The following is a 72,089-nucleotide window of genomic DNA, read 5'->3' as shown; positions in this document are numbered from 1 at the left end:
TTCACACATTCAGCAGTAAAAGTCCAGTGGTACTGCAATATTACAAAGTTTACACATTCTGCAGTATCAGTCCAGTGGTGCTGTGTCCTGTGCTCTGTCCTGCTGAGTTCCGTAGTGCTGCTGGGTCCTGTGCCGTGTCCTGTTCAGTCCAGTGGTGCTGTGTCCTGTGCTCTGTGCTTCTAAGGGCATAGTTATTTCCCCATTATTCCCAAGTTTTTAAAAAAAAAAAAAAAGTAAAAAATAATAAAAAATTAAAAAAAAAAAAAAAAATAATAATTATAACCAAATTTGCAAAACCAATCCAGCAGTATAAGTCCATTGGTACTGCAATATTACCAAGTTCACACATTCTGCAGTATCAGTCCAGTGGTGCTGTGTCCTGTGCTCTGTCCTGCTGAGTTCCGTAGTGCTGCTGGGTCCTGTGCCGTGTCCTGTTCAGTCCAGTGGTGCTGTGTCCTGTGCTCTGTGCTTCTAAGGGCATAGTTATTTCCCCACTATTCCCAAGTGTTTAAAAAATTAAAAAAAAGTTAATAAAAAAAATACAAAAAAATAATTTAATTTTTTTTTAATTACAACAAAAATTTGCAAAACCAATTCTGCAGTATAAGCCCATTGGTACTGCAATATTACCAAGTTCACACATTCTGCAGTATCTTGTGCTACATATAATGGAGAGCAAAAATTTGGAGGATAAAGTAGGGAAAGATCAAGACCCACTTCCTCCTAATGCTGAAGCTGCTGCCACTAGTCATGACATAGACGATGAAATGCCATCAACGTCGTCTGGCAAGCACGATGCCCAATCTCCTAGTACAGGGCATGTAAAATCCAAAAAGCCCAAGTTCTCAAAAAACAGCAAAAAAAGAAACTTAAAATCATCTGAGGAGAAACGTAAAGTTGGCAATATGCCAATTACGACAAGTAGTGGCAAGGAACGGCTTAGGCCCTGTCCCGTGTTCATGACTAGTGGTCCAACTTCACCCAAGGATCAAAGCCCTCCTCCCCCCCCCTACAAAAAATTTAAGAGAGTTATGCTGTCAGCAACAACAACAAAACAGCAAAGAACTCTGCCTTCTAAACAGATGACATCACAAATCCCCAAGGCGAGTCCAAGGGTGTTGTTGGTTGTGAACCCTGACCTTCCCATCACTGTACGGGAAGAGGTGACTCCATCCAGCATTTGCAGCACGCCCTCTGCATATGCTGGAAGGATCACCCACAGTCCAGTTACAGATTTGGCTAATGAAGGTGTGAATGTTGTGCACTGGGAGGAGGATATTGATGTAGCTGGCGCTGAGGAGGATGTTGATGATTATGATGCAGACAGATACCAAATTGCATTTCTCAATTTCTATTTATATTCTAGATTATATAACGGCTGAAAAGTTTTCTGTTTTACTCCTAGTGGAGAGGGGATCTGATGCAGACAGATACCAAACTGCCTTTGTCCATTTCTTTGTATATTTGAATTGCTAGTTCTACAGTCTATGCAGGCTGCTTTATTTATATTCAACTACAAGTGTAGGGCGGGGGGGGGGGGGGCATAGATAGCCACCAAAGTAACGTGGTCCATTTAATTTCACTTTCTAGCTCCACAGTCTGTGCAGCCTGCTTTTTTTTATCTTCAAAGTATTTATATTTACAAGCCTTGCAATCTAAATTAACTAGAGGTAGTGACGTGGTAGAACTCCAAAAGGCAGTTTGGAAGCCCCTGTACAAACTGGCTCTATTTTTTAACTGAGTTGTCCCCCCTCCAGTGTGTACTCGGAAAGAGTTTTTAGTGCAGCGGGGAACCTGGTCAGTGAGCGGCGAAGGAGGTTGCTTCCTCACAACGTTGAAAAAATGATGTTTATAAAAATGAATAATCAATTCCTCAATGAAGTACAGCACTGCCCTCCAGACAGTACAGAGGGACTGTGGTTGTGGAGTCCAGCGGGGACGAATTGATAATGTGTGAGGAGGAGGAAGTACACACTGTAGGGGGAGAGGAATCAGAGGTTGAGGATAAGGACGACATCTTTCCTCAGTAGAGCCTGTTTAGTTTGTACAGGGAGAGATGAATTGTTGTATTGGTGTGGGGGCCCAAACAAACCAATCATTTCAGCCACAGTTGTTTGGTAGGCCCTGTCGCTGAAATGATTGGTTTGTTAAAGTGTGCATGTCCTATTTCAACAACATAAGGGTGGGTGGGAGGGCCCAAGGACAATTCCATCTTGCAACTTTTTTTTTGGCATTATGTGACCATTCAACAGTCGTTTGCCATGTTCAAAAAGTAAAAGAAAATGCCAACAAATTCAATAAATTAAATCAAAAGTTAAATGCCCTGTCATTATTTAAAACAAGAGGTTTTGACGTGCTAGAATTAGTGTAGTGTTAAGATGTTATAAACACTACACTTGGAAATTGGAGGAGGTAATGTGGCCCCGGTATCAAATTGGGTACCGGGGCCACCCCACTATGCAGTCCAGATACTTGTTTGGTGGAATTCCGACACGTGGAGGGTTTTTAAATTATATTGTGGCCTCGGTACCAAATTGTGTACCGGGGCCACCACACTACGCAGTCAAGATACTTGTTTGGTGGAATTCAGACCAGTTGAGGGTTTTATTATTATATTGTGTGGACCACTCTATCTATACCACACTACAACTCTATACCACTCTATTTCCTACTTTAATTCTATTTAATTCTATTTCCTACTTTAATTCTATTACTAATTAATTACCATAAAGAGGAACAAAAAAAACCAATTTTACCAAAAGTATAATATGACTTAGACTTACAAACACTACACTTGAAAGATCGTGCCTTTAAATGAAAAAGTCAGTCTTCATTGCACGACTATGTGCAAGTGCAACAGGGACATTTTTTTGGGTTTACAAAGTCAAACAATAACACTACGACCCTGTCTGTCTGGGGTCTGTCAATGACGAATTGTCTGTAGCATGTTTGGAGGAGGTATTGTGGCCCCGGTATCAAATTGGGTACCGGGGCCACCCCACTACGCAGTCCAGATACTTGTTTGGTGGAATTCTGACACGTGGAGGGTGTATTTATTTTATTGTGGCCCCGGTATCAAATTGGGTACCGGGGCCACCCCACTACGCAGTCCAGATACTTGTTTGGTAGAATTCTGACACGTGGAGGGTTTTTTAATTATATTGTGGCCTCGGTACCAAATTGTGTACCGGGGCCACCACACTACGCAGTCAAGATAGATAGATGCGTATCATAGATAAAGTACATTCAGTGGTGTGGGGCAAATTGAAAAATATTCAAAATGCACTGACATTATCAAAAACAAGAGGTTGTCACACGCTAAAACTCCAACATGTATATGATGGAGAGGATGGAGGAGCAGCCGTATGTGTAGTGTAATGCAGACCTGTTGAAGGTTTTTTATATATTTTATTGTGGTGCCCAGTGCCCACTCCTCTAGGCAGTCCAGGTACATTTATTGGTGCGATTCATAAAAGTTCAGGGTTTTTAATATATTGTGGTGACCCACTCCTCTACGCAGTCCAGGTACATTTATTGGTGCGAATCAAACAAGTTGATGGTTTTCTTATTATATATATTGTGGTGACCCACTCCTCTACGCAGTCCAGGTACATTTATTGGTGCGAATCAAACAAGTTGATGGTTTTCTTATTATATATATTGTGGTGACCCACTCCTCTACGCAGTCCAGGTACATTTATTGGTGCGATTCATAAAAGTTCAGGGTTTTTAATATATATTGTGGTGACCCACTCCTCTACGCAGTCCAGAAAGATACCTTTTTGCAACGTTTTGGACTAATAACTATATTGTGAGGTGTTCAGAATACACTGTAAATTAGTGGAAATGCTTGTTATTGAATGTTATTGAGGTTAATAATAGCCTAGGAGTGAAAATAAGCCCAAAAACTTGATTTTTAAACTTTTAATGTTTTTTTCAAAAAAAATCCGAATCCAATACCTTAAATCCGAACCGAGACCTTTCGTCAAGTGTTTTGCGAGACAAATCCGAACCTCAAAAATAACGAAAATCCGGATCCAAAACACAAAACACGAGACCTCAAAAGTCGCCGGTGCACATCCCTAGTTTGCACTTCTTATTTACGTGCCTTAAGTGTAGAGGACCACAGGAGGGTGTGTTTTTGCTGTTTGAGATGTCTATTTCACTCGCGTAAGTGTTTGCGTGACTTAAAGTATGCAACGCAGATGCGTATACGTTTGCGTACCTTGATGAATCGGGCCCTCTGATATTATCTAAGTTATTACAGTACAATCCTGTATCTAAATGAAATATTTATAGTATCCACAGTTTCAACATTTCTTCATATAGAAATAAGGTACTGTATCACTTGACACTACAATGTAACACACATTCTTTAAAGATTTTTCTTTAGAATAAAAGCAATAATTATTATATGCTTTATAGTGTGGTTCGCTTTTTTTATTTGATCATTTGTCCTTTTTTCACCATCCATGAGCACACTTACATCATTATCCATGGACATAAATCCACTTCCATGTCAGACAGAATGATGACAGATGCCCGGTACCTTGAATAGGTTTGATGCAATAATACATACACTGCTTGTCTGTTTTGAGAAGACACTGTCTCTGCAAGCGATTATTAAATATACAACATATAAGCAGGGCTTATTTACACTGTTCCAACTGTAGAGATGAGAGAATTTCCTGGGTTTCGTTCAGCTAAATAATTTAAGCCATTGACCCAAGCATTCTACTTACATTAATTTAATTATTTTACTTTTTTAGCTGCTAAATTAATTACATTGAAGCTGAAAACTTACTAGAATATTACTATGATACGGTTTCATACTATGTACAGTCCAAGCGTACCTGCTGATTGTGCACATTACACTCATTTCCTCCATATCTGACAACAGAGCAGCTGTAGGGACATTAAGGGTTGTAATTTCTTCAAAATATTTTACTGGTTCTTTGAAAGCCCCGATCATAGTGAATCCAAAGGTTTATGAAAACAAGCGAAATATTCTATGACAGTGAGGTCATATGAGGATAAGTGTGTGGAAGACAGATACAATCACCCTTGGGGAGAATACATTAAGTGTCAGCCTTCCTCTTGCTATGAATGGATCAGTCGGATGACAAGCTAGAAGTGGCAGTTCACAGTCAGTCTCCTTTTCAGTGTCAGGCCAGGCCTAGCCTGCAGCACTGAAGAACACAAACCAGATGTATTCCATGCGCAGGCAGGGCCCTCTTAAGAACATTTTGGGCCCCCGGGCACAGCAGTGCAATGGGGCCCCTATATATACAAAACAAAAAAAAAAAAAAAAAAAAAGATTATATATATGGGCCCTGCAGCCCAGGGGGGCCCGTCGGACGCAGCAAAAAAAAAAAAACCCGAAAAAAAAAAGAAGAAAATACTTACCTTGCAGTCAGCTGGCGATCCGGCTCCCTCCATGGTCTCCTCCTCCGTCGCGCTCCGCAATGGATGTCGGGCGGGCGTGATGACGTCACGCCCGACATGCACTGCGAGCTCGACGAAGGAGGAGACCATGGAGGGAGCCGGATCGCTAGCTGACCGCAAGGTAAGTATTTTCTTCTTTTTTTGGGGGGGTTTTCTTTTTTTGCTGCCTCCGACGGGCCCCCCTGGGCTGCAGGGCCCCCGGGCACCTGCCCATTGGGAAAGACGGCCCTGTGCGCAGGGTGAGTACTACTTTCATGAGGCTTGTGTAACTTTATACAGGATTGGTAGAGATGGCTTCACAAACAATAATTTGTATAGAAGTAAAGTAATGCTTGTAACATTTAACATTCCAATAACTTTCCATACAGTATACACAGGTACACAAGGAAAACCACATTTCACCTCCTGGACACTTATAACATTTAATTGAACTGCAACTACTAGTTTCAATATTTGTAACTAATTCTTCAGTTACCATTAAAGTTACCGTTACTAGGAAAGACCAATTTAATAGTACTAAAATTATGAACCAGACTACAGTGTATTTGGAAATTCATGATTAGACAAAATAATATTTAGCTTGATGAGGTCACATTGCTTGTAAAATGGTTACAAAAATTAAATGTTTAAACAGACAAATAAATAAAATACTTGCAAAACAGCAGGCAATGGGAATTTGCCCAGGAAGTTATGTAGGAAATTGAATCTCCCAGCAAGTATTGGGATCACCTTTCATAGGATGTGTACTACAGGTAAGCGGGAAGGAGTCAGAGATATGTTTACTTAAGAAGTCATAATACATATATCACTCAGGGGTATATTTAGCATTGGTGCCCAGTGTGCAGCAACAAGTGTCATCTTGCATCGCTGCATATCGAAGCGATATAAAATGCATCTATTTATCATGCCAAGGCTCATTGGCAAGTCCTGGAGAAACTCCTCTCCTAAACTATCTAAAAACTCCTTCACCGCCAGCAATAATCTATAACACATAATAAAGTTAACTATGTTTTAAGTCTGAACCTCACTTTTGTCTTATCTCTGACACTGACGAGTAGTTTGTCACATTACTCTCTTTTCACAAAAGGAAATCAGAATAAGGTGCAATTTTTGTGTTTGTGGGAGCTCATTAATAACCTGTCAAGACAGCAGCATCTTATAGGAGATGCATATAGTAGGAATCAATGGCAGCTGTGACTGAAGCCCTCCACTTCCCCAAAACTCTGGTATCTATACTGTATAAGTGTAATGCACTCACAGTCTAGAAGCTAACTAGCAAATGGAGATTACTGATTAGGGACTAAACTGAGCGAACAGGACCGATAGTAATCAAGCCTACCGATTGGACACAGATCAGGAGTGGAGCGGGACATGTGAAGTGAACAGACACACATAATGGTTGTATTTTCATCTTACAATACACCAATATCCACTGCAACTTACCTACTCTATCTAACACTCTATTCCCTGCACCCACAACTCTTTCAGCTAACACATCCTGTCATTCTTCAGTTTCTAGTCACATCTGACACTTCTTTACCCCTGTGGCTGCCAGTATTGTGTGTATAGGATGGGCCATAACCCTGCAGTACAAACCCCTTCCCCGTCCTTTAGATATGCAGTATTATCAGGTGCATCTGTGTAGTGATGTTCTATCACTCTGCAGTAAAACTCTAGCAAAGAACTGCAATTCCTTGTTGTGGAAATTGTTTCAAAGTAAGGTTTAACCCTGATCAACTTACCCATAACAACAAAATTACCAATCTCTGCAATGATCTTTTGCCACACAGGTAGTATGTCTTGGAGTGTAAGGGGTTGAAGGGAAGAAGGAGGTAAACTTACTGTAATTTTCTACTTTTTTGAAGGAAGTCCAGGCACTTGAACCTGCTCCTTCTGCTCCTCCATTCAATGGCAAATCCGATTACTGTTTGATTACCTCAGATTTGCCTCAGATATGGAGGTGGATTATACATTCTACCAAAAGAAGGAAAACATCATGCTAGCAATATGTAATGTCCCATCAGAAAATTATCATAACTCCGCCATTCAGCTATATAATTACATAGCTCCTGTTACCATACGAAAGTGAACCAGACCTGCAAGAGACAAAAAAGATTATCAGACAACATACCCAGCGATATAATTATAGATATTGTAGATGCTTTCTTTTCAAACTTCAGCTCTTCATAGATGATCAACCATTACATACTAAGGCACCAGATGAAAGTCAACTGATAATATCCAAGTTGGGCTTTTGGGGGACAACCATGTGTTTGTACACATTACTACTCCTGTCTTTCCAATATGTAATAAACCACATCTCCCAGAATAGAAGACAATTTAACTGATTTTCTCTTAAACTGAACCTCCCCAACTAAACTTTTCAGATGTTTATCAGGCTCTCTTATGTCTGCTGTACACCATTTCATCACAAAATTATACCTGGGTGAGGGGGGCTGGCCTCTCCACTTTAAACAGAGGTCCACCCATGTAATGATTATTATGCTTTGTGTCCTGCACACCACTCAAATTATGTTATTGCTTAATTGTGTCTGATGCGCACCCTACTGATGCAAGTGTATAAGGCTTCCTTGCCGTTGGCACATCCCTCTCACTAGCTTCATTCTCTCTGCTCTTTGCTCCCACATGGAGTCATTACATACTTGTTTTCTCATGTAAGGTATGTGCTTTTCATGTATTTTATTTCAAAGGATATTTGCAATTGCTCCTTGTAGAAAGAGCAATATTTGATAATACTACCACCCAAAGTAAATTTGTAGTAATTTTTAAACCAAATAAAGACCCCTATTCCCATAGTAGCTACCATTACATCTCCTTAACGAATGTTTGTCACACTTCAATGCTGGAAGCTGGAAATTACAGCTATGGAGCCCGGGATTTGATGGAAACATATAATATTTATTTGAACAGAAAAGAACCAGAGAATGCAGGAAATTATACGAATCGAATATTGCAGGCAAGGATTTCCAGGTGATGCTGAGAACTGGTAACAAGGAATACAACTGGTGCAGATGGACTGGCTGAATGGAGAGAAATCAAATACAGAGATGACGCAGAAGTTTGTAGGAGTCCCAGAGAACAGGATAAGCAGGAGGGCACACCAATGAGGAACAGCAACATAAACAACAATGACCAGCACAAGTAACTGGGAGACGCAGGCATAAATAGGAGATAATCAGGTGCGAATGATTAGCTTAGTGCAGCTAGTTAATTCCTGGCAGTGTGAAGAGAATGGCATGACAGCGGAACCTCTGGTGGTTCATAGGTTTTGCAGGGTAAACACAATAATAGAGTCCAATATAGTCCCAGAGGTAGGAATTGCCAATGCAAAGCAGCATGCAGATGCAGTGCCGTAGTACAAGCAGAGGCCGATTGTGACAATGTTGATAAAGCTTTTTGCATAAGTCATTGTCACCAGATTGGTTAGTATACTTCCAACCCTCATCCACCCAGATCATCCCTCAACCATCCTGTTGGGCTCTGGACAGCACGAAGTGAACAATGTTATCTCCTCCACATAGCAAGTAAAACAAACCCACCATCACTAGTAATGGCTCTTGATGGCAAAAGTGTCTTCAATCATGTCAGCTGGCTTTTTATGATAAGCCACTGATGAACATGAGATTTTAGGGCAATGCATTGAATGCGATAATCTCTATGACAACTTATCAGCTACAGATGCTGCAAACGATTACTCCTTTCAACCCTTAAGATCACTAATGGCACATGGCAAGGCTAATCGCTTTCACCCCTAATATTTCATTGATCATTGAACACGTATCTGCTAAGATTCATAATAATCCCAACATTGATTATGACTGATCTCAACACAAGACAGTACTTTATGTTAATGTACCCATACATTAACAATACCACTTAATTCTTTACTGTTATGCCTACAGAAGTAGCGGACCTGTCACTCAGGATTTGCACAGGCTTCCTCCAAGGGGTGGAGTCTAGTGAACTCCCTGGTCTTCACCAAGAACCGCCACAAGGTGGTATGGGCTTTGCTGCTGGAGGTTCACAGGTCGCAGTCCCTGGAGCCCCCTGATGTACTAAGGGGCCCCCTGATGTAATAAGAGTACAGGTGATGGGCTGCAGTAGGAATCATAGTCAGTGGTCCGAAGTCAGTACAAAATCCTGACAGTACGGTACAGAAGAAAGATCCAAGCCGTAGTCAGGGAGATAACAGAAGCCAGTGTCAGGGAGAGAAGCCAAGGTTGAATGCTGCAAACAAACAGAGAGCATGGTAGCAAAGGGAGATCCACAAACATAGTCAGGCAACAAGGTTATACACAGGCAGTCTGCAAGGCACAAGGCATAGAATGCCCTGAGAGTAAGTGAAGGACGTTGGGGACAGAGCAGGAGTCAGATGCTGAAAAGAAACTGGTGCTCTGAAACAGGTTCTGTGTCAGAGCTGAGCTAAACAGCAAGCAGATTTGAAATCCCCACCTTGTTGTTCACATGATCGCAGTGCAGAGGGCCGCATACCCGGATGTCGGGTAGCACGAGCGGCAGCAGGAGCATGGAAACAGGCAAGTGTTTTACATTTACCCACACTTTTTAATGAAATTCAACAAAACAGTTTGCTATCTGGATATGAAATTAATACTGATAAGACAGAAGTTCTGGGTCTCTATATACCTCATTTCAGAAATAAACCATTAGACCGAAACTTTAATCATATAATGATTTATATTACAAGACACTATAACAAACTGTTTGATTTCAATTACCAGCCCTCCTCATCACCATAAAGGCTGCCCTGGAATCTTGGAATAGGGTGTTACTTTCAGTGTTAGAGTCAACACTGATAACATTAATATAATGTTCCAAATGTTTTCAGTAAGAGTTCCAACTAAGGACTCCAGGAGATCCCCATAAACCCTGTGATGAGCTCTGCCAACAATATCTGGTACTGAATGGATGAATAATATTGATGTTTTAATTTCATATCAATTCTACTTTATACAAGACAGTAAGCAGAAAATAATAATTCACTGAAACACACACACAGATTGTAAGAAATAAATTTATTGATATCCAGTGCTATGCATTTTATTGAGCATAATAGTGTAACTGAACAACAACTTGGAAGGGCCACTCAGAAATAAATTAGCATATAATAATAAAAGGTATAGTAATAATATGGTATTATCTAGATTCATTACTAGGAACCACTTGAAATATTGGAATGTAATTGTAATGCAACATAACACATTTTTTTCCATAGCATTACTCTAACTGTACCTTAGTACACTAATTATTTTGCAGTAGTCTAATAATGATAGAACTTACTAGAACACATTCGTAAATAAACACAGGGAAAGTTTTATCCAAAATGACAAGGTCTGTGATTGAAGTTGTTGCAGTGACAAAATATTTTTGAACAAACAATTATTGCTCTGGTGTAATATTACGTCTTTAATTCTGGGAATTTAAATATTAAAAATATGCTAGCACAGAAAGCATAGCTAGGTTTTCTGTGAGCAACAGGAACTTTGGAATGAAAATCATATTTTTTTTATTTATTTATTGTTCAAATGAAAAGAACATTGTTGTCATTATAAAATACAATACAAAAATAAACTCTACATTTGTTCTTTGATTCTACTGATCATGTGCTTTAAGATTGGTCAATGTAAAACAAAAAACATGGCACAAGAACATCTATGTTCCTGCAGAAAATGCATGGTATATATTGCACAGCAATTCTTTGTAAGTTCATCAAGCAGTGATGAAGTTAAAATAATTTTGCACATATTAATATATCAACTATGTTATCCTGTATTCTTAAAGGTGGAACATATAAATGGATTGTTACATACATCTTTCAACAAAAATACCCTTTGGTCCTATACATTTACACATTTTTAATACCAAATATATTACTTTGTTGATAATAGTTTAAGGGTAGAGGCTGTACACCGTGAAATGAGGTAATTAAGCTTCACTGAGTACTGTGACAGAATTTATAGTAACTGCTATGATAGGCTGTAAAATAATCATCTCAAATGAGTTGAAAAATACAATAAAGGTTTAAGGACTGGGTTGGCAAAATGAATGGGCTTTAATTATTGCAGATTAGCCAACATTATTGGACATAACCCATTGTCATAAAACTAAAGATAAAGGAAATAAGAGAAGGAAACAAAACCACAGTCAACACTTTTGAATTAATAAAATGACTTTTTGTATCTTGGACTGTAACATAAGCATTCCAGTGTACGGAGTTGACAGCTCTGCAAGGGAACTATACACACTCTTTTCCTCTTGTTATTATTATACCCAAATGATAAGATGATTTGCCATGAATACTTAATAATATCTCTGCTGTTGGTAAAATTAATTACATATTTAAATTGATTGTAATCTAACTGTAAGCTTCAGATTTCAACTGACGTATTTCAATTCAGTTTGAATGTTAGTTAGCTGAGCTGTCCCTTCCTTATTCAATACAATAGAACAGTGATGGACAACGTTTCGCACTCTCTCCTCCTCCTTTATGCAGCCTGACCTCCATGCATTGTGCAGAGGATGCGTTAGTCTGTTGCCCTCAGTCTACCTTATTATCTGCTATAGCAAAGCAGAGAATAAGATTGGAAGCAGCCGGCTGCATTTCTGCAGCCGGCATCTCTGCAATAGAACTTAATGGTAGATGGTCTTTTGACTTGTACTTTGTTGCAACAGTGTTGTAAATCACTGGAAAACAGTTAATCCTTAGGGGCAGATTCAAATGACTGCATTGCTCTGCGCACTATTACCGTTAATACGCTAATTGTAACCTGGTCAGGGCAGCACAGTGGCCTAGTGGTTAGCACTTCTGCCTCACAGCACTGGGGTCATGAGTTCGATTCCCAACCAGGGCCTTATCTGTGTGGAGTTTGTATGTTCTCCCTGTGTTTGCGTGGTTTTCCTCCGGGTGCTCCGGTTTCCTCCCACGCTCCAAAAACATACTGTTAGGTTAATTGGCTGCTATCAAAATTGACCCTAGTCTCTCCCTTGCTGTCTGTCTGTGTCTATGTGTGAGTGATTGTCTATGTTAGGGAATTTAGACTGTAAGCTCCAATGGGGCAGGGACTGATGTGAGTAAGTTCTCTGTACAGCGCAGCAGGAATTAGTTGCGCTATATAAATAAATGGTGATGATGATGATGGTTTCCTAAAATCAGCATTGAAATGATCATACTAATGGTAATAAAGCGCACTATTTTCGTAGTATCGAGAGTAACGCGGTCAATTGAATCTACCCCTTAGTGTTGTAGTTTTGCTATGTGTAAATGTTATTTTTCATCGATAAGGCAGCAGAAAATACATGTTTGCAAATCATCTTATTATGAATTGAAGATATACTTTTTTTTTTTTAAAAGAAATCAGTGGACATCTTAAAGGGAGCAAATATATACGTCAAAAATATACAATTTTATATAATTTTTTTCCAGCTAAACTAACTGAGGAAGTTCCCTGACCATATGTTATTGACCAGATATTGCTCATTCCCATTCTCCTGTTGTTTGTGACCTTTTTTTTTTTTATCTTGGTGTCAACCAAAGTCTTCATAACCATGAATCCCCAAACGATAGACTTTTGCTCCATTAGCACTGTCATCTCCATCCACTTGTAGACAAATGCTTAAGCTACTGTTCACACAATAAAAAAACATTAAGGGTACGTACACAGGATTGCTTCCTATCCACCTACTGTACTTTTTGTCTGAACTTTACTGCAGCCTCAGTGGATGTTATAATAGTGATGACTGGTCCCTACAGTAAGCATACTGTCATTATACACACAGAGACTGATGCAGAGTCAGCACTATGCCAGTTTGCGTAGGACATCGCGTTAAATCACTCTGCACATGCCCAGGAAGTGAGTACACGCATATGTGCCCAAGCATATGCGGCATTCTGCAAGTTACGCCAGCCTATGCTTGGAGAGGAGGGACGTGGGTGATCTAACGCAGGCTGAATACAGTACGGATATGTTTGTGCATTTCCGAACTTATACAGACCGTGAAAAAGACGCACAAACATATATATATATATATATATATATATATATATATATATATATATATATCAGAGAAAGCAGTATTATTAGGACAGGGCCAGGTGCAAATAGAGGATGATGATGAGGAGGGTCTCCAGCACTAGCAAACAGCTTGCGATTGGCTGTTTATGATTGCACGGTTGACACTAATTGATGCTTTCGCTCGGGCATATGGTGTGCTTTTGTGCGTGTGTTTAAGCAAACTTTTTATTTTCTTTTGCACATGAGACAGGGATTTTTACTGCTGTATTATTAATGTCTAATAACAAATGCATTTGTTGCACATAAAACAACTGGATAAAGTCTGTGACACGTGCCTGTCGTAAATCGAACAGATATGCTATTGATGCTGACCTGCTTGGCTGTTAAGAGGCATATGGCTTAGCATATGGGCGTAAATACGTTTTTTTTTTACATCCAGCTATTAATAGCGTAACATATACCCATTTTGTGGCTAACTCTGCATCAGTCCTCCAGTTAATAAGTCTTGATGAACTAGAAGTTGAATTCCTAGTCCAACATGTACTTGGAAATGTTTCAGTAGGACTACTTTCTAAAATTATTTGCACTACACCATTGCAGCCAGACACTTGCTTCCATTGTCTAGCTTGGTAATTAGTTGCAATGATTTAGTACAAATTTTGCACCTAAATGGTATGCTTCCAAACTTTTGTATGTCGTTCATGATTCATTTGTGATTGCTGGCATCGCTCTTGAATGTTGATTGTGTTATTCACTAAGCAACTGAATAAATCTAAAAAAATATTTATTTTCTTACTATCTATTGCTATATAGTGGAAATGATGTTTCTATATAATATACATATACAATGGAAAAAAATGAAAGATGGCTTAGGACCCAAAATCTAGTGTGCCGTCCTAAATTAGCCACACACATGCCAATGTTTGGAAATTCAGTTGCTCAGCCTGGTTGCCAAATGACCAAGTCTGTACATACTTTGGCCTCACAGATTATGGCCAAATTGTTCAGATGACTGCACACACATACTGAAACATATTTGTTTATGAATTGATGAAATTCATTCGCAAGGATAAAATGGATAATCTCACAAAGTACATTCATTAAATGATGGCATAATGTAGAAAACACTATGGTCATATCCCCATATTTTTTTTTTTTTTTAAAAGGGGGCATTATGTTGCAAAATTGTTTATTCTAAACATATTATGGATATGTGTTACAAAGATCACCGCACTAAGTATGTCAATGATATCTATGATCAATAACCCCTGTATAACTGAACATTAATTAGTTCCTAAATTAATCTTTTGGATAGAGGGTGCACCCTTACACTGATAGTTTAGGAGTATAGAACAAAGAAAAGAGTGTATAAAGGGGCACTCTGGGGTAACCCCGGAGTGCCCCTTTATACACTCTTTTCTTTGTTCTATACCTCTAAACATATTATGCCATATACTGTGTAGAGCTCCCTTTATTGATTGAATGAAAATCTACATGTATAAGAACACAGGCTTATGTGCAAAACTACCTTTTTGTTCATTAACTTTTCACACCTGGGACTGTGTGGGTGACAAGGGGCAATCCACTACAACTGGAGGAAACGAGATATGATTCCACAGAAATAGGTATTTCCCAGTAAGGGTAGTCAGCAGGGTAGGGCTGGCAAATGTAAGCCCGGGGGTCAAGACTTGACTCAGCAGCCTATTAGGAACATTTTAAAGGGGACTCAGTGACCCAGCCCAAAGTAGCCCACTATGGGATTGGCCCAGGGGGCAGATGCACCCCCCCCCCCCCCTAGCCCAGGCTGCCCCTGGTAGTCAGGCTATGGAACACTCCATCAAGGGAGGTGAAAATGGCAGATCACTAAATGGAATTAAAAATAGATCAAATGAAGGAACAGTAATAGTAGCTGCCAGTGTTGCTGTATTCTTCTGGATCAGCACAGCTAAAATTTATAAAGCTCGAATTTCATAGATTTGTATATTTTCTCAATCTCACCAAGGCCAGGTATCCACTAGCATGTAAAATATATTTGCATGCACCAGTTACTAGCATTAAGGGCTCACTTGAATTTCCCTCTGGGTTTCACCAATATGTTTACCTATGAATGGATAGAACAGAGCACAGAAAGAACACTCGTAGCTATGGCAACAGTACATACAATGGTTTCTAGTGCCTCTCCCATTTATATGCATTTTACCAGTGGATATGAATTCTTACTAATCTTCTATGTCACCATGTTTTGCAGAATACTTATAGAAAATTAAAAGTAACATTAATCCTACCTACAAGTATATATTAGCTGTGTATTCATATTAATGCTATATGTAATGCAAACAATATTGCTTTTTCTTTTAATAATTGTAGCAAATCCTTTACAGTAATTGCACATTTGAAATAATTATCTGAATTTACAGATGCAAATAAGATTAAACAGTAATTAAATGTAAGGTCACATCCAAACAAAAAGTTATTTTTTTGTTCCAGAATTTATGGTAAAAACTACAAATACCCATTCATGTTGTATTTGTAGTTCTCCTATATCACTGTGAAGAGCATTGTTACAGCATTAATCATTACTGTCAAAGATGGACATCCCACCAAACTTGAATATAGCCTAGTGTTTGCAAACTGCCTGAGTGTCATGCTACATTTTCTAGTAAGAATGAATGTGATTTGTTGTTTACACAGCTGATTACATGGAAGAATCATCAGACCTCCCGGATAGTGGTGACAAAGCTGTTGATGAAAGCTGCTGCTTGCATATTTATAATTAATTTAATTGTCCCATGCTCATGCAGTGAGTTTGCATGGAAGTTTGATGCAGCTATCAAGTCTAGTAATCTACTGTACTTATTATGGCCCTAGGCTCTTCATAAGGGGCCAACATAACTTGCTTTGGTGGTATGACTGAAATGATATCTGCTGGGTCGGGAGAGGAGTGATCCCTATCTATTAGAGTGACATTTTCCTCCCTGCCCTCATATAAAGTACTAATGTGGAGTAAAGGATGAGTGGGGTTACGGTTAAATACAGACATTGGCTCCGGCTTGACCTGACTGAGTGTAACACTTGACGTGGAAACTGCTGAGCTCACCATGTGACTTCCACATGTGAGAAATGTCCCAGAGACAGAAACATCTCTACAACTCTCAGATAATGGATGATTTTCTTTCTCAATAATTTTTGAAGATTTTGATGTATCTGTTAAAATAGAAAAAAATACAATTTTACATTCTTAATCTTCAGTTTTACTGACATTCAGACAACACTCTACAATATTTAACAGCTACGATAACTTTTTTACTAACTTCTAAAGCAGTTATAAATGTAATTTACCATATACACCATAGAATTACATTACACTATTGGATCATCATCATCACCATTTATTTATAAAGCGCCACTAATTCTGCAGAGCTGTACAGAGAATATTTGTCATTCACATCAGTCCCTGCCCCATTGGAGCTTACAGTCTAAATTCCCTAACATACACAGACAGACAGAAACACAGACTAGGGTCAATTTGATAGTAGCCAATTAACCTACCAGTATGTTTTTGGATTGTGGGAGCAAACCGGAGCACCCGGAGGAAACCCACGCAAACACAGGGAGAACATATAAACTCCACACAGATAAGGCCATGGCCGGGAATTGAACTCATGACCCAACTGCTAAATCTAACCTTAGGAGTGTCCACTTTCCATCCTGTGGCAGTTATCTCAATTCATGGTGGGACAAGTATAACCATATAACCAGAGCATGTAGAAATGTTGGATTTTCTCTAGTTGAGGTAACTAGGCAGAATCAGTACATAGTTTTTTCCTACTAAATCTTTTATATGTTTGTGTATATATCTATCTATATATTAGTTACTTTCCGTTGTTTTTTCTCTCTAAAAGACAGATCTTCTCAACACCACCATCATCAATAACAGCACAAATCACAATCGCAATACACATGCAAGCACCAACTACATTAGACATACAAATGAAAATGAATACACTCATTCAAATGAAAAATACCCATTTGGTCTAGAGTGCAAACATGTTGGAAAAATTAAGCAAAACGGCAATACTGTATTCCTAAAAAGTTCAGCAGAAGCAATTAAAATGGAAAAGAGTGGGAGGGTTGGTTTGTGTGATAAATTATTCTATAAGCTGTCTTTGAAGAGATCATCCAGTCTAAAATAGATCACCATATTCTTTCCAGGGAGAAACATACACTGACAGACTTAATTCTTGCCAAAGATAGTCACACAATTTAAGATCTAATTCTGTGGCCAAAGAAATCATCATTTATGTGGCCATCTTAAGACTTAACATATTCTGCTCTCCTGTAGACAGGAGACCCTGCCATAATACAGGTCCCTGGTAACAGTGCAACAGACTGTCAGAAGCCACCCAGTTAAATGTTGTCATTAATGTGTGATTGTATGGACCACAGCATTTTCCTCTAGGACCTAGCACATAAGAGATTTAAGCCTGAAGCCTCTGACACCTTTTGCTACAGCACTGTCTTTAGTTGTAGCTTTGCACCAGATTTGCAGTAAAGACACTTTAGTTTATCAGCTACTGTTAGTGCCCTAACTTTGGGCTTACGGGGAGATCTTGTAATTTACACTATACAAACTCTGACTCTCTACTTCAAACCACCTTCATTATTCCCACCTACGTTTCATCTAAACCAACTATATTAAATTATCTTTGTGCAACTGACACTCGTTTAATTTCTTTTTTAAAATCTTATGTACCTTATGTCACGGGAATAAGCCATACAATTCACTCTTCATGAGGTACTCTACAAATCCTTTTTGGTAAATTTACTAAAACTTCTAAAAAGGAAAGCGGACACATTGCCCATAGCAACCAATCAGATGTACTAGATAAATAATAGCTAAAATCTGATTGGTTGCTATGGACAATACCTCCACCTTCCTTTTTAGAAGTTTTAGTAAATCTACCCATTTATCTGAAGATTTCCTCTAACTTTTCATATAGCACAACTATCATTCCACCAGCCTTATACCTAATCTACACTCACTGGGAGTAGTCTGTGGGTAACTAAGTGTATGGTTGGTTGTATATGGCTATGAAGGCCTTACCTTTCACTGATGTTGAAACGTGTATGATCACACTTTCCTTTTGGTTTAAAAAAACATTCTCTTGACTTTCGGACATTGCAATAGGTGCACTTTCCTGTGCTTCTGGCTTGGGCTTTTTATTGCTAAGAACATAAGGCTGGACATCCAAGGAGAAGTGTCGAGCATGTTTCTTCTCACTGATGTGACTTGCCATGGTGCCAGCATCACTTTTCTGAGATATAGACTGTGGTGAGGATTTAGAAGAAGCTTCTAAGAGTGGAGCTATTAAGGTGTCTGTTGCAGTTTTTCGCCTCACTGGCTTTGGCTTTTCCAGTTTAGTATTTTCAACTTTCATTATGGCTAATTGTTCCTTAAATGGTTGGGGTAGAGGGTTGCTACTTGGGATCCACTTCATTTTCTTCCTAGGACGCTTTATAACAAGCTGCTCATTGACATCAATATCTGCTGGATCTACACTGGGATCAACTGTTTGAATCCCAGCATCTCGCATTGTGGGCGTGGCATCATAATTAGACTGAGCTAAGGCCGCGAGTAATTGGCGAACCACATTGTCGTACATTAGGTCACTCTCATTGGTAATGAAATCTAGGCGGTTTAAGGATTTGATATGGTCACGGTTTTCATTGCAAAACATGGCAAGAATATTTATATCACAAAACTGTGATTTCTGCCACTGCTTCTTAGTCTTTATACCAACTTTGTTTAATTTGTCAAAAATGAAATTGGACTTTCTGACAATGAAAAGATGTATTAAATTTACAAGGATTATTAAATTCATTAAACTAAGAAGAAATATATCAACTGAAGCGATAATTCTTTGGAGTTGAACAGATGGCAACTTGCAGTTTACCCTAATGTGTAATTTTGAGCTACTAGTTTTAAGATGAGGCTCTCCTAGTGCACATGTGAATTCATTCTGCTTCTGGGTTGCATAGTAGGTACTTAAGTAAGTTATTGGTATGATACTTAAAAATATAATGAGCAAATGTCTTGCTAAATATAGCTTGGCTAGAAAATTACTCCGACCTCGTCTTTCCAGATACTTTTCAAAGAGATTTTGTTCAGGGCTTTTTTCCTTTTCTGCATTCTCTATAATCTCACGCTTTTCTCTTTCTGTAATACCTGGACCTTTTGACTGAATTTGCTTTTCAATTTTTGGTGCTCGTCCCTCTGCAGCTCGGTGGTAGCAGTTGTCAATTTCTTGAAGTAGAAAGTTCAACTCTGATGTCAATCTTGTTGAGGCGAGGAACTCCCATCCCAGGGCAGGAATATACATGATTCCAGCGAAGGCCAGAAGAGCATACGGGAGGAATTTGTGCTCAAACAATGAAGGCCATTGACTGACATTGACTCCTGGTAGTGCATCTTTAAGTTCTGTCCAGCAATATCCTCTGGCGTACAAGGCTTGGTCTCGGGTGAAGTTGTGGGGTGTGTAGCAATATATAGGCTCCTCTGTATAACAGAGAGAAAAGTCACTGCTGTGGGTTTAACCTACAAAAGAAGCTCTGAAAAATAAATACATTTATGGTGATAGAATGTTTTGGTTAGGTTGCAATTAAAATAAGTATAATGGCCATACAAATGTGATATTCTATTTACAGCATATGTGTACGTATACAGAGGCCTAAATCCTGCCTAAATAATCATTAATGTATGCAAGACACACCAGTGTTGCCAATATGTTTGCTATAATCTCATTCCTTTGTAATAGTCCACACTCACACTTACTCTACACTCTCCTTTACTACCTATAGGTCTATTATCTATAGTCCATTGTCGGATTTGTGGAAAAGCTACATAGACCCAGACCTAAGACTTCAGCATTGCAGAGTGATATTCTGCTGATATCATTTTTTTTCAATTGTTTATGTTTTCGTTCTGTATATTATTAATACATATATATATATATATATATATCAATCTATCTATCTGTCTGTCAGTCTCTCTGTCTGTCTGTCTGTCTGTCTGTCTGTCTGTCTGTCTGTCTATCTATCTATTCATTCTAAACATTCAAGCATGGTCTTAATTAGAGCTCATTTGTTTCCTTGAATTTATTTTATACAGATAGCATGTATGAGGGTTGGAATTATAAAAATGATGTGGGGATTTGATAAAGAGAAAGTTGACCAAAGGGAGGAGGGGAACAAAAAAATGCAAATCTGTGCTTAGATATGTCCACGTCCCTTATCCTTAGGTCACATTAATGTCAACCTGACCAATGAGTTACTGAATGAACTAACCTGGGCTTAATTGATTACATGATGAAAGTCTTATTTTAATTTAATTAAGGATTGATGATGATAATAATAATAATAATAATAATAATAATAATAATACTAATAAAAAAAATATTAAAGTATAGTTTGGTCAGAAAGTCTGTGCTATTTACATACAGGTACAAACCCAGAAATTTCAGCAGTGTATTACACAGCAGAAATGGATGCAGGAATTAACATTTCAGTAATTAACATAGAGGGGGCAGGGTCTATTATGACAGTTACTGAATTAATTAATTACTTCATGTTGATTCCTGCCCCTGATTCTTCAGACAAGATACTACTTAGTGAGTCAGGAGATCACCTATATACATACAGAAGTAGACAAATGTCTCCTGGATGAAATAGATCATATCTGTGAAGTCACTAGTTCTCAAACCTGTCATCATGCCTCACAGGCAGTGGCGGATCTACTATGAAACTAATGAAGCTTAAGCTTCAGAGCCCCTAATCCCGAACGGTCCCTGAAATAACTTTTTTTAAGCCATTTTCTTTCCTTAGAGTGCATTTTTCAACAAAATCGATAGATTTTTAAGTGTGTGTAATTAAAATAAGGTTATTTTAGTGATAGAACCATAAGCCAATGGGTTGAAGTAATTGAAAAGGCATAGGGCAGAAAATTTTTGTTCACTCCAGTGACTTTGACATGTGAGATAACCAAGTATAACAATTTTACTCTAAATCTGAGATGTAGTGGTTAAATGTTTAAAAAAATTTGTTGTGATCTGCCATGGAGCAACCCCATTGAAAAAGATAACTGTGGTTACCCAGACCTCTTTGCTGGTGGGAAGGGGTTCATTGTATGGCCCATTTTCATGGCCTTTACCCCACCACCCCGTTCTCCGCCATTAGGGCCTTGAGGTCCTTACAAGGGCAACAAGGCCTTTTGGACGTTGTAGGATGTTGCCCTATTGTTGCTGGTTGCAAAGAGGCTCCCATATCAGTTCAAGCCTCAGGGGCCCAAAAATGTAGGTCCGCCACTGCTCACAGGCAAGGCATGTTTTCTTGTAACAGGAGCATAAGTGAATTGATAAGCGTTCGACAATATAAAATTTCTGTTTCTGTGAGCAAATCAAAAAAACATACAATGCTGGTGATATCCGAAAATACGTCTGCAAACCACTGCTTTATTTGATCATTTCAAGATATATAACACAATTGGTAATGTGGCCAATATCTAATTATAGTTTGATACATTTCCAAATATTTAATAGTGAACATAATGGAGAGATGTTTAATCATTGTTGCTTTCCACTAAACAATTGTGACGTGGACACAGATGGTAGAGAACTCAGTTGTTATTGTGTGCATGAAAACATCACACAGAGATATGTATTATCAAAAAATAATACATATGCCAGATATTTGTGCCATCTGTTAAATCATAAAGGATATCCTAGTGGAAATAAATTTAAGTTATATATTTCATTAAAATGCTATTTTTGGATCTCATGAGCAGGATGTTTGGAACTGAACAGATTTGCATATCCTTATTTGCTATATGCTTATACACTAGGGGCCTGATTCATTAAGGAACTTAAATTAAGAAACTTCTAATTTCATGTAGCACACAAATATCAACTTTAAATTTCAGTGTACAAATAAGCTATCAAATAAGCTAAGTATTTGTGTGCTACATGAAAAAACAGTCAGTATTTAACTTATGTGCAAAACAGAAAACTAATTTTCACCCCTTGCATTGTAACATGGTTTTGTCCAGGAGACTTAAATAAGAAGTTTCTTAATTTAAGTTCCTTAATGAATCAGGCCCCAGGGGTATATTTACTAAACTGCGGGTTTGAAAAAAAAGTGGATATGTTGCCTATAGCAACCAATCAGATTCTAGCTATCATTTTGTAGAATGTACTAAATAAATGACAACTAGAATCTGATTGGTTGCTATAGGAAACATCTCCACTTTTTCAAACTCGCAGTTTAGTAAATATACCCCTCCGGATCAGTATAACCAAAGTGCAAATACTATGTAACTATTTTGTGACATCATGTGCCTACTCCTTCTGAAGTGTGTCTGAATTGAATGAGAATATGCATGGAAAAAAAAATACTGCGTCTACAGGAGTGCAAAAGCTTGAACTTGCTTATGGGAGTAGTAGCTATGCACACTATAACAATGTGCTACCCTGTGAGGTGCAGTGTGATTTAGAGTGTAAGTTACACCTTACCAAGCCACGGTGAGTATCTACACTGGTTTTATTCTCAATATCCTCTTATTGGCAGAGAGGTAAGGGGGGTTATCGACAGCTCACAAATGACAACGGTGTTTTCAAAGAATTATGCTTTATTCTGGGGGAAATTCCCAGACATGAACTTGGAGACTTTCAATCGTGTAACTTCAATATAATCAGAATCCTTTACATAGATAATTACATAACAGTAACTAACACATTTATTTTACTTATCTAATCATATCAATAACATTTGTATGCAAGAACTGGACATAAAATCAACATAGATGTAGCAAGACAATTATAAACACTGTTTCTAAGAAAATTACTACGCAGTAAACATTATACTGTTAAGTCACTACTGAATGGTTTTAGGACTCCGCTGTACAGGTGGTGCACATGGAAGTTATTTTCTGATTATTCAGTGCTGCTGTCTGTTGTCAATAAGGAGTTATCAGCAGGGGATGTAAACTTAAAGGTCAGAGTCTGTGAAAAAGGTTTGTTTACAGACCTTTTTGTATCTCTTTCAGCAAGGAACTCTCCTCTCACTCTGTCACTCTGTGCCGACAGATGCAGCCTGCGTCAGCAGTTTCACTGCACTGCACTTTTTTCTCTGCCTGTCACCTCCATTCCCAACAAAAAGAAAACAGGTTCTCCTCCTCAGAGACTCCATACTTTCTCCAGAACAGCTCCTTCCAACTGCCTCAGGGGTCATCAGTTCAGTTTTAGCCCCTACCCTTGTATTTCTATGTATCATCTAGCAATATTGTTCGGCTCTAATATTACCACTGTATATGTGAAAGGATCAAAAGTCCCTCAAACATGTATATGAGTAGTGGCAACTGGCAACACACATCAGTTTCTTTAATGTACACCCCGGGAGTACTTAGGGTTTGGCTGGGGTATCACAACAAGTGTAGAGCAATGTGGTTAAAAAATGAAAACACAGTGACTAAACTGAGCAGTATTGTACAAGAAAAAAGACTGAAGTTTAAATTTATGAAGTAGTGGTCCTAAAGCAGAAGTAGGTTAGACTTAGTGACATTTTCCTCTTTTCACCATACGTATTTAGTATTATACAAAAACCTGCAAATGTAGGTTCATCCAGTTTTTGTATTTTTTGTTTTGTTTTGTCTAAGACCAAGAACAGAGCATTCATCTTGAAATGAATTGAGAAAAGACAACTAGGAGGTCGATTGGTCATTGACTTATAAGGCTTAATACCGGTGAAAACGGCTGTTTGCGCTGGAGAAAGGCTGTTTTATTAATTCCCTAAATTTAACAAGCGACTAATGCTGGAAAAAATCCTAGATCTTAAACCATATCTCCCATATAATCTTGGTTACTGTTCTCCTAATAGAGCTTTATAGGGACAGTCAAAGCTTACCTGTTTGCTGCTGGACCTGAAAAGCTAACACCATCTGTGGATGGCATTAAGGAACTGTCTGCATGATTTTCAGCTCAGTCATAGAGGAGAATCATCATTGAAGAGGAAGGTTTCGCTGATATGCCTGACAGGATACACGCTCCTTATCTTTTCTCCCCAGCAATAGGTGGTAGTCAGAAAACTGGCAGCGGACATGCTCAGGATAGCATATTTACTAAAGGCGCTGCATAAATCAGTTATTCCCAGAGTTACTCTAGCTCTTTGGAAAAGGAATTATGTGTAATTGTAGAATGCTATGTTTTTTATATAGAATATGTTTATATAAAAGAAAAAAAATATTAGTATACTAATTATTAGCATACTAATTATTCTAAGGAAATTGGTGGATATTGAAGACATTCTATCTCTCATTTACCCATGAAGGTTTGTTTAGTCTGTCTATGCCTAGACAGCCATGCAAACATGACTGACTATTAGGGATTTGAGTTTTACATTTGCCAGGCATACAGAGCCAGATTAAGGGGGGGTTCCCAGGGACCGGGGCACTCTCTCAGACTAGGTATTTCTGTCAGTTGGGCACTGCATGTTTCCTGATGGCTGGCCTCTTCTCTGGAACCAGCCACCTTTCTTCATGTGGATCACAGACTGGCTTCTCCCTCCAACTATGCCTCCTCTTCTGTTTGGCCGCCTCCTTCTCCCAAGCTGACACAGGTCACATGGGACGTGCATCACCTGACTTAAGTGCCGTCCAATGTGTGCAGAGGTGCAAGAGAGGCAGACAGAAGCGTCTGCCTCCCCAACACAGTGCGGATTGAACAAGGTAAGGTAAGTATTAATTTAATGGTGGTGATGGAGGGTCTCAATGTAATGTAATATTGGTGGGAGGTGTGCTATTAAATTGTTAGTGTGAGTGGAGGGCTAATTATGTAATGGTGGGTGCTATTAATGTATTTGTGGGGTGATGTTGGGCTATTTAATTTAGTAGTGGGGCCTATGAATTTAATGTGAGGTGATGGGACCTTTAATGCTGGGATGCTTTGGGGGTTATTATATGAAGGTAGAGCTGGGTTTGTGGAGAAGGAGGGCCATTTACTAAATATAAATATTAATTATTTAATGTTAGGTATTTTGTGGGAAATAGGTATGTGACTGGATCACTATTAAATTACTTCTGGTAAAAATGTATTTAAAACAAATAGCGCAAGGCAATTATTTATGTAATTGCACGTGCACTTATTTTTCTTTATTATGAGATAGGAAATCGTTATCTCTGAGACCAGGGTAGAAAGTTGGTTTTCCTGTTTAACCTTGCTATAGGATATGCCTATTTCTGATGTATATATCTGATACAATGAGCCTGTGTTTACTAAGCCTTTGGTGTATTGTGATTTGGGGAAGGGGCTTGTTGTGGGTCCTTTTGGTGTTCTGTGTGAATATGTATTCAGAACGGTCTGATGAAAGGCCACATGTTAATTAGATCGTTTGATGTGTGAAGGTCCAACATTGAAGGCAGGAACTTTTAATTAAGACTGGCTCCTGGATTCTTTGCATTTGAAAACCATCACAGCGTTTCTAGAATTTCACAGATAAATGTAAATATCGTTAGCTTTGCAATGCATGTAAATTTATGTTTTGCTAAGGGTTACATCCTGATTCTAAAAATAGACTATTTCTGAACTGTATAAAAGATGAGCTGTGTGAGCATGTAAGTGTCCTTCTGATTTCATCATCTGACTTGATCACTGTTACCTCAAACCAGTGTGTGTGAGCAAATAAACCATCTTGCTTCAGAGACCTGCTTGACAACTTCTTCAATATTACTGTAATCCTGTGACCTGCCAATTAGACCCTAAAATCTAATCCGTTCTCTGGCTGATTCTGAGGTTTGGACCCAAGCTTTTCCAGTACCACCGCTGTGCCTGCTACCTGCAACTCTGGTCAGTGTGATAGGCAAGGGAGGATCCATCCACAGCAACCATAGTAAGAAGTCCAAAGTTATCAGCCCAGGTACACCAGCAACGAGATACACTACTAACAGTGACAGTTAACCAGAAGGAACGTGGTTCTGAGCGCCATAAAGCAGTTCAGTGGTGGCAGCAGGCCCATCTCACTGCGGCAGGAGGGGCGTATTCGAAATAGCAAAAGGGAACGGTGGCAAAGTAAGCCCAGCCGGTTCCCAGCAACAACAGACAGGGTGGCATAGGCGGTCCTTCCTGTCACAAGGTATATTTCTTAAATGAGAATACTATTAATGTAATGTTTGGCCTGGTTGGGGGAAATAGTTATATTATTTTAAATGTGAATACTATTAACCTAATGATGAGGTTGGTTGCACGGAGGACGTCCTACATTAAATGTGAACTCTATTGGTTTAATGCCGGGGCTGGTAGGGCTTTCTGAATTTCATGCACCTGTACATTCCATGACTCAGACAAGCAGCAACTAAACTTAAGACACCAGCAGCAGCAGGTGGTGACAGCTGAAAGAACAGTTAGGAGAGTGCAGAACAGTCTGACAACTGTCCTAATTCTGGTGGGGAAGTCTCAAATTTAGGTGCTTAGTCTGGATTTTGTCCAACTGCAAGGTGAGTTGGGAGCTATAAGAAAAGTACTTTCTTATAGTACGGCAGAGAAATGATAAATAGGCCCCTTTGTAACTATGTGTATGTGCTACACATAGTTTCATGTTATTCCTCTGTACAGGCTATAAACAAACTTAGGGAGTCATGTCTACTACCTTTTTTGTCTGCTCTCTGCTATGTTTTCAGTCCTTTCTGGACCTGTTCCAGATGCCCAATGATGGTATGCCCTTCCCATATCCATTGCCATTAGGCCATACCCAAAGCTACCAATTTGGCCTCACAGGAGCTGTTGGACGCAAGTGGGGTTTTTTTGTACACAAAATACGCATTTTTGTACTGCACATGTGCACAAGAAATGCGTAAGCACAAGTCCCTATGCATACTCAGACACATCTTACATATCCTATGCTGTACTCTTTAAGCAGCAGAACAGAGGAGGGAAGAGGCCGGCAAACATAGGTCAAGTGTAGTATAGGTGTGTTCATGTACTTGCTACCTATGTAGAGGTCGAGACAGTTGCAGATATGCCTGGCAGAAGGTATATCTTTTGTGGTTGCAGGAAACGTGATTATGATGATGATCATCAGCATGATCTTTGCAAGAGTTGTTTTTTTTTGTTTTTTTTTAAATTAAATTTAAAAAGAAAAAAAAGTGTGCCCTACTTGCAAAAGTGGTACCAGCAGCAGGGTTCATAGCCTAGGCTGGCAGCAGCAATTTTGGGGGTATGAGCAGCGTGGGGCCCCACTGAAAAAAACACTACCAGCACTAGGCTATGACAGGCTGGGCTGGTGAAACCCACAGCATGAGGTCCTCCTGCCATATTGTCAGTCAGCCTTAACCCAATCAGCATGGCCCTGAATTCTCTGCTGGTAATGGCTTATTGGAGGTGACACCATGATGTTCGCCTCGCTAAAACTGCAGCTACCAGCTTAGGCCATGAACAGTATTTCTGCCACCACTTTTCGGAAGGAGGGGTGTCGACAATTTTTTTTTTTTTAAATAAAACAACAAAAAAAGAATTATTTATTTCTTTTGAAAAAGACAATATTAACACCCTAGTCCTCTTCATCAAGTTGATGATGATGACAGGCATCTATATACCGTATTATACACTTACAGGGTATGATACACTTTAAACGTATCTTCCTCCAGCATATGTATCTTTACATTAGTCACATGTATCGTAATACGTCATACTTGCCAACTCTCCCGGAATGTCCGGGAGACTCCCGCATTTTGCGAGAGTCTCACGGACTCCTGGGCGAGTGTGGCAATCTTCCGAATTCTGCCCACTTCACTAGGAAGTGCCCCACTTCCTAGTGAAGTGGGCAGAATTAGATCCCAAACGCCGCGATTCCCGGTGAATCGCGGCGTTTAGCCCCGCCCCCTCTGTCAAATGACGCGATTTGAGTCATTACATCACGGGGGCCCCCCGCACGCCCACCTGCTACAGAGAGTCTCCCGGACACCAACTTAAAAAAGTTGGTAAGTATGTAATACGTGCAGCTCAGCATATCCCCATAATTGCAGGATTGTTTTGAATGCATGTTATGTCTATGCTATTGAAGCAAAATACATCCAACTCACCAGGCAGAAGGGAAATAAAATAAAATAAATAATTCCACAATCTGATAAATTTCTTAGATCAATGTCTTCTACTAATTACACCATACAGATACCGTTTATTGTTAGAAAGGCGTAGAATCTAGTGAGTACAAAGGTGAATAAAATATATGTATAAGGCACTCGCTCCTTATGGAATTTCTTGCCACAATCCAGTTTTAAATCTGTTAATAAATTTACCATAACCACCTAATATTGTAATGAATTCTGTCCTATTCAATGGTAATTTTATGTTTGCATAACATGCATGTATCCCCCTTTCTAATGCATCCTTGAATTCTATCTACCTTTGCAGTCACTGCCTGTGGCTACTCATGTTTCTGACAAATAATATTCCAAAATCCTTTTTCCCATTTTAGTTTTTACCTATTGCATAGCATTTAATGTATAAGTGCATAGTTATTACCACATTCTAAATATATAACATACATGTATCTACCATACATTTTTGCATTCTCACAACTAATTTTGCCATTTTATCTAAATCTTTCTGTAGCAATTTACTATCGTGCTCTGTGTTAATAACGCTACATAAATTAGTTTCATCATCAAAGAGTTTACCTTACTTTCTAGGCCATCTACTGGTCTACTGGTAAAAAATGTGAAAATGGTAGGACCCAATACTTATCCCTGTGGTACACCACTTCTATTTTTAGACTAGACTGAATATCATCCATTTATAACTGCCCTTTGTCTAACCAATTCTCAACTAATGTTGATACTTTTTCACTAGGATAGGCCTGGCCAACCTGTGGCTCCCCAGATGTTGTGAAACTACAAGCCCCAGCATGCCCTGTCAGCTATCAGCTGGCATAGTATGCTGGGACTTGTAGTTTCACAACACCTGAAAAGCCACAGGTTGGACAAGTTTGCCCTAGACTTAATCCTATTATTTTATGTACCAGACTGTTACGAGGAATAGTATCCAAAGCTTTTGCAAAATGCATATATATATATATTACCTCATATATATCACATCAAGTGCACTATCAGGATTCATTATGAAATCTTATAAAAGCAGATCATATTTGTTAGCCATGACCGGTCTGTCATGAAACCATAATGATACTGTGTTATCAAATTATTTTCTACATTCTTCAATAGCTCCAGTGGCTTCCATTATATGTATGCTTGGTGCTTACACATCACCTTTTTTTAATAATACTTCTGTGATTTAATTTTATTTATGCATGGTGCTTACATAATACTTTTTTGCCACATAGTCCAGGTTACTTGATATTGTGTCTTCAATTTTCATTATAGTTTTACATGATGTTTATGCATCTTTTTATTTTTTACTGAATGTTGCACATTTCACTTTTTCAATGTATTCTCTGGTTTATACAATAACATGCCTCTGTAATACAAATGGAATGTGCAGATCTCCTTGTTACAGCATTTTCTTTAGTTATAGACAGAGCATATGAAACTGAACATAACTTTAATGTGAAATAAATTAATTTAGAACTATTATGCTACAATTGTATTAAATGGAATATTCTAATATGTACTTTTGAAGAATGCTGCATAAATATATATTTGCTTCCAGAAAGGATTAAGCTCAAGGAGTGTACCGTACACTTGGTCTACAACCATTTGATTCTCACTAGAGATGTTTCAATTATTCAAACCTTTTTGAAATGTTAAAAAATTTGTCCAGTTAGAGAGACTCAATTTTTTAATTTAGCTACAGAGAATTTACTCTTTAGCTGATTTGCAAACCAGTTCACAAGGTATGAGCAAATCCTGTTGTTTTTTGACAACCTGTAAGAATAAATCAGCACTGTGTATGTTTTTTACATACTGTATTGTATCCATCCGGCCTGTATGTCTCCTTAAAGTCACATTTTCATTACAAGTGAAGGTAGAATAAACTTGAACTGTATGGATTTATGGATGCCAGGAACATGTCAAGACAAGAGTATGAAGGCTGCCAAGGAGATCGAAGGCTGTAAAAATGGACACATTTTATCCAAGCGAGCAACTCTTGTTAAAAGTGTCATGGTGCATACAGTCACAGAAGATATGACAGATGCAGGGGAGGGCTGGCAAACTTTAGCCCGGGGGGAAAGACTTGACTCAGCAGCCTATTTTAAAGGAAACAAAATGCAGGTGGCCCAGTGACCCAGCCCAAGGTAGTCCACTATGGGACCAGCCTAGGGGCAGATGCCCCCTGCCCCCCAGCCCAGCCTGCCCCTGGACAGATGTCAACACAGGCACCAGTCAAGTATATGAATCTGTAATTGCTCCACAGAAGGCAACCTGATCCTAGTGACGATACCATGGCAGTGCCGGTGATCCAGCAGAATAGGTTCTGAATGATGCCACTTTCAAAGAGACAATTTAATACCAAATTCAGAAAGTTGCCTAAAACTATGTGTGACAGATATCTACTTAATAAAAATAAGAGAAGTTATCCCTGTAATATCCTGGAACAAATGGTGCCTGTGGCACACATGGACTTGCCTATCAACAAAGTGATGTTGGGACAGTTTGGGACCAGCTACAGTTGAAGCTATAATATGGTTGCAGAATATAGTACTAATCTTGCTGATCAGATGTCACGATATTGAAAAGTGGGAAACATCATACCTTTCCTTCTCCACCTGTGAGCAATTCATACAACTGATGAAGTAGTAAAACACAGGGCCCTCTTAAGAACATCTTGGGCCCCTGGGCACAGCAGTGCACCGGGGCCCCTATATATACAAAAAAAAATAATGATTATATATATGGGCTCTGCAGCCCAGGGGGGCCCGTCGGAGTCAGCAAAAAAAAAAAAACCCTGAAAAAAAAGAAGAAAATACTTACCTTGCGGTCAGTTGGTGATCCGGCTCCCTCCATGGTCTCCTCCTCCATCGCGCACCGCAATGGATGTCAGGCGGGCGTGATGACGTCACGCCCGACATGCACTGCAAACGCGACGGAGGAGGAGACCAGGGAGGGAGCCGGATCGCCAACTGACCGCAAGGTAAGTATTTTCTTCTTTTTTTTCAGGGTTTTTTTTTTTTTTTGCTGACTCCGACAGGCCCCCCTGGGCTGCAGGGCCCTCGGGCACCTGCCCATTGTGCCCAATGGGAAAGATGGCCCTGGTAAAACAGATCATCAAAGCTTCACAAATATCTCTCCATTAGCATTAATTTAACACCTGACGTTTCCAATGTTGACAAGCTCTCCTTTCCACTGACATACGTTAAAGAAGATGGCTTACCTGTCAAACGTTTTCTTTCATTTCAAATCCTGGTCACAGATCTGAACAGCAAGCTGAAATAGTACGTGACAAGCTTAAACAGTTAGATCACAACATCAATAACTGTCAAGGACAGTCGTATGACAATGCCAACAATGTCTTCGGCCACTATAGATGTCTGCAAGCAAGAATAAAACAAATAAACACAATTGCTATTTATAGTCCATGCCCAACACATTCTCAAATCTAGTGGGACCGTGTGCAGCTGAGTTCTTTAAAGAAGCTTTTGCTTTCTTTGACCTTCTACATCATCTAAATGTAGTTTTCAAAGCATTCGTGAGCTGGTGTGAAGTTTTACAAAAACACTGGTCTACAGCTTCTTATACATTAACCCTAAAGTAATTTTTGTAGACACACTGGTCAGTCTAAACTGGAACTTTGAAAAAATAATGAAGACATTGTTGGAGACACTCTGCTTAGCTCAACAGGGCATCTATTAGAGTCTAAACTGGAACTCTGAACAACTAATGAAGGCATTGTCAGCCAAAGAAAATAGACCAATGAAAACCCTGCAAGTCCAAGAAGACATGCAAAAAGACTTCAGGATGAACACATACTTTGTTGTGTGACAGCCTGATATCTAAGCGGTAGCAGAGAAAATCAACATAAAATATGTTTTTTTGAAAAATTAGGATTTAAAGGCAGTGGAAACATCTGCAATACTACAGCAGGCAGAGAAACTCAGGATGCTACAGCACAAAAGTGAAGTACACTTAGATTTTACATGTTAGTACAGACATAAATTGATCAATGTCTGTACTTACATGCACAACTCTTGGTTCTTAGGGAAGAAAGCAGTTCCACTTAATATATTCAGCAAGATCCAGTAGGAAGACCGTTATAATATGTATCTCAGTGCGGGATACCCTTCACCCTTGTGTTCCTGTGTACACCAGCAACAAATATTGTACAAAATTAGCTTTTTATGCATTGAGTTGAATACAGAATTTTATATTTAATTATCGGCCCTGCTGGATATCCAATTGCATCTGGGGGAAGAAAACTCTCAATTATGGTGATACCATCATCAGCAATTTTGCCAACGAGAGAGCGTGTGCAAAAACTTATATAATTTACTTTATTGTATGGCCAATATCTAAAATGGTACTTTGCACTCTTTTCCTAGAATCGGTAGTGCAGATCTGTGAAGAGGAGGAATTGCTTTATTCAAGAAAACATTCTGTTTTAGATATTTTTATTGTTTATCATTGCATTTTTTCTTAATCAGTTAAAAATTGCCATTAATAGTAGCTATCGTGTGTTTTGCACATTCTTTTCTTAGATCAGATGTCAATGCCATTTATTATTTGGTACTGCTATTTCAACAGAGGTATCACATTTAATTATCTGTGGTTTAGTCAAAAACATACTTAAATAATTATATAACTTTGATAAAGAAAATCTGTTTTATTGTTGTTTTTGTTTTATCTATAATGATGTTATAGGGGTGTATTAACACAGTGCACTGAGCACAATGGTACTGTATCTGATAGCAAGGTATCAGTTTCTGTCTGTTACTTCTAGTTTAGAAAATAAAAAGCAAAATGAAAGCAAATGTCTGATTGGATGCTAGTGCATGATTGTGCTGTGCGCCTCAATTTGTGAAAGTTCACCGAGATTATTGTCAAAGATCATAGATTTATGTAGTAGATGGCACACATGGAGAGGGAATAGGTGTACTAGTTCCACAGTGCACATAAGGGGTGAAGAGCGTACATTTTTAGGGGCATTCCTTGTCACTCTGGAAATGGATTTGACATTTGCAGCAGCTCTGAGCTGGTGGAGATTGGTCTCTTGCTATCAGGCGCGGCGCTCCCATTAGGCAATTGAGAATTGGGCTGCATTCCCTATCCTTTCCCCCATCTTATAGGAGCGCAGGAAGGACACCTATTTTATGCTATTAAGGTTAGGCACTTGCCTAGGGCGCCGGGCTCTGGCCTCCAGAATGAAAATGACTTTAAAACTGTGCGGCGACCGCTGACCATACCTGTCACGGCCGCCGCACAGCATTCAGATGCACGGGGGAGGGGGGAAGAGGCTATTGCTCACCACCGCTGCCTCTCTGCTCCGTCTCCTCCCCTCCCCTCCACTCACTAGTGTCAGTGAGTGGAGGGGAGGAGACGGAGCAGAGAGGCGGCGGTGGTGAGGTAAGGAAAGACGGGGGGAGCAGGGCGCCGATTGTTGTGGGGGGGGGGCGCTGATTTAGTAAAAATGCCTAGGGCGCCATGGAGGCTAGCACCGGCCCTGCTTGCTATACCTTTATTTGGAAGCATCTTACACTTCAAGTTGTACTTCAGTGGACAACTGCATTTCTAGGTGTATTTTGGCCAATGTACAACAAAGGTTCAAACACATGAATAATTTTCTCACTTATCCTAAATAAATACCTTTGTTATGGTTATGCAGATATACATTCATATGTGCATATACATATACCTGTGATGTGTGTTTGTACTATGTATGTGTGTTTTTCATGTGTGTATCTATTTTTTATGTTTATTTAATAAGTGTTTATTTAATATGAAAACTATGTTTTATATATATATATATATATATATATATATATATATATATATATATAATTGTAATGTTTTAAATTAGCATTTTGTGTAACTACTTTATTTAATATGTTTTAAATATATTGGGCTGCCAACAGCTGCATCCTTGTAGTAGTTCTTCCTCTCATTTGTCTCCAACAAGTGAAAGAGACAGATAAAGCTGGAAGCCCACCACACCCTGAATCAGATTTGATTGATCGGATTCATTGTACAATGGGATTCATCGGGCAATAAGTCATTTTGTACATGCACAGAACTATGTCCAAAGGAAGTAAAGCTAATAAAAGCTGAATTTTGTGAGTTAATATTGATAAATAGGGTGAACAATGTTTTTATTGTGGTAATATGAATTATTAGGCTTTACAAATTCCAATTTGTAGTGTTGACGTATAAAAAGGCCTCTATTTGCTCCATTAGCATGAAAGAATATTTAACATGGAATCCACTGCAGGTGGGCCTATATGCTTTCAGTGTCTGTGCTGATGTTTAGTCCTAGTCCAACCCTGATAGCCAGCAATTCATGTAACTAATATAATGATAAATGACCATGGAGTATCAGTATCATACCAGTAGCTGTACATTCAAAATACAGGCTCAACAGTGGTAAAGGTAAGAGAAAAGACAGACACAGGAATGACAGAGACATATAAAGTCAAACACATTAAAACCTATAGTATCCGTCAAGCAGGTCAATCAATTGCTCCGGATAACTCGGATCAGATTTACCTTATGAAGAAATGCCGCAGGGTTGGGAATAATGTTTTACTTCTCGGGCGTGGAAACAGTTCTAATCTTGAAAAACTGTGAGAGCACCTCTGACACTATGTTCCAAAAGTCGGAAACAACCAGACAGAGCCACCTGATACAAAGAGTCTCACATCCCACATATTTTAAAACACAGTGCCATTCGCTATAGAGAATATTACCAGGTGTACAATATTGTTTATGCTCTCTTGAGTTGTAGCACACACTGTAGTCCTGCCTCAGTTAATCCAAAGCTTCCTCCATGACCCATCCATGAGATTCTCTTCTGAAGAGAAGATCATGTTTGTCACACATCGGTCTCCTGGTATCTCCACTCGAGGATCGGCACACCTGTCCTCATCCTGAATCTCCCCTTTGTGCATGCTGTTCTGTCAGCAGCAGTCTGCGCCTGTGCAATTGCCTCACCTGTTACCTTGGCCTATTTGGTCATTGGTCAGTATTCCTTTATAAGGCTCCACCCCTCACCTTTCAGTGCAGGTTCTTCAAGCCCTCACCTTGCCTGAAGCAGCTCCCTTCTCCTCGTTGTGTTCACGCTCGCTATCTATCCTGCATGCACCGCTGACCTCCGCTGATCTGTTCCACCTCTAAGTGCTAATAGCTGTGGTTCATTGTCTGCTGCATATCCTGTGTACCGCTGATCTCTGCTACCTATTCCACTCGTTAGTGGTATCGCTGTGATCAACGCCAGCTACCCATCCTGCATGCACCGCTGTCCTCTGCTGATCCATTCCACTACCCAGTTTTAATTGCCGTGGTTCATTGTCTGCTGCATATTCTATATTCCGCTGACCTCTGCCTAGCTACCCCTCTGTGGATAGCCCTTCCCTTCTGCTCTCCAGTGTCAACTAGAGACTCATGTGCCCTACCCTTCATTGGGCCTCATTCCTCTGTCTCAGTCTACCCCTCAAGTTACATCTCTGTTCTGTCTCACTAGGAACTTCCTTAAAGGGCCGTGACCTGCAGGGTGGAAGCCGCTAAGTCCAAATCTCCTGGCGAGGATCCCTGGTGAATACCTTCCGCTCTGTTAGACTCCGCGCCTCTGGACGAAGTCTAGCTAATACCAGCTGAGACAGCAGGAACTCACTCATCCTTCGTGGACATTCTGACAATGTTTCTAATTCATCACATGTTTTTGGTCAATGGTTGAGGTGGAAGAACAGAACTGAGACTCAATGTCTTCCATGAAACACATGAAAAAACATCCACTGCGAATTTACTGTAGTCAATTCTACACATTTCACATGTCTAAACAAGTTATGTTTTATTGCAGCCTCTTTGAATGACAATTATCTTCCAATGCTGCCCTCGGACCATAAAAGGTTGTGTCCCCCTGATCTAGATAGTGAGCACTTTTCTGACGTTAGCTGCTGTCTAGTGTGTAAACTGTAAGGTGTCAAGGTATAATGGGGTCATCTAATGCAGCCTGCATGGGGACATTGAGGTTCAGCACTCATAGTAGGACTGGCTCAAATACAGTGCATCACATTGGGCTCCTATATGGTTTTCCCTGGGCAGACACATTTTGTGCCATGGGAAACCTATAGCACAGAATGTTTATAATGTCAGTTGCATTAGATAGTCCAGATAATTAATGCAACTGACATAACTATTTTTGCCATTAGATAGCAAAGTATAGCATAGGCTTAGAAAACTTTATGACATATTTGCCTCCCATGTTTAGTTTAGAAAAACTAGAGCCCTAACCACATGCAGTAGAACTGCTGCTACTCAAGCTCTGCCCGTTGCCTAACAACACAGCTAAAAAAAAAAAGAGAGCTATTTATCTCTTACACAGAATGTACATATGCTGCATGCTTGTATTTATTACCTTGTACAGCAGACAAAGAAGCCGATGTGTGTGGTTTGTTTGTCCTTGTCCTCTGTAAAAAGCATTGTTTTAAAGGTTATTTGGTTAGTCTCATTAAAAGATTGCTGTTCCCTATATATATATATATATATATATATATATATATTTTTATATATATATATATATATATATATATATATATATGAAATAGCGATTATATATATATATATATATATATATATATATATATATATATATATATTAGTTATTTATGATTGATAATTTTGTATTTGATTTGTAATACTCTTTATTCTGTCATTGGAGATTAATAAAAACTTTTGGAAAAAAAAGATAAGTAAATAAATGGTACAAATATTATCTATTCATTTCCCATTATTAATATGACTATTGTCACAAACTCAGAATATTCTGCTAACTGGTTTTGGCACTACTCACCAAACAGGCGCGGAGTCTAACATGTCCCAGGTCTTCGCCAGCAACCCCCGCAAGGAAGTATGGTCTTAGCTGCAGGAGACACGCAGGTCGCGGTCCTCAGAGGGAGCAACCAGTGAAGCGGTAGGATGGAAACGGTGTCAGGCAGGCTGGGTCAGAACCGAGAGAATCAGGATATGCCACAGGAAGAGTCCAATATCGTAGTCAGGAATAGCCGGGTCAGAACCAAGAGTCAGGATATGCCACAGGGAGAATCCAATAACGTATTCAAGAATAGTCGGGTCAGGTGTCAGAAGCGCAGGAGAGAATGGTCAACAAGCCGGGTTCAATACACAAGGAGCACAGAAGAAGAGTGGTCAGGAACAATCCGGGTAATTCACAGGAGTCACTAGAGGAATGCACAGGAACGCTGGAGCTAGGTGGGACATAATACTCTGGCACTCTCCTAGTACCAGAGTGATCCTTATATAGCACTAACTCCAATCAGCGGCAGTGGTGACGCTGAACACCTGACGCGCCTGACAGTACCTCCTCCCCTACTTTGTTGGATAGCTCTTTGGTCAAGGAATTGTTTCAATAGTCGTGGGGCGTGAAGATCCTCTTTTAGCACCCATGATCTCTCTTCTGGGCCGAAGCCCTTCCAATGGACTAAGAATTGGTGTCGTCGATGGAGGACACGGGAGTCCAGGATGCGACTTACTTCGAATTCTTCACCATTAGTAGTCCGTACAGGAGCTGGATGATGAGGCAAACGATGAAATTTATTGAGTACAAGTGGTTTCAGAAGAGAGACATGAAAAACATTATGGATTTTCAGGGACGGAGGTAACCAGAGTCTGTAGGTCACCGGGTTGATAACATGTGTTATAGGGAAGGGCCCGATATAGCCAATTTCTGAGAAGGTACCCTCAACTTGAGATTGCGTGTAGACAATCATACTTTATCATGGACGTGTAATAGAGGAATAAGTCTCCGATGACGGTCAGCCGCTTGTTTATAGCGCAAAGAAGTCTCTTGGAGTTTGGTTTTGGTAGTGGACCAAATCTGGGAAAAGTTCCGCATTAAATCCTCCAGAGCTGGAACTGGCGAGGAAACCTGACCGGAGAAATCTGGGAGGGTGGGTTGGGTTCCATAAACAACAAAAAATGGAGAGGCATCAGAAGACTCGTGATGATGAAAGTTGTGAGAAAATTCTGCCCAAGGTAGGAGATTAGCCCATTCTGTTTGGTTGTCTGAAGAAAAACATCGTAAAAAGACTTCGAGGTCCTGGTTAACCCGCTCCGTTTGGCCATTAGTTTGTGGATAATAGCCGGACGAGTATTTGAGGTCAGAACCAAGAATTTTACAAAAAGCTCTCCAGAATTGGGAAACAAACTGCACTACACGATCCGAAATGATTTCACGGGGACAGCCATGGATTCTGAATATCTCCTTAATAAAAATAAGGGGTAACTGAGAAGCAGACAGTAGAGCAGGCAAGGGTACGAAGTGGGCCATTTTAGAAAATCTGTCAACGACGAACCAAATGATGGTAAACCTATTACTGGGGGGAAGGTCAGTGATGAAATCCATGGATATGCTTTGCCAAAGAAGGTCTGGAGTAGGAAGCGGTTGTAGAAGTCCTGGTGGAGCCAATCTGGGGTTTTTAGAACAAGCACACGTAGCACATGAGGCCACGAATTTTCGTACGTCAGAATGCAAGGCCGGCCACCAATATTTTTGACGAAGAAATTCGTAGGTTTTCTTCACCCCGGCGTGTCCCGCCAGTTTGGAGGAATGTGCCCACCGCAGAGCTTTGGCTCGTAGACTAGGTTCCAAAAAAGAACAACCCCTAGGAGGTGTTTTGGGGGAGGTATTGGTAAGGGCGATAACCCTGGTAGGTGTTAGGATTGGCAGCAGCTTCAGGGATGTGCAGAGATCAGTATTATCAAAAGATCGAGACAGGACGTCCCCTCGGATGTTCTTGGACCCAGAATGGTAAGTTAGAATAATATCGAAGCGTGCAAAGAATGATGCCCATCGAGCTTGACGTGGGTTGAGGCACCGAGCTTCACTGATATAAAGCAGGTTCTTATGGTCAGTTAAAACTGTTACTGGATGCAGGGCCGGATTAACCATAGGGCTAACTGGGCTACAGCCCAGGGGCCTCGGGCAACCACAGGGCCCTTTTAAGTGCTCAGCAGCAGTATTGATCGGTTGGGGGCGGGGGCGCCCCCGGCCCGATCAATGCTGCTGAGCACTTTCACTGCGGTCCTTCCCCGGCGCACTGTAGTCTCCTTACTGAGGAGATCTCGTGAGCCGGAGAAGGACTGCAATGCCAGAGAAGGAGGTAAGTGCCTTGGGGGTGGCTTGGCTCACCGGGGGGGGGGGGGGGGGGCTGCAGCTCAGATTACGGGGGGGGGGTCCTCACGGGGGAATGGAGGGGGCCTCCATTCCCTTAATCCGGCCCTGACTGGATGAACCTTCTAAGAGATGTCGCCACTCCTCCAAGGCGGCCTTGATTGCGAGAAACTCTTTGTCGCCAATGCCATAATTCTTCGCGTGATCCTTATATAGCACTAACTCCAATCAGCGGCAGTGGTGACGCTGAACACCACCGCCGGAACTACTGGGAAGCGTTGACCGCCGACCCAGAAGTGTGCTCGGTTGCCTAGCAACCGAGCGCTCAGCGGCAGTAGCAGGCGTCCGTCTCTGTGCGACGGACACAGCACGGGGACGGCGCCTGACAACTGTACAGCATTCAGGTCACTGTTTCAATTGTTCCCCCCCACTACTCAGTATAAGGCTTTGAAGTACACAGCTAGTATATTATTGAAAAGCTTTAGATGCATGCCCTGCGTTAACGTTTCATTCAGGGCTCTTGGATTTAAGTGTATTCCATTCAGATATCATGAAAGGATCTTCTGAATTTGTATAAACACTTGAATTTATTGAAATATGGGCACTAAGTCAGAAACCGTTGAAAACAGCCAAAATGTAAATAAAAATAATATTATTACTACTATTACTACATCACATACATGTTGTCACATCACATAACTGGCCACTTGCCAAGTAGAACCTGTTAGGCTCTCTCATGCCACATTATGTGAATTATAGCAACGCCGAGCTGGAAATCATTCTGGTGGGTGGAAGAAGTAAGGGAAAATTAAGAAAACAAGTAATAATAATAATAATAATAATAATAATAATAAAAACAAAATTCTCCACTGGACACCTTTCTGCCTCCTTGTCCCTGTATAATCACACTTTGGAAAGTTCCACCCCTGATATGAAGCCCTCTTATATGGTTACAGGGAGACCTCCCTGTAATAGGTCATAGGTCACCTCAAATACTGGAGATAGGAGATGCCACTAAATAAGTGGTCTTAAGGTCAACAATAATGAAGGTCATTTAGTATCTATGGTAAGTCTGTGGTATAAACGTCAACACAGCACAATTTAAATATTTATCCTTCACCTGTGGCCCCAAGCTCATTCCTGCTTTTTGCCCTGTCCGTGCTTTTCTCTGCTTTATAGCCCATTGGCTATAAGAGTTGAGGCAGCCGGTAAAACTCGGAGGGTCACTGTTCAAAGAATAAGACTGAACTTGATCTTATTCTTTGCCTTGAAGAGCCAACTTCTACATCGCGTAACGTCCTCCACCCAACACAGGGATGTCTTGCAGTGCAAGCAGCTCAACTGAGATCGGAGAAGGAGGGACATGCACGTTGAACCACATAATCTCCCTCCTTCTTCCACAGGAAAGAGTTGTTTGAATCCTATAAGCAGGTAAGGAAATGCAGGTAGGCCCTGTCATGCATTAGAGTGCTGCAGAGTTGATGTTTATTCTTGGTTCCGCAAACCTACTCTACTGTAAGGTACATAAAAAAACAAAACAATGGATGGAAGTCTCCCTGCAGAATTGTGTAGTGACTGTTCCAGCCGTACATTTATCTTTCAAAATCTGGCGGAAAATATGGTCACCTGGACGTCACACTAAATTGTCACATTTGTTTGTTACAGCTTGGAACACTTATTTATTTTATATTAAAATGCCTACTGGTATGTTTTTACAGGTTGGTGTCTTTCTTTGAAAACAATAATTGTTTTAAATTGTTAATAAAATGTAAGATATGGGTCATTTGAAGGTTAGAGGGCCAAACATGCTGCAACGGCAGAGTATCAGATTGCCTATCACTGGTCTAAAGTGTGGAGGGTTAAATGCTGCAAAACCCATGTTGCAAATTTGACACTTATCTCAGGCAGCAGAATGGTTAAGAATATGGAAATGAGGTAGGGTAATGGCATTCAAGTTACATCCTTTAACAAAGATTCACAGTGAGGAACTTAAAAAAAAAGATATTCAGACCCACCCCTTTCACTGACTGAATAGTTTCCTTTCTCATTAGCCCCTTACATTTACCAATGAGAAATCAGCTTAATCCTCAATTCAATCAATGGCCTTAAGGCTTGCATGTTGATAGAAAACACTATCTCGGTTGGCAACGCGCTAAACCACACATTGCCACTTTTATTATTATTATTGTAGATTTGGAAGGCGACACAGTGCTCCACAGCGCTGTACAGTAGGGAAAACAGGACATACATAAAATAAGGACACACAAGGCAGACAAACTAAATGCAGACTAGAAAAAAAAGGGTATGAGGACCCTGCTCATTAGAGAGCCTACATTATAAGTGGAAGAGGGCACAGCTGAAACAAGAGGAGCGAGTGTGGCTTAGAGTGGAGATTGGGATAGCTGTGAGGGTGCATTAGTGTGAATAACAACAATAATAATACGACTACAGGTATTTAACAACAAAAACTTAAAGTGCCCCCTCCATGTAAAATAAAAATACTTACCTGATTTTACATGGTTTTAACATTTATAGGGGTTTCAAATATCTCAGTTTTCCTAGAAGTAAATCTCTATTCCAAATAGCTAATTTTGTAGAGTTCACACTCCTGAAGCTAATTAACTGTTATACTAAGTTTACCACCCAAAATATGGGTTGGATGGTTTTTATGCAGCATTATATAAAACATCATGTTTTGGTTTGCATTTGCATATGAGCACTGTAATTGTTGTCCCTGCTTCTAAAGTCTATAAAACACTGTTTGGCTGAGTTTGGCTGTTAATCTATAGCTTCCTTTGGTTCCTAAATGTAAAATAGAACCCAAACTGAAAAGAATTGTGCCCCCCCCCCCCATCTTGACAGACATCAGCAGAAGTTTATAAGGGGGAATTCCATGTCATAGATGGCTAGACATGCCTGCTTTTGAGTCTGTGTCAAGGGTGTAACTACCAGGGGTGTAGCTGCAATGGGGCCTTCCCTGCCAAAGCCCATATGTATGTGAGATTTTCATTATTGGGCTGTACATGCGGGCCATTGCCACATTTTTGATATAGGGCCCACAAATGTCTAGTTACATCCTTGGTTGTGTGCAACAGATATTGATTAACCTCTTGTAGAAACTCAGAAATCACATAGGCTTCCATGATATTTCTCTTTGTAATTGTGTACAGTAGGCTAAATTTTATAAATAAATCGTAAAATGAAAAATTCATATTCCTGTCTATAAATGCATGAAAAAATCTCTTTACAAATGAATTTGATTAAGATTGGTGTCACATGGGAGACTTAAACACCATGTGAAACATCTAATAGCTCCAAATTGAGATAATTCATTTATATTATTAATATGAAGAGGATGCTACATGAGCACTTTTAATGCTCAACTAATTTTTAAAATGCAGTGTTTTGTACAAGAATCCAAAAGGCTCAATAAAAATGCTCTCCAACAGAAATCCATTACATTTCAGGAGACCCTATCCCACATATTGTTTTAAATGGTAGTTACAAGTTGTAAGCTGTAAAAGCAGTGTGCTAAAAATACTATAGAAATTAAGCATCAGAAAAGTGCTATTGTGAAAGGTCTCAGTGAACAACTACACCAAGATAAGTTTCTTTGATAAACACATGAGCATCTGTTACATACATCTTTAACATTATCCTTTGCAGTGAACATAAAACATTTTCTTCTTTATAGCAACTAAAAACAGGTATAAAATGAAATGTTCACGTTCACTCTCATACCAGTTAATCATAGCAGCAGAAAGAGCTCTTTGAGAAAGTCAATGCTACAAGCTGCATTTGACCTTGAACAATTCATCCAATCTTTCTGAATGCCTTGAATAAAACACACTGTTTGGTGAAGTAGTGCTGTTCATCATACATAAAGTCTACATAATTAATTAATCATTATTATTATTTTTTGAAATAACATTTTCTATTGTATTTGCAATGGGGATGCTGCATTTTAACGTCATTGCAGCAAATTCCAATTCCTGATTATCAAGGGTGAAATAATGAAACAGACATACATTTTACTAATGTCAGCAATATGTTCTTGGATCCTATGTAAAATAAACATACAGGGCAGTTTTAATAAAGGGACAAGGAGACAATTGACCTAGGCACACCTTTATACTTTAGTAATGGACCCTGAATTGAAGAGGCCCTAAGAGCTTCTCTCTGACTCCGGTGTCCTAGAAAGATAAAAGAAGAATATCTACTATCAAAGGGAGACAGAGGCACAGATTGGATGGCAAGGTATAAACACTGAGGGGGGAGGGGGGGGGGGACTGAGGCACACAGTGGAAAGGGGAGATAGAAGCCCTTGCACACACTGGATAAAAAGGGTACATAACAGAGAAATAGAGACACACAAAGAAGAGGTTATGAGATCCATGTACAGATAGTCAGGGGTAGAAAGACAATTAGGATTTAGGAAGGTGATGCAAGGACACAACAAGGGGAGACACTTGTGAGTGCGATAAGGACACGGAAGGGGAATCGAGAACATGAGAGATAGATGAGGCCAGAGGAACTCTGACCTGCACTATGCGGCATTCCCCCCTCGGAGGTGTCGCCCTCTTACACACTGCTTCTTACCTTAGCAAGCAGAAAGTGGGGACGACGTCTCTTTTTCCTCAGACTGGCCTCATAGTCAAGCGCCATGCTGCCAGCGCATCACAGATATGGAGGAGCAGCAGCCAGCAGCTTCACATGTAAGAAGCTGCCAGCTTCTGGTCTTCCACCACAACAAAGGCCAGCGAGGACATTAAACACACTGAATAAGTAACATGAGGTGCCCCATAACATTTGGTGCCTTGGGCGACTGCCTAAGTTGTCCTAATGGTAAGCAATCCCTGGATATAAACCAACCCAAAGGGTGTCAATATGTGCACAGTATGTGCCAGTGTGTCCATGTATTGAGGAATTTATGACCTGGTGGGTATAAAAGTGTCAATTGTGCACAATCAGAAGTCACATTAAAGCAGAAACTAAGTACAGTTCTCTTTGAGTTTAAGATATATATTTTATTATTAATAATTTTTTAATTTGATATAATCCTTCAGAAAAACACGTGGAAACAGTGTACTCTTTACTGATACCATTATTTATCTGTAGTAGCATCCATAAACTTCATCAGCTGCCACTGATATGAGGTGCAATCTAATAATATAGGGCCTGATTTATGAAGGATCTTAAATGAAGAGGTATCTTATTTCAGTCTCCTGAACAAAACCATGTTACAATGCAAGGGGTGCAAACTAGTTTTCTGTTTTGCACATAAGTTAAATACTGACTGTTTTTTCATGTAGCACACAAATACTTGATAGCTTATTTGTACACTGAAATTTAAAGTTGATATTTGTGTGCTACATGAAAAAACAGTCAGTATTTAACTTATGTGCAAAACAGAAAACTAGTTTGCACCCCTTGCATTGTAACATGTTCAGGAGACTGAAATAAGATACCTCTCCATTTAAGATCCTTAATGAATCAGATCCATAGTTCATTTATGAAACACAAAATATGCGCAGGAGAGCAGTATATTTTTATTTGTGAGAATGAGACTAATTTTGTACCTCGTGCATTACAAATTGCATGTCCACAACACGCCTTAATTCCGATTTGTGGAATTGCTCTGGTAAAAGAGCTTTGTGGGATGTTTTACCTGTTTGCTCAGTTGGAAATGTGCATGGTGGAAAGAGTAAAAACATAACTTTAAAGTCCAATCTACTACCACTTTAAGACGACCTCTTCATAATGTACATTTTTCTGGTCTTCTGCCATATTGTTCGGTTTATCGACATTTATGTCTTAAATTAAACATGAAAGTGATGGGATATCAGGGCTGTCTTTATTACATATGTCACTTCTGTATTTTAATTTGGTTATTATGTTGCTCAAAATAAGCCTATGAATTTGCATTTGTGTATCAAATGTACCTGGGAGGTGCAAAAGTTGCCTCATTAAAAGTAAAGACCAGCCAAGGCTTGGTTTCCGCAACTTCTGAGGACAAGTAAAATACAAGTGCTTCTCCAACCCCAGTTGCTGGAGGACTTGTGTTCACAGGAGGACTCTCTAACACTTATAGTGATCCTGCACAGAAATATCCCTGTTTTGGGATGAAGTTCACTCTCTCCTAATCTCAGTGCTAGAAGCACCCATTCCCAAAGACCCCTAGACCTGCCTCATCTGCTATCCACAGGAACGTTTAATAAACACTACATAAAATTAACATCTCATATCCTGGAAAAATGCCTTATAGATCATTGCTGGAAGCATCCTTAAACTCCCTCTCTCATCTTTTAAAATCCATGTATGGTTTGTTGTAGGCATGAAACACACTTGCAAATCACTTGAAGGATAAAGACAATACAATCCTTTTGGTTTGGAGCCCATGGCTCTTTAAAGGAGGATGTGGTTGCCATCTCCCACCATGGCAAAGCTAGAAATCAACATGGACATAATAACCTCCATCCCTTACTTAGGCCTGGTTCTTTACGCAGTTTAAACCAACTCAACTCGCCCTATGATAAACTGCCAGTTAGTAACCATATTAATATTAAAATTTCTGCTAGCATTACCAACCCATATTTTTTAACACTACTACCATCATAATTTCCTCCAAATATATATTTATATATGCTGTTTTTCTGCATATAGCAGGCAGCGTAACCTCTAAAGCCCTTACATACGCACACTGATCAGGAATTTAATGCTATACTTTTACATTGTGAAAACACAAAATAAAAAGTGCACATTTCCCAAGGTTTATTCTTCATTCATATGCAAAGCAACCGTATGCCATTAGCCTTAGGGTCCTGAATCCCACTGGGCCCTGTAGCAGCCACCTGGGCTGCTATTCCTATTGTTAGGCCCCTGCTTTCATTAATGACCTTCACTTTGTGCCAAACGAGTGCTGCATTCAAGCTGTACACTGGCTCAGTTAATATTAGACTTTCAACAACGATGTGCAATGTTATTGTATTAGACAGTGGTTGCAGTTTTGAAATCAGAGTCAACTCACCAGCAAAGTTCTTTGTAAAGACCAAAGTGACAAGGAGTATGGGGATAAGGACTGTGCCAATAGTAACCACTCGATCAAAGGGGAGCTCCAGCTTCAGCTGAACCAAGAGGGCTGCCAGAGACCCAGCTTTATCATCCTGCTGCCCAGGAAGAATCAGTTCTTTCAATTTCTCTCCAGCTAGCAAAGCAGTGGCCATGTCTGGATGGTTATCAATGATATGTTGCATAAGCGTTTGTGATTTTGATAGGAGGTTTGTCTTACTTGCTCTTCTGTGTTGCCACCAGCTACTAAGAGAACTGCTGTTGGTTCCAAGAATAAGTCAAGTCTGCAGAAATACATATTCAGAACATGTAAAGGACACTTTCCATCACATGTCGTTTCACTATAGGATATTTTTGCATAAACATTGTTAAAAACACAGCTAGTCATGATGTTATACAAAACCAGTTCAAATTGATTAAAAAAAAAAAGAGAATAAATTTAAAATTACTGACTTCTTAGCATGCAATGAAAAATACATGGTAATGACGGTTTATGTAATTATAAGAAACATCTGCAATCAGCTGCTGTGTACTTCTAAGCAGTTGACCGTATATGTATATATATATATATATATATATATATATATATATATATATTTATATTTACCTGCTGAATATTGCCTGAGTTTCAGAGAGGTGATGAGCAGGAAAGCTGCCATCTACAAATTCCAAGCAGTCTGAAAACTTACATTGCATGTCCCTGTAAGCCGGCAAATGTTTAAACGAGGATGAATGAGGGGAGATTGTCATTCGTCTGCAAACCTGTCCCCAATGCTGCAAGATAGCTGCAATGCTCTGTTCACCCTGGTCTGCAATCTCATTGCATAACGATTAAAAACAGAATGAAAATTCTGCTGGCTGAAGAATTGAAAGTAAATGGTTATTCATGTCTGCCATATGAACAGAGAAGGATAGATAGCAATCCTATTTACTGCAGGCTACAGAAGGGAGGCGGGGTCTCTGGCTGTGGTAAAGCATTACAAGCTTCACTGCTCTATGCAACAATATGTGTTCGGCATCTTTCTTCCTCCCAGAGACAGGATCAGATAGGCTATTGCATTTACATTGGAGCTAGTCGTTTGCTTTTTTACATTTCTGATGATAACGACTAATTGAAAACAGGTTATAGTTTTCATGCAAATTCTTTTTGTGAGTATGATGTTAACAAGCATTTAATATTATTAGTAATGATGAGCGTTTTGGATTCGGAGACGTTCAATAGATCCGAATTTTGGGCTACCGAGTTCAACCGAGTCGTGACTCGGTTTCTCGCCGCCAAATTAGGATCTGAAAAAGAGACAAAATGCGAGTTGTGGATCAATATCTTCTATATATAGCCCTCCCCATTGTTCTCATTTGCCATTTTGGAAGTGATTGCATGTGGATAGGAGGTTGGCTGCAATTCTGTGCTAAGAAAATCGCATGTAGAGGGTTGGACAGGGTGAAAGAGGCAATTTATATAGCAAAACGTGATTTTACTGCAGTTTATTTAGAGGTCAGTCTGCTAGAATTCTGTGCTTATCAATTGGGTGTCAGAGAGTAAAGAGTAGACAAGCGGCTACTGGTTGCTATTATAGCATATATAGTACAGGCATCTGAACTATTTAGTGGAGGAAAAACAGGTGCTGTATGACCAATAACAGCCAATCCCAAAAACAAATTTCTCGCTTTTAAAAACCCAACTGTTTCAAGCTGAGAACAATTTTGTGAACGGCAGTAACAGTGACATCTGATTTATTTAGTGGACAAAAACAGGGTGCTGTTTGACTGTGCTTTTAAAATCCCAAGAGTATCCCAAGAGCAGTATCAGTGACATCTTTCGTAAGCAGTCACCAAAAGATATATACATTTTGTTTAAAAGATCCAATTGACTAAATTTAAATTATATTGTAGAGTAGAATTGCAAGGTAACATTCCCTCCTTTCCCTATCTCATTGGGCATTCACCTGATGTGGTGGCAGATACAAGTATCTCCAACTTCAAGTAGCATTACTCCTCTTGTCAACCATGGATCAGTCTACAGATCAGGAGTATCCCAGTACCAGTTCTGGCAGTAGTAGTACTTTTTTGACTTCTACTAGTAAAAAATGTCATGTGGGAATAAAGTGTAAGAAAGCGTCCCAAAAATCCACACACTGTTTACCAATCTCAAAGAAAACATCATCTCTTGATATAAGGATTAGAATGAATGTGTTGATTTGTCCAAAACAAGGAAAATAGCTAACATACCATACACTACCCTCAGTGGCAAGAAAAAGCTCAGACCATGCCCACTTTTTGCTAGTAGGGGTCCTGCTACTGTTGATACACGTACTCAAGGCTGCCAAGAGGAATTCAGGGCCCCAGTAGAACAACTTCATGGGGCCCCCCTTATAGTTGAGCATGTTAAAAATATTTGCGCCATCACGCATAGGTGACTGTGGGCATGTTCATACGATTGGGGAGTGGCTATGCTTCATTGGGTCGTAGCTAGCAGGTGAATAACGCTAAGCCACTCTCCTACAGAAAAAAAACTGCATTGTTGTGCACTCCTGACTTTCAGGACATCTACTATCATAGTGTAGTATAGCAAGAATGCAGTGTGCATATAAAAAGTTATCAATCTTGGACTGCCTTACATTGGCCAGAACAGTCACCAAAAATTGTGATTGTCCCCCTAGAAACACAACATTTCACAGACTGTCCTGCTCTCTCCTACCTGTTCTTGTCACTTTCACCACCTTTGGCTGCAGGTTTCTTTAGTTGCGGCTTGTCTGGATCCAGGAATGTCGGAGGCCCTATTTGGGGAAAAAAATGGGTACATTTAGAAAATTTCAACCAGCCCCGGCATTAAATCAATAGCACCCACGATTAATAATTAGGCCTTCCTTCAGCCCCAACTTTAAAATAATAGTATTTCCATTTAATAAATTAACCTATTTCCTTCCCTGAAAACAGCCCCAGCAATAAATTAATTGTATTTACATTTCATATATTTACCTATTTCCCGCAACCATGTCTGCTATTAAATAATTCATAGTCACATTTAATAAAGAGAATTCATTCTCCCCAAACTCACCCCCACATTCAATAGCCCCCAAACCACCCCATCTTAAATTAATAGTCCCCACATCATCATCACGCAGTGTCTCCTTATGGTCACACTGTGCCCCTTCTGTCACTCACCGGACCGTGAGTGCCTCTGCGCTGATGCGTGGTTCTCTAGCCTTCCTGCCGGCGTCTGTCCTGAGCCGCGGCCGTCCGCCATCTTGATGGACTGCGCATGCGCAGCACCCAAGAACTCTTATGACCTTTGCTTTTAATCTAATTGGAGGATCAGGCACCTCTCCCTATTTAAGGCACCTGTGCTCATTACCTCATGGCCTGATCTTGAGTCTCATTCCCTGTGAGTCTCTGAAGGTGTCTCCTGTGTCCTGCTCGTGTTTTCCCTGCTGATTACCTGCTCTACTCATCGGTGGTTCCCATACCCGCTACTGACTCCTGTGTCCTGTTCGTGTCTTCAGCTTCCTGCTGATTACCTGCTCCGCTCATCAGCGGTTCTCAGCCCCGCTACTGACTCTTGTATCCTGCCCGTGTCCTCAGCTATCTATTGGATTACCTGCTCTGCTCACCTGCGGTTCACATACCCGCTTCAGCCGTTCAGCGCTCCTGCTGTGCCTACATCTCCTCGTGAACAAGCTTCTCTACTCATCAGCGGTATGCTTACTTGCTATTGACTTACAACTGTTACCTTGCATATCCGCTCAGGACAAGCTTCCCTACTCAGCAGCGGTATCCATACCCTCTGAAGACTATTAGATATAACGCTGCATATCTGTTTGGAGCAAGTTCCTCTGTGCTCTCATTGTATTCATACAACTATTGACTCTATTCACTTCTTCACTTATCCTCACCTGGACAAGTCCTCACCTCCTAGCAGTGGTACAACTTGCTGAACGCAGACCACTGACTTCCCGCTACCCTACCTGCACCTGGACAAGTCTTCTCATCACAGCAGTGGTACAACTTGCTGAACGCAGACCACTGACTTCCCGCTACCCTACCTGCACCTGGACAAGTCTTCTCATCACAGCAGTGGTACAACTTGCTGAACGCAGACCACTGACTTCCCGCTACCCTATCTGCACCTGGACAAGTCTTCTCATCACAGCAGTGGTACAACTTGCTGTACGCAGACCACTGACTTCCCGCTACCTACCTGCACCTGGACAAGTCTTTCCTTCACAGCAGTGGTACAACTTGCTGAACGCAGACCACTGACTCTTCCATTACCTTCCTTCACCTGCTCACGTCCACCCGGCTCTCCGTGGTTGAAACCTGTCTTCCACTATAGCTGCAAGTCGCTGACTTATCTACCAGTATAGCTGCAAGTCACTGACTCATCTACCAGTATAGCTGCAAGTCACTGACTATCATCAGTTGCATTGGCATCCTCTCTCCATCTGCTGTTATATACGTTCCACTATTCACCCTGCTGCCAGAGGACCGCTGTGCAAACTCCGCCCCTCTGGTAAGCATAGTCACCTGGTGAATCCTGGTCAGAACTCCTGGTGCCCGTGACACCTTCATCACAACCACGCTGTGCCCCCTTATGATCACTGTGCCCTCCATGCTCCTTTTCCCCCCTTCACCTGGCCCCCCTTCATCGCACTGTGCCATGCTGCTTCCCCCCCTTTTTCAATCACGCTATGTGCCATGCTCCCCCCCTTCTTCAATCACACTGTGCCATGCTGCTCCCAGCCCTCTTTTTTCAATCACACTGTGCCATGCTGCTCCCCCCGCTCTTTTTCAATCACACTGTGCCATGCTGCTTCCTCCCCTCTTTTCAATCACACTGTGCCATAGTGCTTCACTCCCCTCTCTTTTCACATTTTTATTATTATTATTATTATTATCATTTATTGGTTAGGCGCCACAAGGTTTCCGCAGCGCCGCACATAGTACAAACAGTAGACTATACAGGGTATAACAGTACAGAACAATAAACAAAAGTACCAATACTTTAGAAACTCCAGGCAGGCAGATGCAATAGACACGGAGCAGAAGAACGGGTAAGGAGACAGGAGGGAAGAGGGCCCTGCTCAAGCGAGCTTACATCCTAAGGGAGGGTTAAACAGACCAGGCACAAGAGGAGCCAGTTGAGGGAATGGGAGAGAGGGGAGAATGAGTAGAGGAGATGGGGGTTAAGTGGATGGTTGGTAGGCTTTGAGAAAGAGGTGAGTTTTGAGTGCATGTTTGAAGGAGCACAGAGTAGGAGAGAGGCGGATGGAGCGAGGGAGGTCATTCCAGTGAAGGGGGGCTGCACGGGAAAAGTCCTGGATTCTGCAATGGGAAGAGGTGATCAGAGTGGAGGAGAGGCGGCGGTCATTGGCCGAGCGCAGGGAGCGGGTGGTAGTGTGAATGGAGAGGAGGTTAGAGATATAAGGGGCAGTAGAGTGGGAGAGAGCCTTGTAAGTGGTGGTGAGGTTAGTTTGAAAAGAATTCTGTAGGGGAAGGGGAGCCAGTGTAGGGCAAGGCAGAGAGGGGAGGCAGAGGAGGAGCGGCGTGAGAGGTAGATGAGTCTTGCAGCCGCATTGAGTATAGAGCGGAGGGGGGAGAGATGGGAGTGGGGGAGGCCGGTGAGGAGGAGGTTGCAGTAATCCAGGCAGAAGATGATGAGTGTGTGTATGATGGTTTTGTTGGCCTCCTGAGAGAGAAAGGGACGGATGCGGGCGATGTTGCGTAGTTGGAAGCGACAGGCTTTTAGCAAGAGAATGAATGTGGGGGGCAAAAGAGAGAGAGGAGTCAAGGGTGACACCCAAGCAGCGGAGTTGGGTGACAGAGGAGATGGTAGTGTTGTAAACGACAATGGAGAGGTCATGGTGGGATGGGAGGCTGGGAGGAGGAAAGACAATGAGTTCAGTTTTGGAAATGTTGATTTTGAGAAAGCGCTCTGACATCCAGGAGGAGATGGCGGAGAGGCAGTCAGATACCTGAGCGAGGAGGGTGGAGGAAAGATCAGGTGAAGAGATGTAAAGTTGAATGTCATCAGCATAAAGGTGATACTGAAGGCCAAAGGAGGAGATGAGAGCACCAAGGGAGGAAGTATAGAGCGAAAAGAGTAGAGGGCCGAGAACGGAGCCCTGTGGGACTCCTACAGCGAGAGGGTAGGGGGAGGAGGAAGAACCAGACATGGATACAGAGAAGGAGCGGTTAACGAGGTATGAGGTGAACCAGGCGTGGACAGAACCAGAGAGGCCGAGAGAGAGAAGAGTTTGCAGCAGGAGGGGGTGATCCACGGTGTCAAAGGCTGCGGAAAGGTCAAGGAGGATGAGTAGGGAGAAATGACCCTTGGATTTGGCCGATAGGAGATCATTAGTAACCTTGGCCAGGGCAGTTTCGGTAGAGTGGAGAAGGCGGTAGCCGGTTTGGAGAGGGTCAAGGAGGGAATTGTCCGAGAGGTGCCTGGTTAGGCGGCTGCAGACAATTCGCTCAAGTAATTTAGAGGCACAGGGGAGAAGAGAGATAGGGCGATTTTTGGCAAGAGATGTGGGGTCGAGATTGGGTTTCTTGAGGATAGGAGAGATGAGAGCATGTTTAAATGAGAGGGGTACTACACCAGAGGAGAGTGATAGGTTGAAAAGGTGTGCGAGGTAAGAGCAGGCAGTGGGAGAAAGAGAGCGAAGGAGATGAGAGGGGATGGGATCGAGAGGGCAGGTAGAGGGTGGAGAGGAAAGAATGAGAGAGCGAACTTCTTCACCTGTTGTAGGGCCGAAGGAGCACCAGAGTTGGGTGTTGGTGGGAGGTGAAGCGAAGAGGGAGGCGGGAGAAGGGGAGGAGATGTTCAGTCTGATGGCCTCAATTTTGGAAGAGAAAAAGGTGGCAAAGTCAGAAGCGGACAGGGAAGACGGGACAGAAGGGGGTGGGGGGAGAGTAGGGAGTTGAAGGTGGCAAAGAGGCGGCGGGGATTGGAGGACTGAGAAGAAATGAGGGACTTAAAGAAGGATTGTTTGACGAGGGAGAGGGCGGAGCAGAAAGAAGAGAGGATGAATTTAAAGTGAAGGAAGTCGGCCAGGGAACGAGATTTCCTCCAGAGGCGTTCAGCAGTGCGAGAGCACTTTTGGAGGAAGCGGGTGAGTTTCGAGTGCCAGGGCTGGGGAATAATGCGGCGTCTGCTGACAGTAGAGGCCGGGGCGACAGCGTCCAGGGCAGTAGAGAGGGAGAGATAGTAGAGGGAGGACGCCTGGTCAGGACAGACCAGGAAGGGAAGGGGAGATAGGAGAATTTCAAGAGAGGAGGGCAAGGAGGTATGGTCAATAGCGTCAAGGTTGCGCCTGGTGTGGGTGGCTTTGGGCGAGGCAGGAGCAGGGGAGGAGGACAGAGTGAAGGAGAGGAGATGGTGGTCAGAGAGTGGGAAGGGAGAGTTGGAGAAGTCAGAGATCACAGAGGTGAGAGAAGACAAGGTTAAGGGAGTGACCAAGACAGTGGGTGGGGGAAGAAGTCCACTGAGTGAGGCCTAGGGAGGAGGAGAGGGCGAGAAGTTTGATGGTGGCGGGGTCAGAGCAGTTACATTGTGCCTTTCTCCCCTCTTTTCACTCACATTGTGCCACCCCTCTTTTCAATCACAGTGTGCCCCCCACCCACTTTTCATCATACTGTGCCTTACCCCCCCATTTTTCATCACACTGTGCACTCCCTTCCATTTTTCATCACACTGTGTCTCCCCCCCCCATTTTTCATCACACTGTGCCTTTCTGCCTTCATTTTTCATCTCACTGTGCCTTTGCCCCCCCTTTACCTCACACTGTGCTTTTCTGCTTGCCTCCCCTTGCCTCCGTTCCTTTACTTACCTTTGTATTGGATTCTTTCATTTCATTTCTTTTCTTGTGTGTTTTCTCTTCTTGCCTCTGTCTGGGTCCTCTCATGTGACTATATGTTTTGGGTTTTTTTAACTACCCAGCTCCAACCACCAACGAACGGGGTGAAGCCCCCCCCCAGGCAAAAAAAAAATGAAAACCACAATTGAAAAAAAAAATAGCGACAGAGCAGTCATTTCTACCGATTCCCATGATGTTTTAATATTTATTATTGAAATACAAGTCTAACCAAGCAACTAACAAAACATATTCTATAAACAAATGTTCATTCTTGTTAATGTAAGATACAGTTTGAGTCTTTGTGAACTTGGGGACTCAACACATATGGTTTACGTGCTATAATAGTCAAAAAGCTTTGGGGGGGAATTAATTTCCTAGCAATGTTCTGCTGGATCCTCTGTTCTTTACTTACCTATCTATCTTTTCTGTTCTTCCTTGGTCTTCTTCTCTTCAGTCTTCTTTTTTTGCTCTCTCGATGTGCTGCTCCTCTCTGCGCGCTCCTCACTGACGTGATGACGTTACGCCTGACACTGTCAGTGAGAAAGGAGTTATTATACACTATTGTACTGCAAGCACAAATATGTTTACTACAGAAGAAGTGTTACTTGAACTCGCAAAATTAAAAATAGATGTCATTGGGTCCAGGTGGGTAGATATTAATATCATTAAAAGAGCTAAGAGTAATGCTTGCAGCATCATTAACTAAACTTTTAAACTTTTAAACTGATTGGAGAATGGCAAATATAGTTCCACTACACAAAAAAAGACAATAGGAATGTATATGATAACTTTAGACCTTTGAGTCTCACATCAACAGTAGAGAAACTTGGGTGTTGTTTTAACTATTCTGCACTATTTGTGTGCTATTGTTTACAGTGGATCTTATCCTTCTGTAATAAAGATACCATTGTATCTTCCCTGTTTTTTGTCGGTGTGATCCTTAGAGCCCTAAGGTGCAAGGGTTACCTAGTGGGTTACTACTTTAACACACTGGTGTCCTGTCAATTGGTGGCAAGCAGTTGGATTACCCAGTCCTAAAGTTTAAGTAGAATGCAGGGGGTTGTATTCTGATACACCCAAGGCTCTGGAAAGAGAAAAGGGCAATAGCCAAGACCAGCACCAACTTCATAAATAACCCATTTTCTAACTGAATGCTAGTATGGCCAATGAACAGGAGCAGACAGATCTTCAGGAATAGGAACATCCCTATAGAAGGGCTAGGAAGCAATACATCCAAGGATTATACAGAAATGGAAGTTGTTCTATCAATTTATAGGTTCACAGTAGGTGCTTGAAAGGGTGGGTTATCCAGAAAGGAAACAATTGTCAGGCATCGTTCCCGCACTTTCACTCTGTGCACGGGATGATCGCCTTCCTTCTCTGCGCAATCGCATCCTGTCGCCTAGAAACGATATGTGTTCTTTTCTCTTTGCCTGGTGTCAGCATACGCATGCGCTGCTCATATGCATATGCAACGGGACACTTCTGTTGGCGTCCTGCCCGCCGAATTCCTCTCACCAATCAGAAGCTTCCCTACACTATATAAAGAGGCGTCTGACACCATAAGGGTGCCAGAGTATCTAGGCCTCCCTATGCTCCAGCGCTCCTGTTTGCTCCCAAGCATGCTGTCTGATTATTTGAACTTTGACCCAGTTCTGTTACTCTGCTTTTGGATCTCCTTCTGGTTTATACAGATCTCCTGGTTTGTCTCCTGGCTTCCTGACTCCGCTTTGTCTGCTCCTCCGGTACTTCCATTGCTCACATGGTTTGACCTCGGATTGCACCATTTACTTCGCTGGTGGCTAACTGGGAGGGACGCGATCTGCACGCCTCTTTGCAGCAAAACTTAAACCTCCTTGTAGGGGTCCCTGGTGAAGACCGGAGGCGTGTTAGTTAGGCGCCTCTCAGTTTAGTCGCACCAATACCAGCAGGTAAACCTTCAGTCCTGATACCCGTGACAACAATAGAGAAAATTCCCCAGCACACTGCTATTAATTAGTAAAAGAGCTGATATTCTACTTGTACATAAAAATGCAGAATTCTCAGTTACACACATTTGCATATGCATGATAAGCCACCCGCCACTTCAGGGCACTTCTGCTAATATGGTGGTCCTAACTCTAAACACTGAGAGCCCCTACATACTGCGTCATGCATTCATGTGCTTTTAAATTGAGAGCTAACTTACCAAGAAGTACCCCAGGAGCCTCCAAATGGCAATAGAGGACCAGCACTCCCCATCAGTGACAGGTGACTTATGCATTTGCAAATGTGTGTAACTGAGAATTTTTATGTACAAGTAGAAAAGCAGCTATTTTACTAGTGAATAGCATAGTGTGCTGGGGGAAGTTTTTCTATTGTTTCCTTTCTGGCTTATCCCACCCTTTCAAGCACTTGCTGTGAACCTATAAATTAAATGAGCAACTTCCTTTTCTCTATTGTTGTTAGAGAGGCGTGTTCTGGTATCAGTAGCTGATGGGGAATGCTGGTCCTCTATTGCCATTTGGAAGTTCCTGGGGTACCTCATGGCAAATTAGCTCTCAATTTAAAAACACATGTATAACCCAGTAATATAGGAAAATCCAATACCTGTAATTCTTAAATCAAGCACTGCATTGTTAACCTCAAATCTTGTCTCTACGTCTGAATTGCCCTGGTATCATGTTGTATGAAAACTTTGTGTTTGCACCACTCATTGCACATGCTGTACTTCTATGCTTTAAGCTTTACTGTGTTCATTCGCCCTCTCGTTAGGAACCTGTGACTGTGACCCTGACTCCAGCTTGTCACTTTTTTGAAACCGTGCATGTGACCTCGACCTCCAGCTTGTTTCTGACTCCATTTTTTGCCTACTGATTTGGTGACAACAGATTACATACAGCTGAAGATTAAGGGGATCATTATACAAATACATTACTATGACAACAAGCATATATATATATATATATATATATATATATATATATATATATATTGTGGCAAGAGCCCACTACTGCTGATGCACACGCGAACAACTTATTCTTTTTATGCAGCTTTATTGTCAGGATGGTTAAAATGTATTTGACACCGTATGACTTTCACAGCAATTATGGAGACCCTAAACGCTAGCTAGACATAGACCAGCTCTCTCAAGACCAGCCAGCTTCCCCAGCGTTGGTCTCAGTGAACAAATGACACAAGCAAGCTTTTATACATGATACTCCTCCCCCAGCCTCAGCTTGATGGGCAGGTGACACACCCACCTTCCCTTTAAGAGGAAACGCCCATCACTGGCTCTGTTTGAACTAACAGACACACCCTGTCTGTTTACTGAGAGAAAGGAGCTTTCAAATCATGTAAGTTAACCAAACTTTAAACTACACATAAGTCGTTACCTGGTTTAACCTCAATCTAGGTGCATAACTGCGCCAATGTCTTACTCTGCTTGTATGCTTTCTCTGCATCTTGTCAGATAAATGGCTCCCTTTGTTACAATATATATAGGATCTAATGTGCAGTTATCTTCAACACCCATCCACATGACATCATGTTAAGGTTAACTTGTTAAGATAAAATATGATATTTTACATACCTGAAAGCTTGCTAATAAATTCAAATGGGAAGGGGTAACAACAACACTGCTATTTGAAACAGGCAAGTGGTGTTAATGTACAGCAGAGCAGCAAAGAACATTGAAGACTTCAGGGACCCCAGGGAATTGGGTGAATGGTGCACTCTCGTTAAATAAATCTTGGGGCTTTGTCTCAATTTTTCTTTAATAGTTTAGGGGTAGGATGGGGAAACGCAAACTCATAATCAATATTTTCCAGTTGCTGAAATAATGTTATAACAAAAGAAAATTATTGTAAATTATGATATTCACCAGTTTATAATGTTGAAAGTTTTGTTTGGAGCTGTTAGGTATATAAAATACTTCTTAAATACTTTGTTTTATTATTGATTCAACATAACGGATTAGTACATAAAATGAGAATACTAAATCTAGGAGGACAGTAATGTAAATAGGAAGGTAATTAAATGAAAGGTAGAAAGCAAAAAGTCATTAAAAATGGAACATATTCACATTGCAAGATCGTAGTGGAGTACCACTGGAGTATGACAGGGGATCAATATTGGGCATTATCATTTTCGTCATCCTCATTAATTATTGTATAGTAGGGCTAAAATCTTCCAGATTTGTACAAAATGACACTTAGAACAGACAAATAGAAGATGAAGCTCAATTGACTTCACTTACAAATTTGCATTTGATGCACACTACAAAGCAGCTTGGTTTTGCACTGGTGCATCAAGGTCAGGCCTGGCCAACCTGTGGTTCTCCAGGTGTTGTAAAACTACAAGTCGCAGCATGCTTTGCCATTTGATAGCCAGCCGATAGTTTGCAGAGTATGCCAGGTCTAGATGGCCTCCATGCTGGATTTTACAGTACTCAATTAAAAGTATACGATGACCCGATTTCCACTAGTAAGCACCTCTGAAAATGCATGCTCACCACTCCTTTATATCATTTCAACAAGCTCGGACAGCAAAATGGAAAAAGATTACTTTGCCAAACTACTCCTATCTGAGCATACTGAACATGGTAACATTTATGTTACATCATACTTGCCGACTTTGTGTCCCAGCCCTCCAGGAAATACAGGAGGAGGGGGTGTGGTGGGAGGGCAGAAGGGGAGCGGAGCCGGGCAAATTGCGGGATTAAATCGCATCATTGAGGCTAATTGGGGCAGGATGCAGGAGAATTGCCTGCTCTCCTGGGGGTCTGTATTAACAGTAAAATACTTCTGGAAAAATTGTTCCTGTCTGTTCCCAATTACTTTCTTCTCTAGCGAGGAGTGTTTCCCTTTTCCTATTAGTATAACTGTAATATATTATCCACTAAGTAAGTGGCATTTTATACTGCTCAGCCGTGCTAAATCAAGTTTTAGTATATGTTATAACGCACAAAATCTTGCATAGTATACCTTCAGATATTTGCAAACATACAACTATGTCATAATATAAATCAGGATTGCATATGCAGGAATAAAACAAAACATATGTGTGATAGATGGATAGATAGATAGATAGATAGATAGATAGATAGATAGATAGATAGATAGATAGATAGATATACATTGTAGCCATCTAGTGGAAACAGTGATAACTACACACAATGAGACGTTCATGGTAAGGAATAAGTGGGTAGCGTCATGGGACATGGGAGAAGTTTTGTAGGTGGAAGTGAGAGGTAGCTATCAGAGACAAGGTGCAAGCCAGAGGTTGATCTAAGTGGGCACAAGGGAGATTATTTTGAAATACGATTTAAGATGTATGAAGAAATTATGTTGTTGAGGCTCTTGTAAGTGAAGAAGATTAATTTGAAATTGATTTTGGAGGACATAGGGAGTCAGTGTATCAAATTGCAGCGTTAGGAAAAACAGAACATACATTAAACAGGGACATAAAAGGTAGACAAAATAAATACAGATGTGAAAACAATAGTTAGGGAGGGCCCTGCTCACAAGAGATCTTACATACTAATTGGAAGAGGGCACAGCTGAAACTAGAGGAACAAGTGTGGCTCAGATTAGAGGTTGGGACAGTTGTGATTGTGCATAGTATAGGTGGGAATAAGTTAAGCTCTAATAAAGAGATGGGTTTTTATGAGTGCTTAAAGATTTGAAGGCTGTCAGAGAGTCTGATGTATAGGAAACTCTATAAGTGGATAGTGGTACGGGAGAAGTTTTGTAGGTGGGGGTGATCAGTGGTTACCAGAGACGGGGTGAGGCGCAGATCAGAGGTTGATCAAAGAGGCTGAGAAGGAGAGGATTTAGATTTGAAGTGTATGTAGGGATGTTGTGATTGAGGGCTTTATAAGTAAGGGTGATTAACTTGAATTGGATTCTGGAGGACACTGGGAGATTGTGTAGGAATTTGCAAAGTGGTGTAGCAGAAGTGGAGTAGTGAGAGAAAATTATTCTAGCTGCGGCATTTAAAATGGAATATAGTGGGGATAGATGGATGAGGGGAATGCCAGATATCAGGAGGTTGCAGGACTCAAGGAGAGAAATGATGAGAAAATGGATGAGTTTTGGTTTCATCTTGGGCATGTAAAGGGTGCTGCCACTCTCACACTGAGAAAGTATGAATCCTGGATTGTCAGCTCAAATTAACACTACCAAGAGAAGAGGTGCAGAGACTAATGTACCCCCAGTGTTCACCAGGGAGCCCTGCAAGGGAGTTTGGGCTTCGTTGCAGGTGACACGCAAGTTGCGGCTCTCTGCCCAGGTTCCAGGCATGACAGGTTGCTATACAGGGACAAAAAGAGTTAATAACAGGCTGGTGAAGCTACAGAATCTGCAGGTGAAAAGAATGGTCAGGTCAGTCCAAGGTCAAAATCAAGGTCACTTGCACAGGTTCACGGTCAAACAATAAGCAGGGAAACTGGTACAGAGGAAATCTAAAATGACAAGATATCAGAAGGAACGCTGGAGTAAAGAAGGCCTAATACTCTGACACCATAATGTGCTCAGAGCTGGTTTAAATAGAGTAGAAGATTCAAAATAGGTGGGTAAAGTCACATCAATTACATGACAAGTACATAAAAGACCAGCGTTTGCCTGACACTAGAGAGAAGGAGCAGCAGAGTGCCTACCACAAGAGGATTGGGTCAGGGCTCAGAGCAGGGAGCAAAGCACTGAACTACTGGACCGGTGCCTGATGCTGGACCTCCCCTCTTAAGAGTGGACTTTGACCACTGAAAATATCGTTTTAAAGGAAATTTCTTGTGGAAGAGGTAGATGAGTGGAGGAATATGAATGTGAAACACTTTGACCCAAGAACATTATTCAAGCCCATATTCCATCCAATCTACAAGAAATTATACTTTGACCCTGGAGATGAATAGGTTAGCAAGATCACAATTTTCTGGGGTAGATATTTGACCCACAACAGTAGACTCTGTACAAAAAGGGTTTTAATCCAGAATTCCGAGTACACCCTGTTGAAGTCGTATAATTGGATGAACGAAAGTATATTGGTTAATATTGTTTTATTGGCCGATTGCACTCAGTATGCCACGCTACATGTGGCATACGGCGATCGCAATGGTAAAATATGCACGTACACGTCGCATTACAACATTTAGTTATTTATATAAATCATATTCATATTGGTTTCGTTAAACAGTAATTTATGAGCAGATAGTATTTAGTTTATTATTAGTTTATATATTATGATTATATGTACACTTCAGTGTTATTTAAGGTTCAGGTTATAGGAAATGTGTCATGTCTGATATCATATTAACCCCCTTTACATCAGCAGCTGTCCGGTTCCATCGTCGAAGAGATTGCATATTGCATACGCTAGTTATTGATGTTAGGCAATATCTTGTCAGATTGATATCAGACTGTAAAATGCTAATGGACTAGTTGTAACTGGTTTCTGGGCAGGAGAATCATTTGGAATGTTGACCTCAGCCTTTGAGGGGGTTGTTTGAACTAGCCTATGACCTGTTTATCCTGGACCCACCCAAACTCTGGACCTATAGAAGCAAGCCACGTCATCTGCATTGTTCACTCTGTAACACTGAATGTATATATAATCATAGCTGCGCTCCCAGTCTTCAGTCTACTCTGACCACAGTATTCAAGGGTGAACTACTGTTCACTGGTACCCGTGGGTGTGCAGCAAAGTGCATGCAAGCGCAGCGGTATGTATGTATCTTTTGGTATTGGCTGTACTGTACTGTTGATTATATTATAATCAAATATTGAACTGTTAACTTTTTACATCTGCTAAAATAAATCACTTTGTGCGTTAGAAACTGTCACGGCTAAGGATAATTATGGATCCCCAGCCTCTACTTAGATGGTGATAGCAGAGGGTGGTAGAGACAGAACACAGTGGAATTGAAGTTCTTAACTTGAGAGCATCACAAGGAACAATAACACAAACGATGGTAGTGTGTTGCAACTTGATATATTGATAGAAGATACAACAGCAGTTATAATAAAATACAATCATAATCACAGATGCACTTCAGTTGGTAACCAATGGCAACAACATGCGAAATAGACAATATAACAGTTCAACGCTAGATGGTAATAGAACACTTGGATCCCACTCGAAACACACAGCAGATGAAGGTGAACCACTGACACAGCTAAAAGTCCAATGAAAATAGTATGTAGACTTGGCTGATCCAAACGTATAATATGATTCACTTTAGCAGGTGGTGATAGGTATCACAATAGTTCATATAGCGGAACAAAGAACGTTATATGCTATCCAGGAACTTGGGTAAGCAGGAAGGTGTTGCCTAGAAGTACAGCGTGATAACGAAATCCAAACTGAGCGTAGAACTACAGGTCACAGGAGATCCGGTTAACAGGTAAGCAAGAGGTCATCACAATTAGACGACAGCTGGTAATGCACACAACTTGTATTGAAGTAGAGGCTCCCGGCTTAGCAGTATATTCATATTAACAGTCCAGCAATAATAATCAGCAGAATAATAATAGCCATGCCAGACATAGAACCACAGATGACAAGAGAACTTAATTGTAGTTCAACATAGCATACCGCAACATAGGCAGCCGAGTAGAATAGTACTTGAGCCAATCAACATGAGCGCAGGTGTAGCAGACAACTCACGAATAGTTCTGCGTGCCGATGAATGACACCACGTAACTTCAGCTTGTAGATAAACCACGAACTGGCATACAGCGGAGCCGATGGAGATCAATGATGACAGGTAACTTCGGCCACCGATAGTATCCAGCAGATAGGCAAAAGGTCAGATATGCAGCCAGAACTCACGGCAGTGTGAGTAACATGAAGATCAGACAATGAGTCCATGATTATGGGAACTTGAAATAGTCCTCTAGGACCAATAGGCTTCAGAAGGAGGTCCCAATCAATATAATGAGAAACACCAATGGATAGGTAGAGACTCTGAAGCGAAAGCAAGCACCAACATAGTTCTTAAAGGGCAAGTCACAACGCCAGTACCTAGCTATGGGACCGGCGTGTGACAGAAACACAATACAATCACCTATGCAATGCTTATTTGAAAACGATCGAATTACTTTAATAACCCAATCAAAACTAGTTTTTTGCAGAGATTCAGAATTGCATAAGCAGAAGTAAAAAAAAATATAAAAACAAAATTCTATGTTTGTCCAGTGGACGTGGTTTAGCTTTGCACTGATTAGGCCCAGGGCTTATTTTTTCTCGATTTTGAATTTATAAATGTTAGGAGGTATGTTTTAAATAATGTGGAACAGGTTGTGATGTAGATTAATTAGGATAATTTTCAAGTGAACTAGCATAGTTTAAAAACAGTTATCTTAGCTTTATTCAGTGGACATAGTTCAGTTGCTGGTTTTAAAAGTAAATACAACTTATGTATTGTTATAATCAGAGCCAATAAGAGAATATATGTCTGTAACCATTACAGCAATCTTTTATTACAAGTCTTAGCACTATTTCATACCTGTCATGCACCGTCTCCGCACTGACACTTGTTGCAGGAGACGGACGCCCGCACATTCCCAGCAGTAGCGCCCCATTGCCTAGCAACGGTATGCCCCCTTGTTCCTTTGCACACTATTCAGACACATGCCCAGTTCAGTCACGTCCCGTTGCTAGGCAGCGGTACACTATCTCCGCTCACCTATCGGCGGTGTCACGGGCACTAGGAGTCTTTACCCAGGGATCACCAGGTGATAGGCCTACCAGAGCAGTATAGGTGGTAATATGGTACTCTGGTAGCAGGGTGATCACGGAACAGGAAATAGCAGATGATGAGATGCTCAGGAAAGTCTATGACTAGCAGCACTGGCAATATGATGGTAATAATACACGAGGAACTGTATGGACAAAGGACACGTGAAGGTAGTCAGTGGTCTGCGGTAGCAAGCTGCACCACTGCTATAGTGAGGAGGAATGTCCAACAGAAACGAGGAGGTGATGAGAGTCAGCGGTCTGCGGATAGCAAGTTGTACCGCTGTCAGAGTGAAGGAATGGAATCCAAGTGGAGGTATCCGGGGAGTCAGTGGTCTGCGTTAGCAAGTTGTACCACTGCTATGTGAGAGGATACTGGAACAGGTGAAACTGGAAACAGGGATCAGTGGTCTGCTACTAGCAAGTTGTACCACTGAATATATATGTGAGGAGGTGCACGGGGAGAGACTGCAACACAAGATATACACGGGCACCTTAACTTTGATCCACAGTAATATGCACAATATATATGTATATATGACTGAACAGCACTGCCAATATAGAAAGTCTCTTGAAGTAATCCAGCACGAGATAACACAGTCAATGATGGCAATAGACTCAGCGGATAGCAAACTCCAGAGGAGAACCAACACAGTCCAGCAAGGTATGCAATACACAGCACAGTCAATGAGAAGTATGCATACCGTGGTTCAGAAGCAGGCAGTCAGAGAGGAGTGCAGAGATACCTGAACGGCGGGAGGCCGGCAGGATGCAAAGTCCCTGGATGGGTGAAGCGGTGGTCTAGTAGGTGCAGCGCACAGGTAGGTAGACCAGCAGGGAACACAGGAAAGCGTGGAGAGCGGATCAGCAGTAGATGGATGAGTAGCGCTGAGGAGTAGCAGCAGCGGGTCTCTGCGGAAACACGGAGGTAGCCAATAGCAACCAGCAGGTGCAGTAACGATGGGACACGGGAGAGCAGAGTTGAACTGGAACTGTTGATCACGGAGAGTAGCGGATAGCAATAGTGGCAGCAGTCTCAAGGAAACACGGGAGAGTTGACCAGAACTGAAGACTGAAGCACACAGAGGCAGCGGATAGGAATCAGCCAAACAGTCACGATGAAACACAGACGGGTTGCAGGTTGAAGACTGTAGGGCACGGAGGCAGCGGATAGGAATCAGCTAACAGTCACGATGATGAAACACAGACGAGTTGCAGGTTGAAGACTGTAGTGCACGGAGGCAGCAGATAGGAATCAGCTAACAGTCACGATGATGAAACACAGACGAGTTGCAGGTTGAAGACTGTAGTGCACGGAGGCAGCGGATAGGAATCAGCTAACAGTCACGATGATGAAACACAGACGAGTTGCAGGTTGAAGACTGTAGTGCACGGAGGCAGCGGATAGGAATCAGCTAACAGTCACGATGATGAACAGGTGAGTGGATGTGGATGGAAGACTGTAGTGCACGGAGGCCGCGGATAGGCATCAGCTAACAGTCCCAATAATACATGGTAGAGTTGAAGTGGTTAGAAGACTGTAGTGCACGGAGGCAGCGGATAGGAATCAGCTCACAGTCACGATGATACACAGAAGGGTAGCTGTGGTATGGGAACCACAGTAGTAGAAGTGGTTTGGAAACCACAGAGGTAGAAGTGGTTTGGAAACCACAGGGGTAGAAGTGGTTTGGAAACCACAGGAATCAGCTGGGCTGAATAAACGAGGAAACACAGGAACACCTTCAGAGACTCATGGGGAATGAGACTCCAAGATCAGGCAACGTGGTGTTGACCACAGGTGCTTAATATAGGGAGTGTTGCCTGATCTGCCAATTAAGTTAAAGGAACATACACTGAAGGTTTAGAAAGGGCTGCGCATGCGCAGTCCCTCAGGATGGAGGACGGCCACGGTTCCTAAATGTCCGGGAAGAAGCACTCACAGTCCGGTGAGTGACAGTACCCCCCCTTTTAAAGGTGGGCACAGAACGCCTGGAACCGGGCTTGTCCGGATTTTTGGAATAAAACTTCTTCAGAAGGGCAGGAGCACTAAGGTCTTCAGCTTTGATCCATGAGCGCTCTTCAGGACCAAAGCCCTTCCAATGAACGAGGAAACGGAGAACTCCTCGCGAAATTTTTGCATCCAATACCTCAGTAATCTCGAAATCCTCCTCCTGATGAACTTGAACTGGCTGCGGTGCTGAGGGATGAGGGAGGAGTCGAGAAACGGTTGATGATGAGAGGTTTGAGCAAGGACACATGGAAGGCATTGGAAATCCGAAGATTCTTAGGAAGAAGAAGTTTAACACATACTGGATTGATAACTTGAATGATCCTATATGGACCAATAAAACGAGGGGTGAATTTCATAGATGGAACCTTCAAACGAATATTTTTGGTAGATAACCAGACACGATCTCCAATTTTTAGTGGTGGAATAGCCCGCCTCTTCTTATCTGCGAAAGACTTATATTTGTTAGATGTCTTCTTTAAACAGGTTCTCACCTGAGACCAGATATTTTTGAAGGTCTGACAAGCAGTCTCCACAGCAGGAACTTGGGTGGGCGGGAGGACAGGAAATTCCGGAAAAGACGGATGGTGACCGTAGACCACAAAGAATGGAGTTTTGGATGATGACTCATGGTACATGTTGTTATGGGCGAATTCAGCCCAAGGAAGCAATTCTACCCAGTTGTCTTGGTTGGCTGAAGAGAACATCCTTATAAAAGTCTCAAGATCTTGATTGACTCGTTCCGTTTGTCCGTTAGATTGCGGATGGTAAGAAGATGAGAGTGCTAATCGTATGCCCAAGGTTTTACAAAGGGCCCGCCAGAATCTGGAAACGAATTGTACTCCTCTATCTGACACAATCTCAGACGGACACCCATGGATGCGGAAGATTTCTTTAATGAAATGTTCAGCCAGAGTAGACGAGGAAGGTAAACCGGACAGAGGGACGAAATGAGCCATCTTCGAAAATCTGTCTACCACTACCCAAATAGTATTGTGATTCTTACTTGGTGGCAAATCAGTAACGAAATCCATACTAATATGGGTCCAAGGCTTGGACGGAATGGGTAGTGGTCGCAGCAACCCTGCTGGAGTTCTGCGGGAGGATTTGAACTGAGAACATAAATCACAGGAAGCAATAAACTCTTTGACGTCTCTCCTCATTGAAGGCCACCAGTAACTTCGAGAGAGAATCTCAAAGGTCTTGTGTTCACCGGCGTGTCCAGAAAAACGAGAGGCATGGAACCACGAAAGGATTTTCCTCCTCAGAGTAGGAGGCACGAGGGTCTTCCCAAATGGTAGCATTTTGGTGGATGAAGCAGCCAGAGAAATACATTTGGGGTCTAGAATAGCATGGTTGGGAACCTCTTCTACATCAGAGGACGTCACAAAAGCTCGAGATAGAGCGTCAGCTTTCTTGTTCTTAGCGGCTGGTTTGAAGGTTATAATTAATTCAAACGGGAAAAGAAAAGAGACCATCTTGCTTGACGAGGGTTCAAGCATTGGGCAGATTGCAAATATGACAGGTTCTTATGATCCGTGAAGATCGTCACCGGATGGCGAGCTCCTTCCAACAAGTATCTCCATTCCTCTAATGCAGCTTTGATGGCCAGCAACTCCTTGTCCCCGATAGTATAATTTTTCTCTGCGGGCAGAAGACCCCGAGAGTAGAAGGCACAAGGATGTAATTTTTGTTGCTCCGAGCGTTGGGAGAGAATGGCTCCTAAGCCCACATTAGAGGCATCTACTTCTAGGAAGAAGGGGAGTGTCACATCAGGCTGTCGAAGAATGGGAGCAGACGAGAAGGACTCTTTGAGAATTTGAAAGGCTTGGAGAGCCTCAGATGACCATTGCTTAGTATTAGCTCCTTTCCGAGTCAGGGCCACAATAGGAGATGCAATGGATGAAAAGTCTTGAATGAAGCGTCTATAGTAATTGGCAAAACCTAAAAAACGCTGGATGGCACGAAGAGTAGTTGGCTGAGGCCAATGTAATACAGCATTTACTTTGTCTGGATCCATCTTCAGGCCAACTCCGGAAACTATATACCCCAAGAATGGAATCTGGGGTAACTCGAATGAACATTTTTCCAATTTACAGAACAATGAATTTTTCCGTAGTCTGGAGAGGACCTCTGCCACATGTTGGTGATGAGAAGGCAGGTCCTGTGAAAAGATCAATATGTCGTCCAGGTAGACAACGACACATACATATAATAAGTCCCGAAAGATCTCATTGATGAAGCCTTGGAAAACAGCGGGGGCATTACACAGCCCGAAGGGCATTACTAAATATTCGTAATGCCCATCTCTGGTGTTGAACGCGGTCTTCCATTCGTCACCGGAACGGATTCTAATTAAATTGTAGGCACCACGAAGATCCAACTTAGTAAATATCCGAGCTCCCTTGATGCGATCGAATAGCTCAGTGATCAGCGGAATGGGATACCGATTCTTGATAGTAATGGCGTTGAGTCCACGAAAATCTATGCAAGGGCGTAATGATCCATCCTTCTTTTTGACGAAGAAGAACCCAGCTCCAGCGGGAGAGGTGGAAGGTCGAATAAACCCACGCTGGAGATTCTCCTGTATGTACTCAGATGTGGCTTGAGTCTCAGGTAACGAGAGAGGATAGACCCGACCCCTGGGAGGAGTCTTGCCAGGTAGAAGGTCGATCGGACAATCCCAAGAACGATGAGGAGGAAGACGTTCAGACTGAGCTTTATCAAACACATCGGCAAATGAAGCATACTGAGGAGGGAGTCCCGGGGAGGAAGATGAGATGGAAGATTGCTGTACTTTAAGAGGAATAACTTGGGAAAGGCAACGATGGTGACATTCAGACCCCCAAGACGTAACTTGAGGGGTGCGCCAGTCAATCTGGGGAGAGTGACACTGAAGCCATGGAAGGCCTAAGACAATCGGACTTGTCGTAACTGGAAGAATTAAAAACGAAATTTCTTCATGGTGTAGTACACCAATCTGAAGAGTTACTGGAGACGTACTCTGGGTGATGAGACCATTGATGAGACGTGATCCATCTATAGCCGTCACAGTAATGGGTGTTTTTAAAGTAATCACCGGTAGGGACCATTGATTCACTAGTGATTTAGAAATGAAATTTCCTGCTGCTCCGGAATCAATCAATAACTGTGACTCAAAGGATTTGGTAGCAAAGGAAATCGTAACATCAAAAGCGCAGACTTTAGATTTCATAGACGATGGAGAGGACTCCAGGGACCCTAACTTCACCTCTCCAGAACTAGTTAGGGCCTGGCATTTCCCGATCTCTTAGGGCAAGAGCTGAGCATATGCGTGGAATCAGCACAATAGATACAGAGTCTATTCTTTACTCTTCGTTTCCTCTCCTCTGAAGATAATTTGGAACGTCCTATCTCCATGGGAATCACAGAGGGTGGAGCTGGACGAAATTGAGGGGTTGAACGAAGAGGTGCTTTGACAGCCGTTGTTTTCTCAGACTCTCTTTCACGAAATCTCATATCTACACGATGGCAAAGAGAGATCAAATCTTCTAGTGACGAAGGAAGCTCTTGGGTAGTCAGTGCATCTTTAATTTTATCGGAGAGCCCCTGCCAGAAGGCGGCAACTAATGCTTCAGTGTTCCACTGAAGTTCAGAGGCTAAGATCCTAAATTGAATGACATACTGGCCTACTGCATGGGAGCCTTGTCGCAAACGAAGAATGCTGGAAGCAGCGGAGGTCACACAACCTGGTTCATCGAACACACTTCGGAACGTGGAAATGAATTTGGCACTATCTTGTAGAATTGGATCGTTTCTTTCCCACAGAGGGGAGGCCCAAGCCAGGGCTTGTCCAGAAAACAATGAGATAAGATAGGCCACTCTGGAACGATGGGTAGAAAAATTTTGAGGTTGGAGCTCAAAATGGACTGAACATTGGTTAAGGAAACCTCTACAAGTTTTGGGGTCCCTGTCATATTTTGACGGAGTAGGCAGGTGAAGCGTAGGAGCTGTAGACACCTGGGATGGCACTGGGGAAACGGAGGAAAGCACAGGAGCTTCAATATTAGCTGTAACAGTCTGTCCAGATGTTCCTTGGGAGGTTAACGATTGGTAACATTGAAGTAACAGCTGTTGGCGAGCATCCTGTTGCTCCACACGGCTGACCAGATGCTGCAGCATCTCTTTAGCGGTAGGTTCCGTATCTGGGTCTGTCATGGCCTGATCTTACTGTCACGGGCACTAGGAGTCTTTACCCAGGGATCACCAGGTGATAGGCCTACCAGAGCAGTATAGGTGGTAATATGGTACTCTGGTAGCAGGGTGATCACGGAACAGGAAATAGCAGATGATGAGATGCTCAGGAAAGTCTATGACTAGCAGCACTGGCAATATGATGGTAATAATACACGAGGAACTGTATGGACAAAGGACACGTGAAGGTAGTCAGTGGTCTGCGGTAGCAAGCTGCACCACTGCTATAGTGAGGAGGAATGTCCAACAGAAACGAGGAGGTGATGAGAGTCAGCGGTCTGCGGATAGCAAGTTGTACCGCTGTCAGAGTGAAGGAATGGAATCCAAGTGGAGGTATCCGGGGAGTCAGTGGTCTGCGTTAGCAAGTTGTACCACTGCTATGTGAGAGGATACTGGAACAGGTGAAACTGGAAACAGGGATCAGTGGTCTGCCACTAGCAAGTTGTACCACTGAATATATATGTGAGGAGGTGCACGGGGAGAGACTGCAACACAAGATATACACGGGCACCTTAACTTTGATCCACAGTAATATGCACAATATATATGTATATATGACTGAACAGCACTGCCAATATAGAAAGTCTCTTGAAGTAATCCAGCACGAGATAACACAGTCAATGATGGCAATAGACTCAGCGGATAGCAAACTCCAGAGGAGAACCAACACAGTCCAGCAAGGTATGCAATACACAGCACAGTCAATGAGAAGTATGCATACCGTGGTTCAGAAGCAGGCAGTCAGACAGGAGTGCAGAGATACCTGAACGGCGGGAGGCCGGCAGGATGCAAAGTCCCTGGATGGGTGAAGCGGTGGTCTAGTAGGTGCAGCGCACAGGTAGGTAGACCAGCAGGGAACACAGGAAAGCGTGGAGAGCGGATCAGCAGTAGATGGATGAGTAGCGCTGAGGAGTAGCAGCAGCGGGTCTCTGCGGAAACACAGAGGTAGCCAATAGCAACCAGCAGGTGCAGTAACGATGGGACACGGGAGAGCAGAGTTGAACTGGAACTGTTGATCACGGAGAGTAGCGGATAGCAATAGTGGCAGCAGTCTCAAGGAAACACGGGAGAGTTGACCAGAACTGAAGACTGAAGCGCACAGAGGCAGCGGATAGGAATCAGCCAAACAGTCACGATGAAACACAGACGGGTTGCAGGTTGAAGACTGTAGGGCACGGAGGCAGCGGATAGGAATCAGCTAACAGTCACGATGATGAAACACAGACGAGTTGCAGGTTGAAGACTGTAGTGCACGGAGGCAGCGGATAGGAATCAGCTAACAGTCACGATGATGAAACACAGACGAGTTGCAGGTTGAAGACTGTAGTGCACGGAGGCAGCGGATAGGAATCAGCTAACAGTCACGATGATGAACAGGTGAGTGGAT

General features: G+C 41.5%; 1 protein-coding gene across 1 annotated transcript; it reads right to left on the bottom strand.

Moving 5' to 3' along the window:
• Positions 1-15,959: 15,959 nt before the first annotated feature.
• PANX2 (pannexin 2) lies at positions 15,960-47,836 on the bottom strand. The gene is made up of 4 exons (XM_075208903.1): positions 47,502-47,836; positions 46,854-47,178; positions 18,601-20,052; positions 15,960-16,700 (listed from the first exon to the last, which is right to left on the bottom strand). Exons 2-4 carry the CDS (start codon positions 47,077-47,079, stop codon positions 16,333-16,335), a joined length of 2,046 nt encoding a protein of 681 aa, XP_075065004.1. The 5' UTR covers positions 47,080-47,178; positions 47,502-47,836; the 3' UTR covers positions 15,960-16,332.
• Between the last annotated feature and the right edge of the window lie 24,253 nt (positions 47,837-72,089).

The sequence above is a fragment of the Mixophyes fleayi genome, chromosome 4, assembly GCF_038048845.1.
Source record: "Mixophyes fleayi isolate aMixFle1 chromosome 4, aMixFle1.hap1, whole genome shotgun sequence".
In the NCBI taxonomy this organism is placed as follows: Eukaryota; Metazoa; Chordata; class Amphibia; order Anura; family Limnodynastidae; genus Mixophyes; species Mixophyes fleayi.
The sequence above is the reverse complement of the archived record's forward strand: the minus strand, read 5'-3'. Positions and strand labels throughout refer to the sequence as shown.

Coding starts and splice junctions, on each gene's coding strand:
- PANX2 (XM_075208903.1), bottom strand. CDS start 47,079: ATGCAACATATCATTGATAACCATCCAGACATGGCCACTGCTTTGCTA. Junction 20,053..46,853: donor CTTTACAAAGAACTTTGCTG/GTGAGTTGACTC, acceptor TCTGTTATACAG/AGGAGCCTATATATTGCTAC. Junction 16,701..18,600: donor CGTTTCAACATCAGTGAAAG/GTAAGGCCTTCA, acceptor CTATTTTAACAG/ATACATCAAAATCTTCAAAA.